This window comes from Rutilus rutilus (genome assembly GCF_951802725.1).
Source record: "Rutilus rutilus genome assembly, chromosome: 16".
NCBI lineage: Eukaryota > Metazoa > Chordata > Actinopteri > Cypriniformes > Leuciscidae > Rutilus > Rutilus rutilus.
In genome coordinates this window covers 5,525,163-5,596,329 of record NC_140224.1, presented here as the reverse complement: position 1 = coordinate 5,596,329, position 71,167 = coordinate 5,525,163, and the positions used below count along the sequence as shown (strand labels likewise).

At 39.0% G+C, this 71,167-nt stretch overlaps 4 protein-coding genes across 4 annotated transcripts in view; 2 read left to right on the top strand and 2 right to left on the bottom strand.

Annotated features, from left to right (window-relative positions):
* The window catches only part of ghrhr2 (growth hormone releasing hormone receptor 2), a gene marked incomplete at both ends in the record, with an annotated part of 7,948 nt that extends 4,644 nt beyond the window's left edge, over positions 1-3,304 (bottom strand). The window contains 9 exons of the mRNA XM_084433499.1: positions 215-281; positions 382-442; positions 548-701; positions 810-942; positions 1,091-1,188; positions 1,837-1,946; positions 2,094-2,192; positions 3,038-3,155; positions 3,248-3,304. Coding sequence (XP_084289625.1) covers positions 215-281; positions 382-442; positions 548-701; positions 810-942; positions 1,091-1,188; positions 1,837-1,946; positions 2,094-2,192; positions 3,038-3,155; positions 3,248-3,304 — 897 coding nt within the window. The remainder of the gene's footprint in view (positions 1-214; positions 282-381; positions 443-547; positions 702-809; positions 943-1,090; positions 1,189-1,836; positions 1,947-2,093; positions 2,193-3,037; positions 3,156-3,247) is intronic.
* A 1,858-nt stretch (positions 3,305-5,162) lies between these two features.
* LOC311305634 (myosin light chain 3, skeletal muscle isoform) lies at positions 5,163-11,391 on the top strand. Its single transcript, XM_084433442.1, has 8 exons — positions 5,163-5,417; positions 5,665-5,916; positions 8,226-8,253; positions 8,333-8,482; positions 9,142-9,315; positions 9,438-9,515; positions 9,607-9,648; positions 10,808-11,391. The coding sequence occupies exons 1-7, from the start codon at positions 5,361-5,363 to the stop codon at positions 9,633-9,635; spliced, it is 768 nt and encodes a 255-aa protein (XP_084289568.1). The 5' UTR covers positions 5,163-5,360; the 3' UTR covers positions 9,636-9,648; positions 10,808-11,391.
* A 13,736-nt stretch (positions 11,392-25,127) lies between these two features.
* Positions 25,128-70,761, bottom strand: LOC311306326 (uncharacterized protein). Its single transcript, XM_084434660.1, has 7 exons — positions 70,273-70,761; positions 70,035-70,166; positions 69,020-69,132; positions 52,986-53,193; positions 52,732-52,814; positions 26,572-26,659; positions 25,128-25,312 (listed from the first exon to the last, which is right to left on the bottom strand). Exons 1-6 carry the CDS (start codon positions 70,688-70,690, stop codon positions 26,609-26,611), a joined length of 1,005 nt encoding a protein of 334 aa, XP_084290786.1. The 5' UTR covers positions 70,691-70,761; the 3' UTR covers positions 25,128-25,312; positions 26,572-26,608.
* On the top strand, positions 29,728-39,767 carry LOC311305672 (uncharacterized protein; the record flags this gene model as incomplete). The annotated part of the gene is made up of 3 exons (XM_084433486.1): positions 29,728-29,827; positions 35,396-39,520; positions 39,563-39,767. The coding sequence occupies 2 exons, from the start codon at positions 29,728-29,730 to the stop codon at positions 36,448-36,450; spliced, it is 1,155 nt and encodes a 384-aa protein (XP_084289612.1). The 3' UTR covers positions 36,451-39,520; positions 39,563-39,767.
* Positions 70,762-71,167: the final 406 nt, after the last annotated feature.

Genomic DNA, 71,167 nt, shown 5'->3' with positions numbered 1-71,167 from the left:
TGACAGGTGTAATAGACTTACCTATTGGTGATGTATTGATCATTTACAATACATTTCAAAGTTGTTACACCTTTACTATAACAATTGCAGGTTACCATTTTTTACAGTGCACTAAACCAGAGCCACAGTTTTAGGCATAAAATACCTTTTCCATAGTTTTCACTGAATATTAAACTGGGATAGGAGCGTTTCATTGTTTTCTGCATAAACTTACAAATACAGAAAGCAAAATGGGAATTTTGATGATCCACCAGTAGCCACTGTCCATGTCATCCCAGCACCTACCAGCACATATAAACACAGGCGTTTACGATACACTCAAGTACATAGATAAATGCTAGCTGCAGATCCTGATGTACTCCACAATAATCTCATCCTCACCCATAATTGTCATATTTCTGCTTGAGGAATGTCCAGATGATTACTGTGACAGATGGAGTCCCTGTAAGACAGAGAACAGAATCAACGAACACTTCAGAATAAGTTATACTATAATCAGCGGTTTGTGTGTAAAATATTCTTCCTGTAATGTAAAATGTGGTTTTACCCCAGCCAATAAGAGTATACCACCAGAAGAATGTTCTCTTGCGGGCGAAGGTGAAAACTAGCAGTGTCTGGAGATAAAGTCCCTCAACGAGCAGCCAGTAGAAATTTGATAACACGCAGTACTGGAAGAACGTCACCACAGCCTTGCACAAAACCTGGCAGATGAAATACAGCATTCGGTTATAGAGGATCAGATGATCTGATTTATGCTATGGCATTAATTTTGCATTGATCTTATCATTAATTTCGTCGGTGTAGTGTACAGTGGAGACTGTGCAGTGATTGATTGTCTCGTCGGCGAATAACACAGCATCTTTTACAAACACAGCCAAAGCCCTCAGGATGAATGTGGAGAAGAGGTTGAGGTGGATGTAGGTCCGTGCACACAGGAGCTTTCTGTTGGATTAATGAAAACGCGACACTATTACGTGATATCAGCATTCCTTGAAGCATAAATAATATAGAAAAAAAACTTCACCAGAATTGAAACAGTGAAAGAGTAAAGGCACTGAAGCAAGAAGTGAATGTTTAATGTTAGAATTACCTAAAGATGCAGAAGATGAAGACCGCAACACAGAGAGAACCAATGGACACGCCGTACCCAACGGTGTATATCACCTTCACCATGGCAAAGTACTCTCGCTTACAGAGTAAAATGGAAAATATCAAGTTTAGATGCCACTTGACTCATCTTGAGAGTATCCATTTGATCTAATCTAAAGTAATAAATTAACTTTTTCTTTAAAGGTGATGTGTGTAATTTTTTTTCAATATTTAAATTCTTCCTGTAACATAATTGCTTAGGGCAGTAGTTAAACCTATCCACATCATGATTTGCACAGTGAGCTGAACAGTTTAATTCTTAATACTGAGCTCATATTGATAACTTAACGCAAACAATGAATATTGAGCATCCTCAGGTGTCACATACAAAGCATAACAAAACAGGTTAGACACACACAAAAAAAAATGTATTTGGACACTTAAGCCACGCTTAAATATGTATGGATGACTTATCCGAAAAAACATCAAACCAAGTGCCATTTCTCACACCTAACCTTAAAAAAAAAAAAAAACAGAGCCAATGGGGGAAGGGGAAGTGTTTAAAAACCAGATCATTTTTATGTTTGGTGACGCTGGTGGTGAAAAAAATAAATAAAAATCACACACTTCACTTTCCACAGTACAGCAACATTGAACAGGATTCTAGAACCTATGGAGAAGTGCAATAATCCATAGCATTTAGTTACGTTCATTTAATATCAAATACGATTTCTTCAAGGTTTTTACTCTGTCTCCAGTGTCTTCCTGCTCTGTGCTGTTGTCCTGAAAGCAGGCGCTGTAATAAGGCACACTCAGCCTACTCCATCCCTCAGTAGTGCAGGTGCGGGTGATCAGCTCTAAAGAAGTCAATCATAAACACTTTTACATTTACTGTACGTCACAGCATTGGACTTTATGGCCACAATCATAGAAAGAGTACAATTAATGTGTTGAAGCTTTGATATGTGTTGGGTCCTAAGAGAGAGAGAGAGAGAGAACTTTACCATGGGAGTTCAGGAGAGGAGGTGGACAAGACACTGAGACTCGCTCTCCTACACTGACTGCAGGCCAGCAATTCACTCCATCCCACTCAACCAGACAACCTGAAGACATCCACAATTGTCTTCTTAGTCAAATTATCAGCTACATTAAACTGATTCTCATCATCATAAGTATGTTTTCCTGTGAACTCCTGTAACTGTTAATGTTAATGACTTATTTATGTTGTCTTATAGTAATGCATCTTATAGTTCTGTAAAGAGGTTGCATAAAATAATACAATGAAAAGCAATGGACTATGGCAAGCAAGATAGCAAAGATTTTTGTCTGTTCTTCATGCAAAGCTGTTGTTATATGGCTTCAGAAAACATCTAGCGCACAAACTGACAGGACTGCTTTTATGGTGCTTTAACAATGCAGGTTGAATTTCAATCTTTTATAAATCTCAGTATTTAAAAGGGAATTGAAAGAGGAACATGAAATAATCTGCTAAATGCTTTATCCTTAGTCAGTCCCATATTTGCAATTGATCAGAATCAGCTTTATTCGCCAAAGAATTAGTTGTGGTTGCAGGAGCTCTGGGTATACATATATAATACAAGAGAATAAAAATAACACTTAAATAAGGAAAATTATGAAAATTAAGAAAAAGAAAAATACTTCAAAAAAGAAATAAAATAACATACATCTAGATCAGAAACCATGTACAGATTTTTTTATTTGTATTTACATCTATCATTTGTATTTACATGTACTTAAATCTAAACTCAGGTTGACATAAATGCCATAAGAGTACTGAATTATGAATTAAAAACAGGTAGTAATTGGTGCGCTGTAGCTATAAGCCTGAGGATATCAATTCATGCAAATAACATGATCAAATCAAAGGATCAAAAGTGTGAGTCGACAATGACTTTGAGTATCAGTGCTTATCTGCGACTTAGCTCACCTGTATCAGTAGCATTAAAGTTTAACAAGGACTGCGTAAAACCGATTTTGAGCTGACATTCAGCTTCATTCTTTTGCAGATGCAATACTATAGAACATTCAGGATGAACGGTCTTCACCTGAAAGGCATAAGTGCATGCACACTATAAGAACTTCGCAGAAACATTGATCTTTTGAAATAGTTTTGAAAAAAAGATAACAAATAACTTACCCCTTCACATGCACTAACTATAAGAGTCCAGATGACAAAGCCATGATTAAGGTCCATGATGTTTTTTTTCTATTCAAGTCACCGATGTAAATAATTATTGGTCTAAAGTAACTAGGACAGTTATGGTGAACAAGTGTAGCTCTATCGCCCGTTGTTTTTGTCAGTAGCCTTCACACATATTCCAATGCTTATTCACAGTAATTCTCATCTATCTCTCCAACCTGTTTCAAGCAGCAGATGGTGAGATATACCCAGATGGTACAGCCCACTTTTCTGGGTGTACAGGGCCCTTATCACCTCATGACATTAAAGTGTCATTGTTATTTTAAAACAAATCTAACAGTAGTACCCCAACTAAAAAAAAGATTTATTTCTATTACCTTTACAACATTCAGCATCTATTAGAACCTTGATTCTGAAACTATCCCTCGCACTGTCCTATGTTTGTTAATACTGTAAGCTGTTTTTTGTGCGTCTACCTTGGTATTCAAGGCAGTCATCCGTCTTCTACCTGCCTGCTCTGTCACACCAGGGAGCTTAAATGAGTCTTTTAGCCAGCACCATTTACTGCATGAGTGAACGTAAATCACTTCTTCTGAGTTAAAAGGATGGCATTACTTTAGAGGTATGCAAATGACAAAATCCCTCCAATCCACATTGTAATTAAACATATTTTGAAAAGGGTTGATTAAAAAAAAAAACAATCATGATTCTAATGCAGTTTAGTGTCTCCTTTACAGGGTTAGGAATTGAACCGATTCATCTGCTTGTTATTGTGTGGACAGCAGTAAAGTTTTTCTGTATGGTGCAGATGGACCGTGCCACTTTATCCATCCATTTTTAAAGCATGCCCTTCCCCTGAGGAGCTGAGGTTAGGCTGAAAGAAGACAATCATGAGAAGAAAGATACATTCATACAATATTCAGAAAGAGAGATGTTCTGAGGGATGAAAGTGAGAATTTGAAAATGACAGAATGAAAATCTACTCATATTCATTGGTCTGCGTGTAGAAACTATAGAGGCAGCGATGCGTTCACTGACAGTTATCGATTCATAAGTATCTTTGTGTTTTTTCAACTTCAGGCACTTAAATAAAACGACTTAAACTAAAAACTTTAAGACTTTATTTATGACACCCATAAACCAAAATATTTTTAAAGGGATAGTTCACCCAAAAATGAAAATTCTGTCATCATTTTTGATCAACATCATAGTTGACGGTAGCCACTGACTTTCATAGTATATATTTTTTTCATACTATGGAAGTCAATGGCTACCTTCAAATGTATTCTTCAAAATATCTTCTTTTGTGTTCAACAGAAGAATGAAACTCATACAGGTTTGAAACAACATGAGGGTGAGTAAATGACAGAATTGAAAGTGAAATATTCATAATCCATTTCATCGTTTATTGTATTCAATTTAAGTTCTAGTAAATTTTACACAAATTACAACTACCCGCAATTAAGATGTAATTTCATTCATGACTAACAATTTAATGCAGATGAAAATGAGGGTGTGTGGGATAGGCTTACATTCTTTACAATGGCACGCTACTGAGTTTTTGTCTACTGAAAGTCTAAGTTTAAGTTTAAGTTTAAGTTTAAGTTTAGTTTAAGTTTTCCATCACAATTTGATCAAAATTAATATATTATGTGAAATGTGGTGGAACGTGAAAGATTTGACTTTTGGAGTTCTAAGGTTGGACATTGCTAGCAGCAGATTTACTAATTGGAGCGTCTAAAAGTTCACAGGGTCAGAAATGCCTTTCATTGAAGAAAAACACATGTTTTGGAAAAGCGGAGCAGGTGCGAATGAGGTGTTAATGTTTGGGGGCACAGTTAAGCTACAACATTTGTGCCTATTAAAAGCAGCAGCACTGTACAGTATCCCTACTCCTACTGCTGTCATCCTTATTGCTTTTTATGTCATGATGATGATGATAATATTAATTAGCAGAACACAAAATGTATCCATCTACCCATCTATAGTGCTATAGATGTAGATGGGTAGATGGATATTACATTTTGTGTTCTGCTAATTAATATCATCATCATCATCATCATGACATAAAAAGCAACAAGGATGACAGCATAAAATAGAAAATACTCACATGAGATACAGGACGAAGAGGAACATGGATGATGGTGCTCTGAACAGGCAGCAAAAGGTATAACAATATGAAGTGGGGAGGGGATATGTATATCCTGTGAAGTTTAATGCATGCACTGGAGTCACAGCATTCTTTCCTATTTTAGAAATGTGAGTAATATTGGGGAGGTGCAGCAGATTTAGTGCTGAGTATATAACATTTAGGGCTCCAATCCGTACCATTCAACAGCAGTCAAACATTTGCATAAGACTCTCGATTTTGTCCATTCACTTACTGTGATTACACCACCATGGCTTCACAAAAGCAAGTAGCCAAAACAGGAGGAAAGCCAGCCCCAGCTCCAGAGGAAGAACCAGCTCCTGGAGCAGCAGAACCAGCATCAGCAGCACTGGAAACGGTTGCTTCTGCCCTAACTGCAACACCAGAGTCGGCTACAAAAGAGTCCGAAAAAGCCAGCACTGCACCTGGGCCAGCCCCAGTCGCAGCAGCCGAAGAACCAGCCAAAGCACAAGCTTCTCTTCCAAATCCAGCTTTCAAAAATGATCCTGCTGCTGTAGTAAGTCTCTGTTTCGCATAATATTATGTTATGGTATTTCATTTGCCTGATGGCCTGGATTGATGCACCCACAATAATGGTTGACGTCTACATTTAAATGCATACTTTTCTTTTAAGAATAAAGACTAAATGATTCAGATCACTTTATTGACAAGCATTTGGGTAATTAAACTTAGTGTTAATCAAGTGAAAAGTTCAAATAAGGCACAATGACAAAAAGATTTTAAAACAAAAGGTCCACCTTTTTAAAATAGGGACATATATATATATATATATATATATATATATATATATATATATATATATATATATATATATATATATATATATATATATTGATATTGTGTCAAATAAATAAATATATTTAACCAAAACTTAAATCAATATTATGCTGCACTTAAAGGGTTCGTTCAGCCAAAAATTAAAATTCTGTCATTAATTACTCACCCTCATGTTGTTCCAAACCCGTAAGACTTTCAAACCCATAAGAACACAAATGAAGATATTTTAATGAAATCTGAGATATTTCTTTCCATCCATTGACAGTTACGCAACTACCAATTTGACGATTTAAAAAGTTCATAAAGAGATTGTAAAATGAGATACAGCCGCTTTAAATGATGAACATATTTAGATGAACATGTTGGTCAGCAAATATAAACAGAAGCTCAACCGTACTTGCTTGATGTAGTCATATAGACTCATACGTATGTATTCTTATTATTATGTTTTATTATTATGTATTGTTCATTGCCATTTATTAATTATATAGATGTCTATTTTAACATCACTTAAACCTGCGTATACTGGCGGGTGACGCTAGGGGGCAGTGGTGAGCCACAGGGAGTTTCACTTTTTGATATGAAGAAGTCACACTGCCAGCCATTTCAACACCGTGAAACAAAAACCCAATTTATTGTTGTCTTTGTTGAATTTGCAGATTGTACAGCATATGACAGAAATAAAACTTACATGTGCTACCAGAAAACAGCCTCTTCTGTATGTGCAACATTGGCACGCGAGAACAAACCTCATTGGTTCTTGCTGAAGCTCAAACGTGCTGCATAACATGAGAATGAATCTCATTGGTTCTTGCTGAAGCTCAAACGTGCTGCGTAACACGAGAATGAATCTCATTGGTTCTTGCTGAAGCTCAAACGTGCTGCGTAACACGAGAATGAACCTCATTGGTTCTCGCTGAAGCTCAAACATGCTGCGTAACACGAGAAAGAACCTCATTGGTTCTCGCACGTCAAGCGAACATGCTTGAGCTTCTGTTTACCAAAACTGATGTGTGAGTTGATGAATGTTTATATGTGATTAAAAGCCTGAATTAAATCTGCTCATCATATAAAGTGATCGAGTCTCTTCAGAAAATTTGGACTTAACTGTTAAATTCATATGGATTGGTTTTATGATCTCTTTATGAACTTTTTGAAGCATCAAAGTGGTAGTTCCATAGACTGTCAGTGGAGAGACAGAAATGTCTCAGATTTCATTAAAAATATCTTCATTTGGGTTCCAAAGATGTACATAAGTCTTACGGGTTTGGAAGGACATGAGGGTGAATAATTAATGACAGAATTATTTTTTGGGGGTGAACTAACCATTTAAGGCACAACATTATAATGTACAGCTAGATTAATAAAAGCTGAGCACAATAACTAACTCATGCTCACCTAAATCACTGTCTCTTCAAGTTAGTGCTGATGATCTTTAAAAAGGTGGAAAGTAAATAAATATCCAATGTTGGTCTATAAATATATATGAGCCAATACATTTATAAAAACCCAGACCAATAACTAATATGGTGCAATACACATCTATAATTTAAAAGGTCATACATATGAATGTGCTTAATAAATATTTAATTAATCCCAAGTTGTCATTGCTGGAACATTTCTTTTGATTTTTGAAAAGCAGTTGTAATTGCCTGGACATGAACTGCACAATATTACATACAATATATGCTTCATGGCAGGATTCCAGTAGATTCCAGTCTTTACTTGGATCTACACACACCTGCTGCGGAGGTTGTCCCACTCTTCCTAATACACTTCCTAAATTAGACTCCCTAGGGAGACAGATATGGATGATATGATCTCATAAACAGACTGTGAACTTTGAGGGGAGATTATTGTTGGTGCCAGGAAAAACAATGGCAGAACAACTGCCAGAGTTTTAACTTACTGTGTGACACTAATATCTGTGCATTAAAGTACATAGTAATGAAGCTATCAGCTATACTGATTATACAAATAAAAGCCTATATAAAACCTAAAAAAGAAATCTCTTGTTCTGTGTTTCAGGGTAATCTCAGTGCTGAACAACTTGAAGGTAAGGAACGGCCTAAAAAAGGTCATCTGATCAACTTAATTTTAAATGAACAATTTTTTTTTTTGTTGCATTTATACAGAGTTCAAAGAAGCGTTCCTGTTATTTGCAAGGACTCCCTCAGGGGAGATGAAGATATCACTAGCTCAGTGTGGGGATGTGATGAGAGCTTTGGGCCAGAACCCAACTAATGCTGAAGTCTTGAATGTTCTAGGGAAACCAAAGCCTGAAGGTATAGACGCACAATGGAAAAAAATACAGCTGCATGACTTTACCGGGCATTGTACAAGGTGCATGTCATGATCTATATAAAATGACTCAAGCTATTGCTTCCCTGCATCCCATGGGATCATTCATTAGAAAACAAAGGGAAAGACTGAACACACTTCTGTCACAGAGATTACTGAGGTGTTGGTTGTCACAAATGTCAAAGATTATAATTAACAGCAGACAAATTCTCTGTGACGTTTGCAAGTCATTCTCTGAATACTGAGATCCTTGCCATAATGACTCACTAAAAGTCAAAATACCATTCCAACCGCAGGAATGTAGTATTTTACCTTAACACAAAAGAGAAAAGGGTGATAAAGGACTATAAATATAACATTTACTTTTTGCAATTGTGCTATTGAAGCTAAAGGAATAGTTCACACTCATTGTCTTGTTGTTTCAGACCTGTGTGACTTTTTCTTCTTCTTCTGTGGAACCCAAAGAATGATATTTTATTAATGTATTTATTAGTAAATAAATAAATACAATGAAAGTAAATGGGGTCGTCTAATGTTTGAATTTTTTTTTTTTGTGAACTATCCAATTAAATATTTTTTGTCTCTGATTGTCAAATAAAATCTAAGAACCTACTAATTGCTTTATTTAAATTGTGTCGTTCAGAGATGGAATCCAAACTGATCGACTTTGAGACTTTCCTGCCTATGTTTCAACAAGTTTCAAAGTCTACTGAAAGGGGCACATTTGAAGATTTTGTAGAGGGCCTTCGGGTCTTTGACAAAGAAGGCAATGGAACAGTCATGGGGGCTGAACTCCGCCATGTGCTTGCTACTTTGGGTAGGATGTTATTGAGGAAAAATATGCCATATATTTGACCAACATTGACCAGTGTAGTCAAATGTTGAAAACATAGAGAACTAAAAATGTATAATTTTGCTCATTGGAACACTGAATTTCAGGAGAGAGGTTGTCTGAGGGTGAAGTGGATCAGTTGCTGGCAGGGCAAGAGGACACAAATGGTTGTATCAACTATGAGGGTAAGATACAGTTACTCAAGACTTCCCTCTACTGACAAAATGAATGACTTGACGTTTCTCATTGAAATTAATCTTATGTTCTTTCTCCAAGCTTTTATAAAACATGTCATGGCTGGCTGAGTGATCATTTCTGGTAAGTTTATGTAAATCATCATTTCAATAAATATATTGATTAAATAATAAAAGCAACTGATTTTTTTTTTTGTTCAGTTTTAATTATATGCATTCAGTTCAGCCAGTTCATGACCTCATGAACCTACAGAACTTCCATCATGAACTCCTACAGAATCACAAAGCCCTGGTTGGGAATTCCTGATCTGGGGCCGTATTCACAAAGCATTTTATCTTACCACTAGGAGTACTCCTAAATCGCACTAAAAGATTTTAGCTAGGAGTTTTCTCTTAGAAGTTATTCACAACGCCTTTCAGACCTACTCTTAGTAAAGAAAAATTACAACTCCTAAACTAAGAGTCAGTCTTCGTTGCTATGGATGACGTCATTACTCATGCACGAGCTTGACTGAAGTGACCACCTTGATTGGCTGATGATTGTAACGCGGGAATGATTCCAAACACCTCCCCTGCGATGATGAGTGACAGGTGACAGGTCTGAGAATGCGTAGTATATAAAGTATTGCGAAGGACGGAAGATGACGAATAACTGAATAAATAGCCTAAATTAATAAAGAGTAAGGCAAAACAAATAGCCTAGTAGCCTAATGAAACATATGGATTGATGCAATATCTTTGCAACATTATTGAATTAATCTGTCACTGCCTACGTTTGCAAAGAGAAGAACATTTTTATTTGATTCACAATGAAACGTTACAAATAGTTTACATGCAATGAGTAGCCTATAGTTTTGGTTGTTGTTGGTGGCGTTATTGCATCCCTAGTTATGCCTACAATGCAAAATTGTTCCCTCGCGATCGGAAGCTCATGTAGCCGCCGCATATGCATTTCAAACATCGCAACGTGAAATGCCACAAAAAGCGGTTTGTGAATAGGTCTTAGTGAGTTAGGAGTCCTCTCGACTTCTTTTAAGCTGTCCCAGGCTTAGGTGCTACTTTTAGGGCTAAAACGCTTCGTGAATTACTCTTAGTCAAAAAATATTAGGAGTCCTAAAATTACGAGTGACACGCCCATTATTTTTAGGAGTTGCTCCTAAATTCGCCAGTTAGGAGCTACTTTTAGCCTTAAAATTCTTTGTGAATACGGCCCCTGAACTATAATATGCTTTGCTGGTACATTTTAGACTTTAATTTATTTTGCATTTTTTCTGTTTGCCTAGGTACCGTGACAGCCTCACATTGATGTTTGCAGAAGTAATCTGAAGGACATGTGTGAGAGTTGACATCAATAAAACAACATTTTTGTAAAATATTATATACAGTAACTGATTAAATTCACTCTGTTCTTAAATCACCACTTTGAAGCCGTTTTATATCAAGCGCATATTATCAAGGAGGCAAAATGCAGGAGTCTGCTGTGAACTGTACTTTATGCCAAGAGAGAATCAACACAGCTGTCGGTGGATAAAACGTTGGCTTTGGTGGGGCTTGTGCACTGAGTTTGCTCTAATCCCCAATGTCAGGAACTTTTCTCAGGCACATATGATAAACCCATACACTTTGTCTTTGGACTTCTCTCAAAGGACTTTTCTAAGAAAAACCTTGTGCTGTAGCCAAGTGTTACATTCACTGTGTGGATTTACAGCATCTCACAATGAACAAATGGGCTTAGTGTCCAGTCAAGTAATTATTGGAAAGACATGAGTCAAGTACAAAGTTATTTGTGAGTGTGTTGTGGGAAAAATAAGAAACCTTTTCTACTATAAAAAAACCCTTTTGTCCAATTAAAATGTTACATGCAATTTATTCATGGGTCCATCAATGTCAATAAAGAACCTTTATTTTAAGGATCTAATTATCTAGCATCTGATCTAATATCTTAGGAATAAGCTGACATGTAGTTGCAAAGTTACTTATAGTCAGTAGTGGCATGTCTGTTGAGGGGCCATCAAAATAAAGTGTTTGCCAATATTAAGCTGATAGTCTACTAATAATGACTGTTGACTGTAACAAAATTCTAGGCTCAGAGAAGGAGGAGGCAGGAATCAGCGAACGTTCTGTGAACTCATAGAAAGCAGCGCATGACCGAATTTAATTATTTTGCGCATCTTCTAGCACTTTAATGTTTAAATTTACAAGACTTAACCCCTAAACAAGCAAGAGTGGAAAATGATCAGCAAAAAATCAGGGATGGGCAACTTTGGTCCTGGAGAGTTTAGTTCTAACCCTGATTAAAAAACCTCACCTGCCTGTAGCTTTCTAGTAATCCTGAAGACATTGACTGGCTTGTTTAGGTGTGTCTGATTAGGGCTGGAGCCAGGGCCGGAGTGGGGCTACTTTTCAGCCCGGGAGTTTAAGGCCCAAGACCGGCCCACTTTTTCCATGGTGGAATTCCAAATTAGCACTTTTTCCAAACTGGATAAATTAAGCAACAGTTCAGCTCTTACTATTGTGTAGTTTTTATTAATACCATGGTTCAACAAATAATGTAAAGGTTAAATAATAATTCACTTAAGCTGAGAAGTTAACAAAAAATATTCCACTATTCCACAAGGATAGGTTGATAAATTAACAAAAGCAGAAAGAAAAAAAAAAAGAAAGAAAGAATTTGAAATGTATCCCACTCTTCCACAAAGAGGCATATTGAACTAATGTTTACAGATTTAGCCTATTTGTATTCAAAAATATTCAAAAATAATGCTTTTTTAATCAAAAAACGTGATACCTACTCTCAGATAAATGAGGCCTATGATTAATCAGATGCAAACAGAAATATAAAACTAGTCCTAATTGAAAGAAAACAAGTTGACAAAAAGATTGATCCAATATTGGGTGATAATATGAGAGATTTATAAGCTATTTTTTGTAGGCTGGTCATTTTTTACCGGGAACACCACAAGTGTGACTATGTGCCATTTTGTACAAAATAAAAGTTTTTCAAAACAATTTCCTGGTGAAAAATGAAAGTAGACTAGTGTGATCAACAGTGCAAATGTTTTCATAGCTTGAGTTTTGTTATCGTCACTATTAAATTGCATAATATTTGCAAAGTCTATGAATCGCCATACATGTATTGGGTGATACAAAAAGGCTAATATTTTAATAAAATTTTATATTTTGTTTGTGAATAGGTTGACAACGCTACAACAGTATTAGCCGAATAATTACGTTGCTAATGCTAATCATTACTAGACCTATCTCTTTACCTGTTGCCACTTGTGTTTGTCCTCTTGAAAATAAATCTGTAAGCTTGGCACATTTGGCAGCATCCTCCTCCAATGCCTTTCTTTTTTTCAACCTGGCTTTTTCAACCCCTCCTGGCCTCTTCCTCCCATTCCATCCTCCCTGACGCGTACCGTTACGGTAGGGCCGGCCAAGCTATCGGTAGGCGCCGGCGGTGCCGCGGACGGTAGCCTACCTGAGAAAACGTTTTGGAAAAGACGGGCTATGGACCCAACCAACAACTCTAAGGGAGGGGAAGGGAGGGGAGGGGAGGGGAGGGGAGGGGAGGGTATGACGAGTGGATAGTGCCACGGATAACTTACCGAAGTCGACAGTCGTGTACTTTTACGTGACAGAAGGGGTACGCCGCACCACAGACGCGTGACACCAACGCGTGACTCCAACGTCGCACCACACAGCACGCCGCACCACAGACGCGTGACACCAACGTGTGACTCCAACGTCGCACCACAGACTTGTGACACCAACGTGTGACTTCAACGTCGCATCACAATAAAATAATATCTATTTTTCCCCCTAGCTTTTCTTATCTTTCCTTTGTTATCTTTCTAATCAATCATTCTTTTCTTGTATTCTGATGACATTGAAAATATCATTGATACAAATTTTGTATTGTATACAAAGTTGTGTATGTCATTAATGTCATCTCTGAATGGTTTACGAACATAGTATTTTTTTTTTTTAAATGTGATTTTGAGCGATGAGGGATGGATGTATGGATATCTGTACAGATGTACAAATATCAAACTATACAGATAAAATAATACTGAATTATGTGTGTGACACACAAGTGTTACAACTAACCCCTCTGTCTGTTACAGTTAACCCCGCATATGGGGTAAGTTGTAACATTTGCACTTCTGTTACTTTCAGTGCAACTGTACGAAAATGGTAGCTCCTAGAAAAAAACTTTAAGTGTTCATTTGTAGCAGAGATGTGTATGTTACTTGTTTTTTTACCATTACAGTTTGCTTAACACATGCTTCATATTCTCACCATGTGCAGAGTATAGAAGTTTAACAACAGTTCCATGTTCCATCTGTAAGGCCCGCTATATTGGTCCAACGCCGGTTCGCCAATACACGGGGAAGGTTATCACGTGTTCTGTCCTCACTCATGCAAAGTATTGGTTGGTTAAATTTGTAATACATTAATCATATATATTTACTCATTATTTCATCTGACTCCATAAATGAAAAGGTTTTAATAATATCTGTGTCTCACTAAAAGTGAGCGAATGTTTGACTATTCTGTTTAACTCGTCAATGAAAATAATATCAAAGTCAGTTAGAATAATCAAATGTAACAATTTATTATGTCAGGTAAATGTATCATGCCAATTTCATAATCAATTCAAAGATAATCGATACAAAACACCAAATGCTCTGGAATAGAGAGAAGATGCAAACCCAACTTTAAGAAATACATGAGGCTGAAAGATCTCTCTCTCAGCCTCACGGACCAATCTGAAGTACAGAAAAAGGCCCCGATCTCCCTGCTGCATTTCATTAAATAGTCAGACCTCTTTCACATGGAAACATGTGCTAACAAAAGAAATTTGCATTCAGAGGTAGCACCTATTGGGGGTGAGTGACCATTTGTCTTGAGAGACCACCTTCCTTTGTAAGTCAACTGTCCATAAACTCTTAAAACCTTATTACCTTGTGTTTTACTTATTCTGAAATGAGACATTTGTACCAGTCGCACTGTGACATTTTAAACGATACCAAACATGAAAATACTCTGTGATAATAATCATTCACATTAAACTATATATTTTCTTGGGTGAAATCAGGTGATCATCTGAGCATGAGAGAGAGGGGGTGAAGGGAGAGGGAAAGAGATGTAGATTCGGATGACTCGGAGGTGAGACTTTCGTCTTGATGGTGCACGAGAGCCAGTTCAAATGGTAATCTCCAGAGAGGTCCTTTTGTCCTCTCAGGGTCTGGTCACCCCCGACTGACCAACAGACTGTCCGGAATTTCCTAATTTATCAATTCTTACACATCTTTTATGGAAATGTTCTATATTTATTAACTGAAATGCTACATTTTTGACTTCATTACATATTTATTATAGTAGTTGCTGCAAGAAATCTGACATATTTGTAATAAATTATTTTCAATAGTATATGATTTATGTGTTATATATTTGTATTTTACATTCCACATGTGAACATATAAAACAAGGGCATGCACATTTAACCATGTGTGTGTTTTTGCAAGTTTGCTTTGTACAAATAAAACAATTTCTAATCCAAAATATAGTGTCCCAGATTTCAGCGTAAGCTGTCCCACTATAGAAAATCCACAAATTCTTAAACGATTTGGCACAAATAACACTAATATATGCATAATTTTCCCTTTGAGTATACCATATCTGGAAAAAATGTATTCTGATTTAATAAGGGAACTGGCTGGCACTGCCTCAAAAGAGAGTGGCCGTAAGTGACCAACAGGAGCTCAATGAAAAAAAACACATGGTAAAATCTATGGTACACTCACTGTAAAAAATGATCGTAATTTCAACGGTAAAAGACTGTAAAAATGCTACAGTGAAAAACTGTTAATTGGTTAACAGAAAGTTTCCGTACTATATACGGTAAATAACTGTGATAGATCCAACGGTACATTTAATGTAATTTTGCTGTAAAATACCGTTAAATTTACAGTTTTTGAAAGTGAAAAAGAACAACTCGTTGTATAATTTACAGTGAAAAACCGTAAATTTGCATTCCCACAATTCCCTGTGTGACACTTCACATTTGATGTATTTTTGTTGAAATAACTGTTTCTTCATAGTTTTTTTTTTTCATTTTTTCTAATCAGTTATGTATATTAGGGTTTTATGTTACATTTAATGTTGTTAAATTAATGTTTATTGCATTTTTTAAATTTCATGTGTTATCATGATGGTGTTTAATGTTTGTGTGAATGACACTATGCAGCTTTTATAAATTAGTATTAACTTTCTTATGGAAGAGCTGCTTGTGATGAGCTTTGATTGATCATGTGACTCTCATCACTGCTGTGATTGGTGATTATCAGTGTATTACAATGGTACAAAACAGATATTAATAGTTCAATAGGATGGTAAATTCACATTATATCAGATAATAAAATACGGTTTATTACTGTAAATTTTAAGTTAAGTCTGTAAAACCAATAACGTTGCTACCGTATTTTTGACGGTAAAAGTTCTGGCAACCACAGCTGCCGGTTTTTTACCGTAAAAATCACGGTTAAATTTTTTACAGTGCTATTAAGAAGTGGCAATCTGCAATTGATATCTTTACCTTTGCCTTTTCACATTCAGTATCTAACACCAGTCAGTAATAGTCATCAATGATTCTAACAGTCATTTTCAGATGAATACTTTTATTGCTTAGGACCTCTTTAAGATAATTCCAACAATCACAAAATATTTTACATATTCAGTGATGTAAAACACTTAAAGGGACATTGTGTAGGAATTACTCCCATCTAGTGGTGAAATTGTATTTTGCATTCAAACGAATAATGCTCTCCAGCGCCTCACTTTTTCAAATGCGCATTGCATCTACGGTAGCCGTTATGTACCAAAAAGCTATGACAGGATGTCTTATAATAGCACTTCGAGTTTTTCTTTGGGTGAACAGGTTTATTTAAAACAAACTGAAACTTGAAACAACAAAAAAAAGAATGTTACAGTATGAATTACTGACTGTGAAAAACATTAACTATGGTAATTAGTAGTAATGCCTTCTTTACTCGTTATATTTTTTGAAGTAGCCTACCTGCATTGTTAGATATCATCATCATCAGAGCCTTCTCTAACGTTACTTTACTCAATAGCTGCTATTCATCAAAGAGCCTGTTTAACTTTTAACTATAAATGTTCTACTGACTATATAATAAAGTACACAACCAAGCAATGAAAAAAAAGCTCGTAATTAAGACCGTAACATTGACTTACCTGTCGAGAAGAAAGCAGGCAACTTCAGCGTCTCTTTTGAAAGCTTTCTCCTGCATTAGCAATCCCGACATTAACCCTTGTTTTTGTAATCTCCGGTCACGTTTCCTTTTACGGTCTATTTTGGACTTTTTCGACGACGAGGACTCATCATATGTATGAATGAACGGTGTATAAATAACCGTGCAGTGCATCCTTTTAAACTTGCCGGGGCAGTGACAAGCGCCTCTCACTGCTCTGCTCCTCCGCTTCTGCTGGCATCAGTCACGTGACGCTGGTTCTGAACGAAAACGGCAACGCATTGGCCTAGTACTTTTTGTCCCTCTCTGCTATTATAGTTTTTCAAGATGGCAGAACTACATGGAAGCCTCCGTGGACCTACCCGTCCCATGTATATAAAGATAATAAATTCTTCGTTTACGAGGATTAGTCTGATCATTGGCATAGGTATTTGTACACCATTGAGCAACATTACATCATGACTTTGCGTAAACATACACGCCACTTTCAAGTCAAGTGGCGTGTTATCTATACGCATTTTGAGCTATCCGCGTGTATGTCCATGCCGTCATTTTCCGCGTGTATGTCGCCGTTAAACGTCCGAATGATGCCGCGTGTATGTCTACGCCGTTAAATGTCCGAGTGATTCCGCGTGTAAGTCTACGCCGTTAAATGTCCGAGCGAAACGAAGCAAAATGTAAATCTACATCTGGGGAGCGATTTTTTTTACTAGGATGGTAGAGGAAGACTCATAAATGGTATTAACCCCAGTGACGGGTAGGTTTAGGGACGGGGTTGGGGTAAGTCATATATATTTATATAGAGAGTAATGTAACGTTAAGTCAACGGCGTTGATAAACACGCTGAAAAGCGATTATGCGTGTTGATAGCACGCCAAAAATGGAAATACGAATTGGCGTGTCATACATACGCCATTTCATGAGATCAGTCTGCATTGAGGGCATATTTATTAATACAAATATTGATTTTAGATAATAAAATACCTAAAAAGCTACACATAGTCCCTTTAATGGGAAAATGACTTAAAATGAAAACATTTCATGTCATCTCAGAAGGCAAAATTGCTTTGTCTCAGACCTCAAGGCTATATCACAAAGGTAACACGAGCTCACTGGAAAAACGTACATCTTCCTACATTTTGGCAAAACGCAAAAAATACCAATACATACAAATCACTGCAGTTTCCAAATGAAATGAACACTAGAGGCAAAAAACAAACAAAAAAAATTCAGCACTTTTAATCCTTTTCACACAAAATTACGATTACAGGGGCAGATCTTTGGAAAAAGACTTTTCACGTGCTTCCTTGCACAATATTATGTCAAGTCACTTTTATTTATATAGCACTTTATATAATACAGATGTTTCAAAGCAATTTTACAGTGATAATAAAATTATGCATTTCAACTGCTGTTCAGCTAAAGTCATGTTCAGTGTTGATTCAGTTCCGTTGTAAAGATCAATGAATAAATGAGTTCATTTCATCTATAAAGCAGTTCTGCAAAACAAGCGTCCATGCAGTCAGATCAATAATATTGTTGTATATTAAAAGCCCCGGTTTCACAGAAAAGGCTTAAGCCTAGTTCTAGACTTCAATGCACGTTTGAGCTGTTTTAACTGAAAGCAACTTGCACTGACATATTTTAAGATATGTCAGTGCCATTGTTTTGTCTCAGTCAAGATGTAGCCTTTACCAGTAATGTTTTTCCTAAGGCATATTTATAAAAGCTATTTAAATGTCCTTAGTGAACTAAGGCCTAATCTAAGCCTTGTCTGTGAAACCAGGCTTAAGTGTCTCCAAATAAGCAAGCCAGAGGCAACAGTGGCAAGGAACCCAAACTCCATTAGGTGACAGGAACTGGATGAATATTATGACTTTGGAAAATTATGATTATGGCATAAATTGTAAACTAATATATTTTGACCTTTGCATCACATGAGAATATAATTGGATAATTGGAGATACATTTTGATGATGAGATACATTGAGATATAATTGGAGATACATTTTTCATTTCAAAAAGTTAAAGGGGTGGAGCTTACTTCTGGCTCCTCCTTGCTAGAGTTCCAGCGAGGAGGAGCGAATGTAATTTGGGCCTAATGGGTGGAGCTAGGATATCCAACCACACTCAAACCCTACCCACAACTCTATCCCTCCACCCTCTTAGAGCTCCAGCGAGGAGGAGCTGGTTGTCATTTGACTGCAGTGAGTACCACTTGAAAAGTTAAGGAAAAAAAAACTCTTCACTAACAGAAATTCTTACCAGTATCTTATTGAAAACATTAAATTTTAATAATTCAGTGCTTACCAATCACAAGTTACTTCCTTTTTGTTAACTTTTAAAGAAAAACATTTCTTTATAGCATTGTTTGTCAACTCTGTTAAGGTCAATTCGGTTACATACTGCCCTCATTGTTACTTGACCTTAGTAACAGAGTTTGAGGGTAACAGAATTGACTATTTTAAACTTTTTAGCCAAAAACTCCACTTGCTAGCATAAATGCTAAGAACACATGGCACCAATGAAATCAAGATTAAAAAACTTTTAAATAACCCACTGTGTGATCAGTGATAAATTCTGCTTTCTTTTTGATTTTGGCGTTTTACAAATTAACTCTGTGTAAGAACTTTTTAGAATAAAATATTTTCTCAGAAAGAGCACACATACCTTTCAGTGCTTCAGAATTAATCAGTGAGGGAAAGTGACATAATTTCCTGTATCTTGCATAGTTGTGGGAGGTAATTCCACCAATTTAAAGGCAAAGTATGGTATGGTAACAGAATTAACGCAAGATTTATGGACACATTTTAAGATAAAAGTTATATTTAAACAATTTAATGTTGTCGAGTTAGGAAAATGACTATTTAGGGCTTGTATAAATAAACTAAATGAAATATTACCAAAGAAAAGTAAAATCAAATTTTTTTGATTACACAAAGATACATGATGGAAAAAAATACACTGACTAATTTGGACAACAAGAAATCATGATTTTTAGCTATACAAGACTTTTTTTACAGAAAATATTATATTGTTATGGCCTGTAACATCTGTTGACCTTGTGACCCTTGACAATGAGTAACACATTTTTAAAAGAAAAAAAAAGAAAAGAAAAAAAGACTTTGGAGACCAAATGTACCTGCGATTCCAGAATCAGCCACATAACCAGCTCCAAATGTTTGGCTTTTCTGATGTGTTAAACTTGTTAGCTCACCCAGCGTAGTATTGCACTTACAATGCGGAGCTCATGGGTACCATTTAAATAAGAGTTGCACCAAAAGAGCTCGAAGACTTGTAGAAGCAAGCTAACATGGCATGGTTGCTTCAGCAAATGTGTTTGTTACGTTTACTTTTGTTAACCCTATCAGGTATGTTTAGGGTTTAGTGTAGGTGATATGTTCTTTTCAAACTTGATAGAAAATGAAAGCTTTAGCATAAGTTCTGCCAGGAAGACTCAATCAGCGTGTCATGTATTACCTCACTTCTAACCAATCATGTGCTAACACTCGCAGTATAAAAGATTGGTACTTACTTAATCACTCCACCCAAGTAGCAGTGCTTCGCCTTCTGAGAACATAGTTCCCAGTATGTATACGGTTAGAAGATGGCTATGTCTCACGTGACCTTGTTATTTGTACACGCTGTGACTATATACAGTGAGGAAAATAAGTATTTGAAGACCCTGCTATTTTGCAAGTTCTCCCACTTGGAAATCATGGAGGGGTCTGAAATTGTCATCGTAGGTGCGTGTCCACTGTGAGAGACAATCTAAAAAAAAAAATCCAGAAATCACAATATATTATTTTTTAACTATTTATTTGTATGATACAGCTGCAAATAAGTATTTGAACACCTGTCTATCAGCTAGAATTCTGATCCTCAAAGACCTGTTAGTCTGCCTCTAAAATGTCCACCTCCACTCCATTTATTATCCTAAATTAGATGCACCTGTTTGAGGTCGTTAGCTGCATAAAGACACCTGTCCACCCCATACAATCAGTAAGAATCCAACTACTAACATGGCCAAGACCAAAGAGCTGTCCAAAGACACTAGAGACAAAATTGTACACCTCCACAAGGCTGGAAAGGGCTACGGGGAAATTGCCAAGCAGCTTGGTGAAAAAAGATCCACTGTTGGAGCAATCATTAGAAAATGGAAGAAGCTAAACATGACTGTCAATCTCCCTCGGACTGGGGCTCCATGCAAGATCTCACCTCGTGGGGTCTCAATGATCCTAAGAAAGGTGAGAAATCAGCCCAGAACTACACGGGAGGAGCTGGTCAATGACCTGAAAAGAGCTGGGACCACCGTTTCCAAGGTTACTGTTGGTAATACACTAAGACGTCATGGTTTGAAATCATGCATGGCACGGAAGGTTCCCCTGATTAAACCAGCACATGTCAAGGCCCGTCTTAAGTTTGCCAATGACCATTTGGATGATCCAGAGGAGTCATGGGAGAAAGTCATGTGGTCAGATGAGACCAAAATAGAACTTTTTGGTCATAATTCCACTAAACGTGTTTGGAGGAAGAAGAATGATGAGTACCATCCCAAGAACACCATCCCTACTGTGAAGCATGGGGGTGGTAGCATCATGCTTTGGGGGTGTTTTTCCGCACATGGGACAGGGCGACTGCACTGTATTCACTAGTTCACACTTACAAATAAGTCAGATAGAATAAATGCGTATTTGGCGTGCTGTCCGAGGAGAGGGCTCCGGGCTCGGTATTCGGCCCGAACCCAGAGTACTCCCCCCGTATTCCTGGCTGTGAAAGAACAAGCCAAGGGTGAGGAGTCGGGGTGGTGGAGGGATGCTGAAACTGTCAAGGAAGTTATATATATGTATGAATATATATATATGCTTCCTCTCATGCTGATAGGGTAGACATGGTAATTGTTTGATGAGATGATTGATAGATTGGTTGATTGATTATTTGAACGTGCTCCTCCCGAACTTTGTTTATAAAACATAATTTAAGGAGAGGATGACCGGGGCCATGTATTGCGAGATTTTGGGGAACAACCTCCTTCCCTCAGTTAGAGCATTGAAGATGGGTCAATGCTGGGTCTTCCAACATGACAATGACCCGAAGCACACAGCCAGGATAACCAAGGAGTGGCTCTGTAAGAAACATATCAAGGTTCTGGCGTGGCCTAGCCAGTCTCCAGACATAAACCCAATAGAGAATCTTTGGAGGGAGCTCAAACTCTGTGTTTCTCAGCGACAGCCCAGAAACCTGACTGATCTAGAGAAGATCTGTGTGGAGGAGTGGGCCAAAATCCCTCCTGCAGTGTGTGCAAACCTGGTGAAAAACTACAGGAAACGTTTGACCTCTGTAATTGCAAACAAAGGCTACTGTACCAAATATTAACATTGATTTTCTCAGGTGTTCAAATACTTATTTGCAGCTGTATCATACAAATAAATAGTTAAAAAATCATACATTGTGATTTCTGGATTTTTTTTTTTAGATTATGTCTCTCACAGTGGACATGCACCTACGTTGACAATTTCAGACCCCTCCATGATTTCTAAGTGGGAGAACTTGCAAAATAGCAGGGTGTTCAAATACTTATTTTCCTCACTGTAAATCACAACATGTAAATAAGAAAATGTTGGCGTTATTTTGTCACTTATTGGGAGCAGTATGCTAGCTGGAGCTGTTTACCTCCAGTCTTTGTGCTAAGCTAGGCTAGCGGTGGCTGTGTCAGACAGTGTTACGGCACGCACGGAGTTGAGAAGGGTATGTATGGACTTATCTAACTCTGGGGGATACGGTGAATAAGCTAAAGTCCCCAAAAGTCGGCATGTTCCTTTAAAGTAGTGCATATTTACATATATGAACAATCATTTGAAGCATATAGTACATTTTATACACAGCAAAAATTGCCTGTATTTGACCGAAATTAGAAGCGTCAGCAAGCTGACTATCTAGATCAGTGGTTCTCAACCTCTCCTGCAGGGACCCCCTGACAGGCCATGTTTCTGTTTTAACCCTGAAATGGCACACCTGATTCAAATAATTAAAGGCTCAATGAGTAGTTGACTAATTGATTAATTGACTAAGTCCTACTCTTCCTACTCTAATAACTACTCATTAATTGAATCAGGTGTGCCATTTCAGGGTTAAAACAGAAACATGGCCTGTCAGGGGGTCCCTGCAGGAGAGGTTGAGAACCACTGATCTAGATAGTGCAGTGAATGTTTATATGGTTGTCAACGAATGGGATGCTACATTTTATTCAAAATGAAATCTTTACATTTTGACTTCAATAAGATATCCTTAAGAAATAAGAAGGAATAATGTGTCCTTCCTCTTCTTTCCGAGAACAAAGCACTTGGAACGCGACAAGCTCATAATCACAACTTCAGATTCAATAGCATGTGAAGGCAGCATAACCTTTTAGCACCACCCACAGGACATTTCAATTAAAAACTGATGTGATACATCCGCAAATTCATTTGATGCATGTGGCTCATAGCATTGGTCAATGTCAGTTAACTGTAATGAGTTGTCTGAAGCTATTAATGTGTTTTACAGTCACCTATAACAACGCATTCACTATATAGATTTGAATGGACACCAATAAAATAATCTTTCCACCAAAAACACGGTCAAAAGGTGGTTTCAAGTCACCTTCTCCTAATTAATGGCAAATTAAATTTTTCAATTTGATATTTGATAAATTCTGATATTTTTCCAGGAGCATTAATATGCATTCTGCATAACATTACCAAATATATCGTTTAAGGTAGGACATTCCAATAAAATGTGGTTTAGTCAAGGAATACTTAAAAATCACAAAGGCAATTATAATAAATATACATGGGCAAGTCTTGTGTGCCCAATTTGACATCTCGTATATACAGTCTTTTCATTTCTATTTTTAAAATGAAAACAATGGTTAGGTCTTTCATTTATAGCTGGATTCACTTCATATTAGTTATGGACACAGTCATCCCATTCGCCACTTTTTTGGAAACATACAAACTCAGTATAGGTTTAACACCAGATGTTAGTATTTGACATTCCGTCATTCTCGGTTAATGGGTTTCCTTAGCAGCTTTATCTGCCTGTTCATTATCAGCCAGTCCCATATGACCCGGTATCCGATAAGATTAAAATCCTCTTTAAATATTCCACTTTTCCTATTATACTGGCAATTATGAGACTGTCAGTCTGCAGGGACTCGATTGCTTGTGAGAAAAATTAAGAACGTACACATAAAATTACTTGGCTCTTCCTTTTCTATTTGTTCTACAACGGAAATGGAACTGTCTACACTAAAAAAAAAAAAACATGATCATGATGTCATTGCAACATATGTTTTACATTAACTTAAAGGTTGTATCAGTGATTTCAGGCCAAATTATCTTTTTTTTTTTATCACATTCATCTAATCTTTCCTAACGATCCGCTAGCTGCCCGCCCCATAAGCATGCCGTCAAAAAAACGCGTCTCTGTAGGCAGCCTAGGCTCTGAGATCTGCACACAAAAACAATTGGTTTCACCAACCACTCAAAACCAAAACAAACAGTGTTCCAACCAATCACCGACAGGGGGAGGGTGTTGTGAGGTTTTGTGCTCGTGCACGGCTGCGGCTGAAGTCAGAGCTGAAGAAGCTGGCTCAAAACCTATTTGTTTTGGTTTTGAGTGGTTGGTGAAACCAATTGTTTTTGTGTGCAGATCTCAGAGCCTAGGCTGCCTACAGAAACGCGTTTTTTTGACGGCATGCTTATGGGGCGGGCAGCTAGCGGATCGTTAGGAAAGATTAGATGAATGTGAAAAAAAATAATAATTTGGGCCTGAAATCACTAATACAACCTTTAAAGTAAGTTGAATCTCTAAAACCTAAATTCTTTTCAGTTAGTTTAATATAATTTAAGTTGAAGTGACTTTTTGCAAAGTTTTCTGCTTTAGTTGTGGTGGTGTTGATTCACATTTTCTAGATTGTGCAGAGTGATCAGATACTTTAAATAATTGCAAAAAGCGTAATTTGCTCCGATGACCCCTTTAATCCAATAGAGAACCTGTGGGCAATCCTCAAAGAGCGACTGGGCAAGCTGAAGTTCACAAATTGCGATCAACTCCAAGCATTAAGGAGGCAAGAATTGACCGCTATCATTCAGGATTTGGCCCAGAAGCTGATTTCCAGCATGCCAGAGTGAATTGCAGAGTTTATGAAGGGTCAGTACTAAAAAAGACTATTTGCATATGATGAATGTTTTAAAATTTATGAAATGCTTATTTTCCAGTATAAAAGAAACATGTGGACCTAAACATGACACCTAAATCAAAACAAATTTAAGTTGAGAACAGTGAAAATATTTTATTAATTTAGTGACATTTTACATAAAATATAAAAGACATTTTCCAAAAACTATTTGGAGTAGCAGTCTTTAGGGAATACCACAAGACATTGTCATTATCTCATTGTCCTTCTCATGCTTGTCTCTCTTGTTAGAAGTGGCATCATCAATGCTGTTCTTGTTCCTCAAGATACAACTGCAAAACATGAACATAATTAGTTCATTAAAGGTTATGTTGCTTAATATACTTCACAACATGAACTCAACTGGTTAGTTGACCCAGAAAAATATTTTGGGACAACATGAGTGAGCAAATTTGTCTAAAGAAGTGAAAAAATTTCATTTTTTCCATCCACTGAAATCAATCAAACTTGTGCGTTTCAGCTTCCGTTCGCCATATTTGATGTGCGCCGTGCATTACATTTACATTGATATGTGAATAAATCAGTCAGCTTAGAGCAATTGTCCCTTCACAATACTGAAGAGGATTAAGCAACTTGGTTCAAATGGATTACTCATGTCTTTAAAAGTCAATATAATCTTTGAAGAATACAAATGTTGATTAAAGGATGGACAAATTTAGAATATTAAAAATCTTAATTTGTATTCTGAAGATTAACAAAAGTCCTAAGGGTTTGGAACCACATGAGGCAGGTAAAATACATTTGAAAATGTAAAGCATCAAAAAATGAAAGCATCCCTTTAAGGAGAGCAGGAAAATCGTTTAGTAAGTGCAACCTGCATAGAAATACTGCTTAAGATATGAACAGTTTTTGTATACGGTTCAGCTAAATTAAGGCTCCGATATACTTCAAGCGAAATCGAAGAACAAACTGATGTGATGTCATTTCAAACAAAATCAGGCCAAAACTAACTTGCAAAAACCAGCTTGCGAAAGCGAACGTTCCAGAAAAATTCACTATGGCTGGTAAACATCTTTGTACTACCATTGGTCTGTGCAGATTAAGTAATAGGTAGGTGTGCGCGGAGGCTTCACCTTCTTGCTCATGTCGTCGAGGTCAGATATCCGCAATTGAAAACATGAACACTGGAGAGCAGCTTTACAGTAGAAAATGGTGTACTGTTTTTCAGGTTTTATACTTAATGATTTTTAGCAATCTATTGTATAAAGTGCGTTATAAATAAACGTGATGTGACTGCACAAATTCTGCAATTCGGCACTCTAGTAAACATAATTATGCTTTATTAAAAAATGCTTGCTGTTTTCTCAATTTTGTTGTGTTTATTTTGTTATTGAGAGGAAAGCACGCAGCATATATTTACATATTCATCTAAAGGATGGCGTCAGATGTTCGCTAACAGTATAATCGCTGGTCACGTGTTTCAAACTTCGCTGTGAGTATTATCGGGGACTTTAGTCAGCAGTGAATTGTTTACATTGGCTACTACTGAAATCAAATTAAATCTGTACAGTTGTGTCTCCAAAAGACTTACCTGAAAATAGTCGCATAGTTCATTGCATCATACATATTTAAATCTGCAATCCATGATGGCCACAATGTAAACAGCAAATATTATTAACCTGAAGGAACAAAATAAATGATATATTTAAAAATGGACAGATGCAATAAAACGTTGAAATTGTCCATAAGAAAATTAGATAAACTATTTCGACTTGACAATATTAATGCAAAGACTGCTGTAGAGAAATCTTAGACAATATTTCTTGTTAAATCAATAAAACTGGTTTGAGTTAGTTAATTTGTTTTATTTCAGTTGAAGCAAAAAAAATAAAATAAAAATGCAATAGTGCTAGTTTAAGTAACAGTACTGCAAATACACATCTCGTGTACTAAATGTTGAACTAAATGTTTTATCTCCTGCTGTCATTACAGGTGAGGGCATTTGTAAAAATTCAGATGTAAAACTTACAACTGCAGTTGTGGAAGCAGTTGTATATACAGCTGTGGCTTCAGCAGTTGCAGTTGATGGTTTTGTGGAAATGTTTTAGCTGCTGTAGCGGGCCTTGTAACCTTACTCTTCTGATCATTACAGCTGTAGAGGTTTCCAAAATTCACGTTGAACTAACCGAAGTTGTTCCAGCAAAAGTGGTTCATAGGGCAGTAGTAGTTTTCAGAGTGATTGTAGTTTCAAAAATGGTAAGGCAGAAGCTGAAAGACTAGAATTCCTGTTGAACTGTGGATTGGATTCAACAGCGGATATTAAGGCAGGTGTAGTTTCAAGTGAGGTTGATCATCCAGAAGCGGTCATTACAGGTGTGGATGTTTCCAATACAACTCCTGTTGAACTAACTGTGTGTTTTTTCTGCTGTTGTGCCTAAGGAAGTAATTTCTCATCAAGTAGAAGTTTTCAGAGACAGTGTGGTTTAAAAAGTTAACCTAGAAGTAGTTTCAGGTGAAGTTGTTCTCATTTGTTATTACTGGTGTGGATGTTTCCAATACAACTCCTGTTGATCTAACAGTGGGTGTTTAAGCAAAAGTGGTGACCAGAGTAGTAATTTCTACAGAAGTGGTACCTAAGGCAGTTTCTGCAGAATCAGTGGTTTCAGGTAAGGTTGTTGCTCCAGCAGTTGTCATTACAGGTATTGATGTTTCTATATTAATTTCTGTTGACTTAACTGAATGTATTGTTTCTGCAGTAGCTGGCCTTGTAACCCAGCCTTTTGTACTGCCATTGCAGTTGTACACGTTTCCAATATGGTACTGTCTACAGAAGTGGTGCCTAGGGTACTTCCTGCAAAAGTAGCAGATTTCTTCAGGTGAGGTTGTTGCTCCAGCAGTTGTCATTACAGGTGTTGATGTTTCTAAATTAATTTCTGTTGACTTAACTGTATGTATTGTTTCTGAAGTACCTGGCCTTGTAACCCAGCCTTTTGTACTGCCATTGCAGTTGTACACGTTTCCAATATGGTACTGTCTACAGAAGTGGTGCCTAGGGTACTTCCTGCAAAAGTAGCACATTTCTTCAGGTGAGGTTGTTGCTCCAGCAGTTGTCATGACAGGTGTGGATGTTCCCAATACAATCCCTGTTGAACCAACTGAGGGTGTCGTTTCAGTGGAAGTCCTCAGAGTAGTTGTTTCTGGAGAAGTGCTGCGTAGAGTGGTACTTTCTGCTGATGTTGTAGTTTGAGCCAATGTAGTTTTAATAGCAGATGTTAAGCCAGGTGTAGTAACAACTGAGGTTGTTTTCATAGTTGTCATTACAGGTGTTGATGTTTCTAAATTAATTTCTGTTGACTTAACTGAATGCGTTTTTGCAGTAGCTGGCCTTGTAACCCAGCCTTTTGTACTGTCATTGCAGTTGTACACGTTTCCAATATGATACTGTCTACAGAAGTGGTGCCTAGGGTACTTCCTACAAAAGTAGCAGATTTCTTCAGGTGAGGTTGTTGCTCCAGCAGTTGTCATTACAGGTGTTGATGTTTCTAAATTAATTTCTGTTGACTTAACTGAATGCTTTTCTGAAGTAGCTGGCCTTGTAACCCAGCCTTTTGTACTGCCATTGCAGTTGTACACGTTTCCAATAGGGTACTGTCTACAGAAGTGGTGCCTAGGGTACTTCCTGCAAAAGTAGCACATTTCTTCAGGTGAGGTTGTTGCTCCAGCAGTTGTCATGACAGGTGTGGATGTTCCCAATACAATCCCTGTTGAACCAACTGAGGGTGTCGTTTCAGTGGAAGTCCTCAGAGTAGTTGTTTCTGGAGAAGTGCTGCGTAGAGTGGTACTTTCTGCAGATGTTGTAGTTTGAGCCAATGTAGTTTTAATAGCAGATGTTAAGCCAGGTGTAGTAACAACTGAGGTTGTTTTCATAGTTGTCATTACAGGTGTTGATGTTTCTAAATTAATTTCTGTTGACTTAACTGAATGTATTGTTTCTGAAGTAGCTGGCCTTGTAACCCAGCCTTTTGTACTATCATTGCAGTTGTACACGTTTCCAATATGGTACTGTCTACAGAAGTGGTGCCTAGGGTACTTCCTGCAAAAGTAGCAGATTTCTTCAGGTGAGGTTGTTGCTCCAGCAGTTGTCATTACAGGTGTTGATGTTTCTAAATTAATTTCTGTTGACTTAACTGAATGCGTTTCTGAAGTAGCTGGCCTTGTAACCCAGCCTTTTGTACTGCCATTGCAGTTGTACACGTTTCCGATAGGGTACTGTCTACAGAAGTGGTGCCTAGGGTACTTCCTGCAAAAGTAGCACATTTCTTCAGGTGAGGTTGTTGCTCCAGCAGTTGTCATGACAGGTGTGGATGTTCCCAATACAATCCCTGTTGAACCAACTGAGGGTGTCGTTTCAGTGGAAGTCCTCAGAGTAGTTGTTTCTGGAGAAGTGCTGCGTAGAGTGGTACTTTCTGCAGATGTTGTAGTTTTAATAGCAGATGTTAAGCCAGGTGTAGTAACAACTGAGGTTGTTTTCATAGTTGTCATTACAGGTGTTGATGTTTCTAAATTAATTTCTGTTGACTTAACTGAATGCGTTTCTGAAGTAGCTGGCCTTGTAACCCAGCCTTTTGTACTGCCATTGCAGTTGTACACGTTTCCGATAGGGTACTGTCTACAGAAGTGGTGCCTAGGGTACTTCCTGCAAAAGTAGCAGATTTCTTCAGGTGAGGTTGTTGCTCCTGCAGTTGTCATGACAGGTGTGGATGTTCCCAATACAATCCCTGTTGAACCAACTGAGGGTGTCGTTTCAGTTGAAGTCCTCAGAGTAGTTGTTTCTGGAGAAGTGCTGTGTAGAGTGGTACTTTTTGCAGATGTTGTAGTTTGAGCCAATGTAGTTTTAATAGCAGATGTTAAGCCAGGTGTAGTAACAACTGAGGTTGTTTTCATAGTTGTCATTACAGGTGTTGATGTTTCTAAATTAATTTCTGTTGACTTAACTGAATGCGTTTTTGCAGTAGCTGGCCTTGTAACCCAGCCTTTTGTACTGTCATTGCAGTTGTACACGTTTCCAATATGGTACTGTCTACAGAAGTGGTGCCTAGGGTACTTCCTGCAAAAGTAGCAGATTTCTTCAGGTGAGGTTGTTGCTCCAGCAGTTGTCATTACAGGTGTTGATGTTTCTAAATTAATTTCTGTTGACTTAACTGAATGTATTGTTTCTGAAGTAGCTGGCCTTGTAACCCAGCCTTTTGTACTGCCATTGCAGTTGTACACGTTTCCGATAGGGTACTGTCTACAGAAGTGGTGCCTAGGGTACTTCCTGCAAAAGTAGCAGATTTCTTCAGGTGACGTTGTTGCTCCAGCAGTTGTCATGACAGGTGTGGATGTTCCCAATACAATCCCTGTTGAACCAACTGAGGGTGTCGTTTCAGTGGAAGTAAAACCTGGGTTTGAAGTTATTGGAGAAGTTGTGCCTACGGAAGTAGTTTCTGCCAAAATGCTGCCTAAGGTACTACTTTCTGCAGAAGTTGTAGTTTGAGCCAATGTAGTTTTAACAGGAAAGGTTAAGCCAGGTGTACTCACAACCGAGGTTGTTTTCATAGCTGTCGTCATTACAGGTGTGGATGTTTTCAATACAATTCCTGTAGAACTAACTGAGGACGTTGTTTCAGCAGTAGTTCCTATGGGAGAAGTTTCTGCAGAAGTGCTGCGCAGAGTGGTACTTTCTGAAGTTGTAGTTTGAGCCAATGTAGATTTAACAGTAAAGTTTAAGCCAGGTGTACTCACAACCAAGGTTGTTTTCATAGCAGCTGTCATTACAGGTGTGGATGTTTCCAATACAATTCCTGTTGAACTAACTGAGGTTGTGGTTTCTGGAGAAGTGGTAGTTTTAGCCAACGTAGTTTCAACTGCAGATGTTAAGCCAGGTGTTGTCCCACCTAAGGTTGTTTTCATAGCAGTTGTCATTACAGGTGTGGATGTTTCCAATACAACCCCTGTTGAACTAACTGAGGGTGTCATTTCAGCAGCAGTACTAGTAGTACCCAGGGTTGAAGTTATTGGAGAAGTTGTGCCTAAGGAAGTAGTTTCTAGCAAAGTACTGCCTAAGGTACTGCTTTCTGCAGAAGTTGTAGTTTTAGGCAACATAGTTTCAACAGATGTTAAGCCAGGTGTAGTTACAACTGAGGTTGTTTTCATAGTAGTTGTCATTACAGGTGTGGATGTTTCCAATTCAGTCCACGTTGAACTAACTGAGGGTGTCGTTTTAGTGGAAGTTGTTCTCAGAGAAGTAGTTTCTGCAGAAGTGCTGCCTAGGGTTGTACTTTCTGCAGACGCAGTTTGAGCCAATGTAGATTCAACTGCAGATGTTAAGCCAGGTGTAGTTACAAATGAAGTTGTTTTCATAGCAGCTGTCATTACAGGTGTGGATGTTTCCAATACAATCCCTGTTGAACTAACTGAGGGTGTTTCAGCAGTAGTTCCTACGGGAGAAGTTTCTGCAGAAGTGCTGCGTAAAGTGGTACTTTCTGAAGTTGTAGTTTGAGCCAACGTAGTTTCAACAGATGTTAAGCCAGGTGTTGTCCCAGCTAAGGTTGTTTTCATAGCAGTTGTCATTACAGGTGTGGACGTTTCCAATTCAATTCCTGTTGAACTAACTGAGGGTGTCATTTCAGCAGAAGTAGTACCTGGGGTTGAAGTTATTGGAGAAGTTGTGCCTAAGGAAGTAGTTTCTGTCAAAGTGCTGCCTAAGGTACTACTTTCTGGAGACACTGTAGTTTGAGCCAATGTAGTTTCAACTGCAGATGTTAAGCCAGGTGTTGTCCCACCTAAGGTTGTTTTCATAGCAGTTGTCATTACAGGTGTGGATGTTTCCAATTCAGTCCATGTTGAACTAACTGAGGGTGTCGTTTTAGTGGAAGTAGTCCTCAGAGAAGTTTCTGGAGAAGTGCTGCCTAGGGTAGTACTTTCTGCAGATGTAGTTTGAGCCAATGTAGTTTCAACTGCAGATGTTAAGCCAGGTGTTGTCCCACCTAAGGCTGTTTTCATAGCAGTTGTCATTACAGGTGTGGATGTTTCCAATACAATCCCTGTTGAACTAACTGAGGGTGTTGTTTCTGGAGAAGTTGTTTCTGGAGAAGTAGTTTCTGGAGAAGTAGTAGTTTTAGCCAACGTAGTTTCAACAGATGTTAAGCCAGGTGTTGTCCCACCTAAGGTTGTTTTTATAGCAGTTGTCATTACAGGTGTGGATGTTTCCAATTCAATCCCTGTTGAACTAACTGAGGGTGTTGTTTCTGGAGAAGTAGTAGTTTTAGCCAACGTAGTTTCAACAGATGTTAAGCCAGGTGTTGTCCCAGCTAAGGTTGTTTTTATAGCAGTTGTCATTACAGGTGTGGATGTTTCCAATACAATCCCTGTTGAACTAACTGAGGGTGTAGTTTCTGGAGAAGTTGTTTCTGGAGAAGTAGTAGTTTTAGCCAACGTAGTTTCAACAGATGTTAAGCCAGGTGTTGTCCCACTTAAGGTTGTTTTTATAGCAGTTGTCATTACAGGTGTGGATGTTTCCAATACAACCCCTGTTGAACTAACTGAGGGTGTCATTTCAGCAGCAGTACTAGTAGTACCCAGGGTTGAAGTTATTGGAGAAGTTGTGCCTAAGGAAGTAGTTTCTAGCAAAGTACTGCCTAAGGTACTGCTTTCTGCAGAAGTTGTAGTTTTAGGCAACATAGTTTCAACAGATGTTAAGCCAGGTGTAGTTACAACTGAGGTTGTTTTCATAGTAGTTGTCATTACAGGTGTGGATGTTTCCAATTCAGTCCACGTTGAACTAACTGAGGGTGTCGTTTTAGTGGAAGTTGTTCTCAGAGAAGTAGTTTCTGCAGAAGTGCTGCCTAGGGTTGTACTTTCTGCAGACGCAGTTTGAGCCAATGTAGATTCAACTGCAGATGTTAAGCCAGGTGTAGTTACAAATGAAGTTGTTTTCATAGCAGCTGTCATTACAGGTGTGGATGTTTCCAATACAATCCCTGTTGAACTAACTGAGGGTGTTTCAGCAGTAGTTCCTACGGGAGAAGTTTCTGCAGAAGTGCTGCGTAAAGTGGTACTTTCTGAAGTTGTAGTTTGAGCCAACGTAGTTTCAACAGATGTTAAGCCAGGTGTTGTCCCAGCTAAGGTTGTTTTCATAGCAGTTGTCATTACAGGTGTGGACGTTACCAATTCAATTCCTGTTGAACTAACTGAGGGTGTCATTTCAGCAGAAGTAGTACCTGGGGTTGAAGTTATTGGAGAAGTTGTGCCTAAGGAAGTAGTTTCTGTCAAAGTGCTGCCTAAGGTACTACTTTCTGGAGACACTGTAGTTTGAGCCAATGTAGTTTCAACTGCAGATGTTAAGCCAGGTGTTGTCCCACCTAAGGTTGTTTTCATAGCAGTTGTCATTACAGGTGTGGATGTTTCCAATTCAGTCCATGTTGAACTAACTGAGGGTGTCGTTTTAGTGGAAGTAGTCCTCAGAGAAGTTTCTGGAGAAGTGCTGCCTAGGGTAGTACTTTCTGCAGATGTAGTTTGAGCCAATGTAGTTTCAACTGCAGATGTTAAGCCAGGTGTTGTCCCACCTAAGGCTGTTTTCATAGCAGTTGTCATTACAGGTGTGGATGTTTCCAATACAATCCCTGTTGAACTAACTGAGGGTGTTGTTTCTGGAGAAGTAGTTTCTGGAGAAGTAGTAGTTTTAGCCAACGTAGTTTCAACAGATGTTAAGCCAGGTGTTGTCCCACCTAAGGTTGTTTTTATAGCAGTTGTCATTACAGGTGTGGATGTTTCCAATTCAATCCCTGTTGAACTAACTGAGGGTGTAGTTTCTGGAGAAGTTGTTTCTGGAGAAGTTGTTTCTGGAGAAGTTGTAGTTTTAGCCAACGTAGTTTCAACAGATGTTAAGCCAGGTGTTGTCCCACTTAAGATTGTTTTTATAGCAGTTGTCATTACAGGTGTGGATGTTTCCAATACAATCCCTGTTGAACTAACTGAGGGTGTAGTTTCTGGAGAAGTAGTTTCTGGAGAAGTTGTACTTTTAGCCAACGTAGTTTCAACAGATTTTAAGCCAGGTGTTGTCCCACCTAAGGTTGTTTTTATAGCAGTTGTCATTACAGGTGTGGATGTTTCCAATACAATCCCTGTTGAACTAACTGAGGGTGTAGTTTCTGGAGAAGTTGTTTCTGGAGAAGTAGTAGTTTTAGCCAACGTAGTTTCAACAGATGTTAAGCCAGGTGTTGTCCCACTTAAGGTTGTTTTTATAGCAGTTGTCATTACAGGTGTGGATGTTTCCAATACAATCCCTGTTGAACTAACTGAGGGTGTAGTTTCTGGAGAAGTAGTTTCTGGAGAAGTTGTACTTTTAGCCAACGTAGTTTCAACAGATTTTAAGCCAGGTGTTGTCCCACCTAAGGTTGTTTTTATAGCAGTTGTCATTATAGGTGTGGATGTTTCCAATACAATCCCTGTTGAACTAACTGAGGGTGTAGTTTCTGGAGAAGTTGTAGTTTTAGCCAACGTAGTTTCAACAGATGTTAAGCCAGGTGTTGTCCCACCTAAGGTTGTTTTTATAGCAGTTGTCATTACAGGTGTGGATGTTTCCAATACAATCCCTATTGAACTAACTGAGGGTGTAGTTTCTGGAGAAGTAGTTTCTGGAGAAGTAGTTTCTGGAGAAGTAGTTTCTGGAGAAGTAGTTTCTGGAGAAGTAGTTTCTGGAGAAGTAGTTTCTGGAGAAGTAGTTTCTGGAGAAGTAGTTTCTGGAGAAGTTGTAGTTTTAGCCAACGTAGTTTCAACAGATGTTAAGCCAGGTGTTGTCCTACCTAAGGTTGTTTTTATAGCAGTTGTCATTACAGGTGTGGATGTTTCCAATACAATCCCTGTTGAACTAACTGAGGGTGTAGTTTCTGGAGAAGTTGTTTCTGGAGAAGTTGTAGTTTTAGCCAACGTAGTTTCAACAGATGTTAAGCCAGGTGTTGTCCCAGCTAAGGTTGTTTTCATAGCAGTTGTCATTACAGGTGTGGACGTTTCCAATTCAATTCCTGTTGAACTAACTGAGGGTGTCATTTCAGCAGAAGTAGTACCTGGGGTTGAAGTTATTGGAGAAGTTGTGCCTAAGGAAGTAGTTTCTGCCAAAGTGCTGCCTAATGTACTACTTTCTGGAGACGTTGTAGTTTGAGCCAATGTAGTTTCAACTGCAGATGTTAAGCCAGGTGTTGTCCCACCTAAGGCTGTTTTCATAGCAGTTGTCATTACAGGTGTGGATGTTTCCAATTCAGTCCATGTAGAACTAACTGAGGGTGTCGTTTTAGTGGAAGTAGTCCTCAGAGAAGTTTCTGGAGAAGTGCTGCCTAGGGTAGTACTTTCTGCAGATGTAGTTTGAGCCAATGTAGTTTCAACTGCAGATGTTAAGCCAGGTGTTGTCCCACCTAAGGCTGTTTTCATAGCAGTTGTCATTACAGGTGTGGATGTTTCCAATACAATCCCTGTTGAACTAACTGAGGGTGTTGTTTCTGGAGAAGTAGTTTCTGGAGAAGTAGTAGTTTTAGCCAACGTAGTTTCAACAGATGTTAAGCCAGGTGTTGTCCCACCTAAGGTTGTTTTTATAGCAGTTGTCATTACAGGTGTGGATGTTTCCAATTCAATCCCTGTTGAACTAACTGAGGGTGTTGTTTCTGGAGAAGTAGTAGTTTTAGCCAACGTAGTTTCAACAGATGTTAAGCCAGGTGTTGTCCCACTTAAGGTTGTTTTTATAGCAGTTGTCATTACAGGTGTGGATGTTTCCAATACAATCCCTGTTGAACTAACTGAGGGTGTAGTTTCTGGAGAAGTAGTTTCTGGAGAAGTTGTACTTTTAGCCAACGTAGTTTCAACAGATTTTAAGCCAGGTGTTGTCCCACCTAAGGTTGTTTTTATAGCAGTTGTCATTACAGGTGTGGATGTTTCCAATACAATCCCTATTGAACTAACTGAGGGTGTAGTTTCTGGAGAAGTAGTTTCTGGAGAAGTAGTTTCTGGAGAAGTAGTTTCTGGAGAAGTAGTAGTTTTAGCCAACGTAGTTTCAACAGATGTTAAGCCAGGTGTTGTCCTACCTAAGGTTGTTTTTATAGCAGTTGTCATTACAGGTGTGGATGTTTCCAATACAATCCCTGTTGAACTAACTGAGGGTGTAGTTTCTGGAGAAGTTGTTTCTGGAGAAGTTGTAGTTTTAGCCAACGTAGTTTCAACAGATGTTAAGCCAGGTGTTGTCCCAGCTAAGGTTGTTTTCATAGCAGTTGTCATTACAGGTGTGGACGTTTCCAATTCAATTCCTGTTGAACTAACTGAGGGTGTCATTTCAGCAGAAGTAGTACCTGGGGTTGAAGTTATTGGAGAAGTTGTGCCTAAGGAAGTAGTTTCTGCCAAAGTGCTGCCTAAGGTACTACTTTCTGGAGACGTTGTAGTTTGAGCCAATGTAGTTTCAACTGCAGATGTTAAGCCAGGTGTTGTCCCACCTAAGGTTGTTTTCATAGCAGTTGTCATTACAGGTGTGGATGTTTCCAATTCAGTCCATGTTGAACTAACTGAGGGTGTCGTTTTAGTGGAAGTAGTCCTCAGAGAAGTTTCTGGAGAAGTGCTGCCTAGGGTAGTACTTTCTGCAGACGTAGTTTGAGCCAATGTAGTTTCAACTGCAGATGTTAAGCCAGGTGTTGTCCCACCTAAGGCTGTTTTCATAGCAGTTGTCATTACAGGTGTGGATGTTTCCAATTCAGTCCATGTTGAACTAAATGAGGGTGTACTTTCTGGAGAAGTACTTTCTGGAGAAGATGTAGTTTGAGCCAATGTAGTTTTAAAAGCAGATGTTAAGCTAGTTGTAGTTACAGGGGTCGTTTTCATAGCAGTTGTCATTACAAGCGTGGATGTTTCCAATACAATTCCTGTTGAACTAACTGAAGGTGCAGTTTCAGCAGAAGTAGAGCCTAGGGAAGTAGTTTCTGAAGATGTGCAGGGTGGAGTAGTACATTCTGCAGAAGTTGTAGTGACATCTGAGGTTTTCATAGCAGTTATTACAGGTGTGGATGTTTCCAATACAACCCCTGTTGAACTAACTGAGGGCATCATTCCAGCAGTAGTAGTACCTTGGGTTGAAGTTATTGGAGAAGTTGTGCCTAAGGAAGTAGTTTCTGCCAAAGTGCTGCCTAAGGTACTACTTTCTGGAGACGTTGTAGTTTGAGCCAATGTAGTTTCAATATATGTTATGCCAGGTGTTGTTATAACTGAGGTTATTTTCATAGCAGTTGTCATTACAGGTGTGGATGTTTCCAACACAATCCCTGAAGAACTAACTGAGGGTGTCATTTCAGCAGAAGTAGTACCTGGGGTTGAAGTTACTAGAGAAGTTGTGCCTAAGGAAGTAGTTTCTGCCAAAGTGCTGCCTAAGGTACTACTTTCTGGAGACATTGTAATTTGAGCCAATGTAGTTTCAACTGCAGATGTTAAGCCAGGTGTAGTTACAACTGAAGTTGTTTTCATAGCAGCTGTCATTACAGGTATGGATGTTTCCAATACAATTCCTGTTGAACTAACTGAGGGTGTTTCAGTGGAAGTAGTTCCTGGGGAAGTAGTTCCTGGGGAAGTAGTTCCTTGAGCCAACGTAGTTTCAACAGATGTTAAGCCAGGTGTTGTCCCACCTAAGGTTGTTTTCATAGCAGTCATTATAACAGGTGTGGATGTTTCCAATACAATCTCTGTTGAACTAACTGAGTGTGTCATTTCAGTGGAAGTAGTCCTCAGAGAAGTAGTTTCTGTAGATGTGTTGCCTAAGGTAGTACTTTCTGCAGAAGATGTAGTTTGAGCCAATGTAGTTTCAACTGCAGATGTTAAGCCAGGTGTAGTTACAACTGACGTCTTCTGAGTCATTACAGGTGTGGTAGTTTCCAATTCAATTCGTGTTGAACTAACAAAAGGTGTCATTTCAGCAGTAGCTCCTATGGGAGAAGTTTCTGCAGAAGTGCTGCGTAGAGTGGTACTTTCTGAAGTCGTAGTTTGAGCCAATATAGTTTCAACTGCAGATGTTAAGCCAGGTGTAGTTACAACAGACGTTGTTTTATGAGAAGTCATCATTACAGGTGTGGATGTTTCCAATTCTGTCCATGTTGAACTAACTGAGGGTGTCGTTTTAGTGGAAGTAGTCCTCAGAGAAGTTTCTGGAGAAGTGCTGCCTAGGGTTGTACTTTCTGCAGACGTAGTTTGAGCCAATGTAGTTTCAGCTGCAGATGTTAAGCCAGGTGTTGTCCCACCTAAGGCTGTTTTCATAGCAGTTGTCATTACAGGTGTGGATGTTTCCAATTCAGTCCATGTTGAACTAAATGAGGGTGTCGTTTCTGGAGAAGTACTTTCTGGAGAAGTACTTTCTGGAGAAGTACTTTCTGGAGAAGTACTTTCTGGAGAAGTACTTTCTGGAGAAGTACTTTCTGGAGAAGTACTTTCTGGAGAAGATGTAGTTTGAGCCAATGTAGTTTTAAAAGCAGATGTTAAGCTAGTTGTAGTTACAGGGGTCGTTTTCATAGCAGTTGTCATTACAGGTGTGGATGTTTCCAATACAATTCCTGTTGAACTAACTGAAGTTGCAGTTTCAGCAGAGGTAGAGCCTAGGGAAGTAGTTTCTGGAGATGTGCAGGGTGGAGTAGTACATTCTGCAGAAGTTGTAGTGACATCTGAGGTTGTTTTCATAGCAGTTATTACAGGTGTGGATGTTTCCAATACAACCCCTGTTGAACTAACTGAGGGCATCACTTCAGCAGTAGTAGTACCTAGGGTTGAAGTTATTGGAGAAGTTGTGCCCAAGGAAGTAGTTTCTGCCAAAGTGCTGCCTAAGGTACTACTTTCTGGAGACGTTGTAGTTTGAGCCAATGTAGTTTCAACTACAGATGTTAAGCCAGGTGTTGTCCCACCTAAGGTTGTTTTCATAGCAGTTGTCATTACAGGTGTGGATGTTTCCAATTCAGTCCATGTTGAACTAACTGAGGGTATTGTTTTAGTGGAAGTAGTCCTCAGAGAAGTTTCTGGAGAAGTGCTGCCTAGGGTTGTACTTTCTGCAGATGTAGTTCGAGCCAATGTAGTTTCAACTGCAGATGTTAAGCCAGGTGTGGTTACAACTGAGGTTGTTTTCATGGCAGTTGTCGTTACAGGTGTGGACGTTTCCAATTCAATTCCTGTTGAACTAACAAAAGGTGTTGTTTCAGCAGGAGTTTCTTTGGGAGAAGTTTCTGCAAAAGTGCTGTGTAGAGTGGTACTTTCTGAAGTCATAGTTTGAGCCAATGTAGTTTCAACTGCAGATGTTAAGCCAGGTGTAGTTACAACTGACATTGTTTTTTGAGAAGTTATTACAGGCGTGGATGTTTCCAATTCAGTCCATGTTGAACTAAATGAGAGTGTAGTTTCTGGAGAAGTAGTTTCTGGAGAAGTAGTTTCTGGAGAAGTAGTTTCTGGAGAAGTAGTAGTTTTAGCCAACGTAGTTTCAACAGATGTTAAGCCAGGTGTTGTTTTAGCCAACGTAGTTTCAACAGATGTTAAGCCAGGTGTTGTCCCACCTAAGGTTGTTTTTATAGCAGTTGTCATTACAGGTGTGGATGTTTCCAATACAATCCCTGTTGAACTAACTGAGGGTGTAGTTTCTGGAGAAGTAGTTTCTGGAGAAGTAGTTTCTGGAGAAGTAGTTTCTGGAGAAGTAGTTTCTGGAGAAGTAGTTTCTGGAGAAGTAGTTTCTGGAGAAGTAGTTTCTGGAGAAGTTGTTTCTGGAGAAGTAGTAGTTTTAGCCAACGTAGTTTCAACAGATATTAAGCCAGGTGTTGTCCCACCTAAGGTTGTTTTTATAGCAGTTGTCATTACAGGTGTGGATGTTTCCAATACAATCCCTGTGGAACTAACTGAGGGTGTTGTTTCTGGAGAAGTTGTTTCTGGAGAAGTTGTTTCTGGAGAAGTTGTTTCTGGAGAAGTTGTTTCTGGAGAAGTTGTTTCTGGAGAAGTTGTTTCTGGAGAAGTTGTTTCTGGAGAAGTTGTTTCTGGAGAAGTTGTTTCTGGAGAAGTTGTTTCTGGAGAAGTTGTTTCTGGAGAAGTTGTTTCTGGAGAAGTTGTTTCTGGAGAAGTTGTTTCTGGAGAAGTTGTTTCTGGAGAAGTAGTTTCTGGAGAAGTAGTTTCTGGAGAAGTAGTTTCTGGAGAAGTAGTAGTTTTAGCCAACGTAGTTTCAACAGATGTTAAGCCAGGTGTTGTCCCACCTAAGGTTGTTTTTATAGCAGTTGTCATTACAGGTGTGGATGTTTCCAATACAATCCCTGTTGAACTAACTGAGGGTGTAGTTTCTGGAGAAGTTGTTTCTGGAGAAGTAGTTTCTGGAGAAGTAGTAGTTTTAGCCAACGTAGTTTCAACAAATGTTAAGCCAGGTGTTGTCCCACCTAAGGTTGTTTTTATAGCAGTTGTCATTACAGGTGTGGATGTTTCCAATACAATCCCTGTTGAACTAACTGAGGGTGTTGTTTCTGGAGAAGTTGTTTCTGGAGAAGTTGTTTCTGGAGAAGTTGTTTCTGGAGAAGTTGTTTCTGGAGAAGTTGTTTCTGGAGAAGTTGTTTCTGGAGTAGTTGTTTCTGGAGTAGTAGTAGTTTTAGCCAACGTAGTTTCAACAGATGTTAAGCCAGGTGTTGTCCCACCTAAGGTTGTTTTTATAGCAGTTGTCATTACAGGTGTGGATGTTTCCAATTCAGTCCATGTTGAACTAACTGAGGGTATTGTTTTAGTGGAAGTAGTCCTCAGAGAAGTTTCTGGAGAAGTGCTGCCTAGGGTTGTACTTTCTGCAGATGATGTAGTTTGAGCCAATGTAGTTTCAACTGCAGATGTTAAGCCAGGTGTGGTTACAACTGAGGTTGTTTTCATGGCAGTTGTCGTTACAGGTGTGGACGTTTCCAATTCAATTCCTGTTGAACTAACAAAAGGTGTTGTTTCAGCAGGAGTTTCTTTGGGAGAAGTTTCTGCAAAAGTGCTGTGTAGAGTGGTACTTTCTGAAGTCATAGTTTGAGCCAATGTAGTTTCAACTGCAGATGTTAAGCCAGGTGTAGTTACAACTGACATTGTTTTTTGAGAAGTTATTACAGGCGTGGATGTTTCCAATTCAGTCCATGTTGAACTAAATGAGAGTGTAGTTTCTGGAGAAGTAGTTTCTGGAGAAGTAGTTTCTGGAGAAGTAGTTTCTGGAGAAGTAGTTTCTGGAGATGTAGTTTCTGGAGATGTAGTTTCTGGAGAAGTAGTTTCTGGAGAAGTAGTTTCTGGAGAAGTAGTTTCTGGAGAAGTAGTTTCTGGAGAAGTAGTTGTTTTAGCCAACGTAGTTTCAACAGATGTTAAGCCAAGTGTTGTCGTTTTAGCCAACGTAGTTTCAACAGATGTTAAGCCAGGTGTTGTCCCACCTAAGGTTGTTTTTATAGCAGTTGTCATTACAGGTGTGGATGTTTCCAATACAATCCCTGTTGAACTAACTGAGGGTGTAGTTTCTGGAGAAGTTGTTTCTGGAGAAGTTGTTTCTGGAGAAGTAATAGTTTTAGCCAACGTAGTTTCAACAGATGTTAAGCCAGGTGTTGTCCCACCTAAGGTTGTTTTTATAGCAGTTGTCATTACAGGTGTGGATGTTTCCAATACAATCCCTGTTGAACTAACTGAGGGTGTTGTTTCTGGAGAAGTTGTTTCTGGAGAAGTAGTAGTTTTAGCCAACGTAGTTTCAACAGATGTTAAGCCAGGTGTTGTCCCACCTAAGGTTGTTTTTATAGCAGTTGTCATTACAGGTGTGGATGTTTCCAATACAATCCCTGTTGAACTAACTGAGGGTGTAGTTTCTGGAGAAGTTGTTTCTGGAGAAGTAGTTTCTGGAGAAGTAGTAGTTTTAGCCAACGTAGTTTCAACAGATGTTAAGCCAGGTGTTGTCCCACCTAAGGTTGTTTTTATAGCAGTTGTCATTACAGGTGTGGATGTTTCCAATACAATCCCTGTTGAACTAACTGAGGGTGTTGTTTCTGGAGAAGTTGTTTCTGGAGAAGTTGTTTCTGGAGAAGTTGTTTCTGGAGAAGTTGTTTCTGGAGAAGTTGTTTCTGGAGAAGTTGTTTCTGGAGAAGTTGTTTCTGGAGAAGTTGTTTCTGGAGAAGTTGTTTCTGGAGAAGTTGTTTCTGGAGAAGTTGTAGTTTTAGCCAACGTAGTTTCAACAGATGTTAAGCCAGGTGTTGTCCCACCTAAGGTTGTTTTTATAGCAGTTGTCATTACAGGTGTGGATGTTTCCAATACAATCCCTGTTGAACTAACTGAGGGTGTAGTTTCTGGAGAAGTAGTTTCTGGAGAAGTAGTTTCTGGAGAAGTAGTTTCTGGAGAAGTAGTTTCTGGAGAAGTAGTTTCTGGAGAAGTAGTTTCTGGAGAAGTAGTTTCTGGAGAAGTAGTTTCTGGAGAAGTAGTTTCTGGAGAAGTTGTAGTTTTAGCCAACGTAGTTTCAACAGATGTTAAGCCAGGTGTTGTCCCACCTAAGGTTGTTTTTATAGCAGTTGTCATTACAGGTGTGGATGTTTCCAATACAATCCCTGTTGAACTAACTGAGGGTGTTGCTTCTGGAGAAGTTGCTTCTGGAGAAGTTGCTTCTGGAGAAGTTGCTTCTGGAGAAGTTGCTTCTGGAGAAGTTGCTTCTGGAGAAGTTGCTTCTGGAGAAGTTGTAGTTTTAGCCAACGTAGTTTCAACAGATGTTAAGCCAGGTGTTGTCCCACCTAAGGTTGTTTTTATAGCAGTTGTCATTACAGGTGTGGATGTTTCCAATACAATCCCTGTTGAACTAACTGAGGGTGTAGTTTCTGGAGAAGTTGTTTCTGGAGAAGTTGTAGTTTTAGCCAACGTAGTTTCAACAGATGTTAAGCCAGGTGTTGTCCCACCTAAGGTTGTTTTTATAGCAGTTGTCATTACAGGTGTGGATGTTTCCAATACAATCCCTGTTGAACTAACTGAGGGTGTAGTTTCTGGAGAAGTAGTTTCTGGAGAAGTAGTTTCTGGAGAAGTAGTTTCTGGAGAAGTAGTAGTTTTAGCCAACGTAGTTTCAACAGATGTTAAGCCAGGTGTTGTCCCACCTAAGGTTGTTTTTATAGCAGTTGTCATTACAGGTGTGGATGTTTCCAATACAATCCCTGTTGAACTAACTGAGGGTGTTGCTTCTGGAGAAGTTGCTTCTGGAGAAGTTGCTTCTGGAGAAGTTGCTTCTGGAGAAGTTGCTTCTGGAGAAGTTGCTTCTGGAGAAGTTGCTTCTGGAGAAGTTGCTTCTGGAGAAGTTGCTTCTGGAGAAGTTGTAGTTTTAGCCAACGTAGTTTCAACAGATGTTAAGCCAGGTGTTGTCCCACCTAAGGTTGTTTTTATAGCAGTTGTCATTACAGGTGTGGATGTTTCCAATACAATCCCTGTTGAACTAACTGAGGGTGTAGTTTCTGGAGAAGTTGTTTCTGGAGAAGTAGTTTCTGGAGAAGTAGTAGTTTTAGCCAACGTAGTTTCAACAGATGTTAAGCCAGGTGTTGTCCCACCTAAGGTTGTTTTTATAGCAGTTGTCATTACAGGTGTGGATGTTTCCAATACAATCCCTGTTGAAATAACTGAGGGTGTAGTTTCTGGAGAAGTAGTTTCTGGAGAAGTAGTTTCTGGAGAAGTAGTTTCTGGAGAAGTAGTTTCTGGAGAAGTAGTTTCTGGAGAAGTAGTTTCTGGAGAAGTAGTTTCTGGAGAAGTAGTTTCTGGAGAAGTAGTTTCTGGAGAAGTTGTAGTTTTAGCCAACGTAGTTTCAACAGATGTTAAGCCAGGTGTTGTCCCACCTAAGGTTGTTTTTATAGCAGTTGTCATTACAGGTGTGGATGTTTCCAATACAATCCCTGTTGAAATAACTGAGGGTGTAGTTTCTGGAGAAGTTGTTTCTGGAGAAGTAGTTTCTGGAGAAGTAGTTTCTGGAGAAGTTGTAGTTTTAGCCAACGTAGTTTCAACAGATGTTAAGCCAGGTGTTGTCCCACCTAAGGTTGTTTTTATAGCAGTTGTCATTACAGGTGTGGATGTTTCCAATACAATCCCTGTTGAAATAACTGAGGGTGTAGTTTCTGGAGAAGTTGTTTCTGGAGAAGTTGTAGTTTTAGCCAACGTAGTTTGAACAGATGTTAAGCCAGGTGTTGTCCCACCTAAGGTTGTTTTTATAGCAGTTGTCATTACAGGTGTGGATGTTTCCAATACAATCCCTGTTGAACTAACTGAGGGTGTTGTTTCTGGAGAAGTTGTAGTTTTAGCCAACGTAGTTTGAACAGATGTTAAGCCAGGTTTTGTCCCACCTAAGGTTGTTTTTATAGCAGTTGTCATTACAGGTGTGGATGTTTCCAATACAATCCCTGTTGAACTAACTGAGGGTGTAGTTTCTGGAGAAGTTGTTTCTGGAGAAGTAGTTTCTGGAGAAGTTGTAGTTTTAGCCAACGTAGTTTCAACAGATGTTAAGCCAGGTGTTGTCCCACCTAAGGTTGTTTTTATAGCAGTTGTCATTACAGGTGTGGATGTTTCCAATACAATCCCTGTTGAACTAACTGAGGGTGTTGCTTCTGGAGAAGTTGCTTCTGGAGAAGTTGCTTCTGGAGAAGTTGCTTCTGGAGAAGTTGCTTCTGGAGAAGTTGCTTCTGGAGAAGTTGCTTCTGGAGAAGTTGCTTCTGGAGAAGTTGCTTCTGGAGAAGTTGCTTCTGGAGAAGTTGCTTCTGGAGAAGTTGCTTCTGGAGAAGTTGCTTCTGGAGAAGTTGCTTCTGGAGAAGTTGCTTCTGGAGAAGTTGCTTCTGGAGAAGTTGCTTCTGGAGAAGTTGCTTCTGGAGAAGTTGCTTCTGGAGAAGTTGCTTCTGGAGAAGTTGCTTCTGGAGAAGTTGCTTCTGGAGAAGTTGCTTCTGGAGAAGTTGCTTCTGGAGAAGTTGCTTCTGGAGAAGTTGCTTCTGGAGAAGTTGCTTCTGGAGAAGTTGCTTCTGGAGAAGTTGCTTCTGGAGAAGTTGCTTCTGGAGAAGTTGCTTCTGGAGAAGTTGCTTCTGGAGAAGTTGCTTCTGGAGAAGTTGCTTCTGGAGAAGTTGCTTCTGGAGAAGTTGCTTCTGGAGAAGTTGCTTCTGGAGAAGTTGCTTCTGGAGAAGTTGTAGTTTTAGCCAACGTAGTTTCAACAGATGTTAAGCCAGGTGTTGTCCCACCTAAGGTTGTTTTTATAGCAGTTGTCATTACAGGTGTGGATGTTTCCAATACAATCCCTGTTGAACTAACTGAGGGTGTAGTTTCTGGAGAAGTTGTTTCTGGAGAAGTAGTTTCTGGAGAAGTTGTAGTTTTAGCCAACGTAGTTTCAACAGATGTTAAGCCAGGTGTTGTCCCACCTAAGGTTGTTTTTATAGCAGTTGTCATTACAGGTGTGGATGTTTCCAATACAATCCCTGTTGAACTAACTGAGGGTGTTGCTTCTGGAGAAGTTGCTTCTGGAGAAGTTGCTTCTGGAGAAGTTGCTTCTGGAGAAGTTGCTTCTGGAGAAGTTGCTTCTGGAGGAGTTGCTTCTGGAGAAGTTGCTTCTGGAGAAGTTGCTTCTGGAGAAGTTGCTTCTGGAGAAGTTGCTTCTGGAGGAGTTGCTTCTGGAGAAGTTGCTTCTGGAGAAGTTGCTTCTGGAGAAGTTGCTTCTGGAGAAGTTGCTTCTGGAGAAGTTGTAGTTTTAGCCAACGTAGTTTCAACAGATGTTAAGCCAGGTGTTGTCCCACCTAAGGTTGTTTTTATAGCAGTTGTCATTACAGGTGTGGATGTTTCCAATACAATCCCTGTTGAACTAACTGAGGGTGTTGTTTCTGGAGAAGTTGTTTCTGGAGAAGTAGTTTCTGGAGAAGTAGTTTCTGGAGAAGTAGTTTCTGGAGAAGAAGTTGTAGTTTTAGCCAACGTAGTTTCAACAGATGTTAAGCCAGGTGTTGTCCCACCTAAGGTTGTTTTTATAGCAGTTTCTGGAGAAGTAGTTTCTGGAGAAGTAGTTTCTGGAGAAGTAGTTTCTGGAGAAGTAGTTTCTGGAGAAGTAGTTTCTGGAGAAGTAGTAGTTTTAGCCAACGTAGTTTCAACAGATGTTAAGCCAGGTGTTGTCCCACCTAAGGTTGTTTTTATAGCAGTTGTCATTACAGGTGTGGATGTTTCCAATACAATCCCTGTTGAAATAACTGAGGGTGTAGTTTCTGGAGAAGTAGTTTCTGGAGAAGTTGTAGTTTTAGCCAACGTAGTTTGAACAGATGTTAAGCCAGGTGTTGTCCCACCTAAGGTTGTTTTTATAGCAGTTGTCATTACAGGTGTGGATGTTTCCAATACAATCCCTGTTGAAATAACTGAGGGTGTAGTTTCTGGAGAAGTAGTTTCTGGAGAAGTAGTTTCTGGAGAAGTAGTTTCTGGAGAAGTAGTTTCTGGAGAAGTAGTTTCTGGAGAAGTAGTTTCTGGAGAAGTAGTTTCTGGAGAAGTTGTAGTTTTAGCCAACGTAGTTTCAACAGATGTTAAGCCAGGTGTTGTCCCACCTAAGGTTGTTTTTATAGCAGTTGTCATTACAGGTGTGGATGTTTCCAATACAATCCCTGTTGAAATAACTGAGGGTGTAGTTTCTGGAGAAGTTGTTTCTGGAGAAGTTGTAGTTTTAGCCAACGTAGTTTGAACAGATGTTAAGCCAGGTGTTGTCCCACCTAAGGTTGTTTTTATAGCAGTTGTCATTACAGGTGTGGATGTTTCCAATACAATCCCTGTTGAACTAACTGAGGGTGTTGTTTCTGGAGAAGTAGTTTCTGGAGAAGTAGTTTCTGGAGAAGTTGTAGTTTTAGCCAACGTAGTTTCAACAGATGTTAAGCCAGGTGTTGTCCCACCTAAGGTTGTTTTTATAGCAGTTGTCATTACAGGTGTGGATGTTTCCAATACAATCCCTGTTGAAATAACTGAGGGTGTAGTTTCTGGAGAAGTTGTTTCTGGAGAAGTAGTTTCTGGAGAAGTAGTAGTTTTAGCCAACGTAGTTTCAACAGATGTTAAGCCAGGTGTTGTCCCACCTAAGGTTGTTTTTATAGCAGTTGTCATTACAGGTGTGGATGTTTCCAATACAATCCCTGTTGAACTAACTGAGGGTGTTGTTTCTGGAGAAGTTGTTTCTGGAGAAGTTGTTTCTGGAGAAGTTGTTTCTGGAGAAGTTGTTTCTGGAGAAGTTGTTTCTGGAGAAGTTGTTTCTGGAGAAGTTGTTTCTGGAGAAGTTGTTTCTGGAGAAGTTGTTTCTGGAGAAGTTGTTTCTGGAGAAGTTGTAGTTTTAGCCAACGTAGTTTCAACAGATGTTAAGCCAGGTGTTGTCCCACCTAAGGTTGTTTTTATAGCAGTTGTCATTATAGGTGTGGATGTTTCCAATACAATCCCTGTTGAACTAACTGAGGGTGTAGTTTCTGGAGAAGTAGTTTCTGGAGAAGTAGTTTCTGGAGAAGTAGTAGTTTTAGCCAACGTAGTTTCAACAGATGTTAAGCCAGGTGTTGTCCCACCTAAGGTTGTTTTTATAGCAGTTGTCATTACAGGTGTGGATGTTTCCAATACAATCCCTGTTGAAATAACTGAGGGTGTAGTTTCTGGAGAAGTTGTTTCTGGAGAAGTAGTTTCTGGAGAAGTTGTAGTTTTAGCCAACGTAGTTTCAAAAGATGTTAAGCCAGGTGTTGTCCCACCTAAGGTTGTTTTTATAGCAGTTGTTGGAGAAGTAGTTTCTGGAGAAGTAGTTTCTGGAGAAGTAGTTTCTGGAGAAGTGCTGCCTAAGGTACTACTTTCTGTAGATGTTTTAGTTTGAGCTAATGTAGTTTCAATTGCAGATGTTAAGCCAGGTGTAGTTACAACAGAGGTTGTTTTCATAGCAGTTGTCATTACAGGTGTGGATGTTTTCAATACAATTCCTGTTGAACTAACTGAGGGCGTCATTTCAGCAGTAGTAGTACCTCGGGTTGAAGTTATTGGAGAAGTTGTGCCTAAGGAAGTAGTTTCTGCCAAAGTACTGCCTAAGGTACTACTTTCTGCAGATATAGTTTCAGCAAATGTAGCTTCAACTGCAGATGTTAAGCCAGGTGTAGTTACAACTGAAGTTGTTTTCATAGCAGCTGTCATTACAGGTGTGGACGTTTCAAATACAATTCCTGTAGAACTAACTGAGGGTGTTTCAGCAGTAGTTCCTATGGGAGAAGTTTCTGCAGAAGTGCTGCGTAAAGTGGTACTTTCTGAAGTTGTAGTTTTAGCCAACGTAGTTTCAACAGATGTTAAGCCAGATGTTGTCCCACCTAAGGTTGTTTTTATAGCAGTTGTCATTACAGGTGTGGATGTTTCTAATACAATCCCTGTTGAACTAACTGAGGGTGGCGTTTCAGTGGAAGTAGTCCTCAGAGAAGCAGTTTCTGGAGTAGTGCTGGCTAGAGTAGTACTTTCTGCAGAAGTTGTAGTTTTAGCCAATGTAGTTTCAACAGACGTTAAGCCAGCTGTTGTCCCACCTAAGGTTGTTTTCATAGCAGCTGTCACTACAGGTGTGGATGTTTCCAACACAATCCCTGTTGAACTAACTGAGGGTGTCATTTCAGCAGAAGTAGTACCTGGAGTTGAAGTTATTGGAGAAGTTGTGCCCAAGGACGTAGTTTCTGCCAAAGTGCTGCCTAAGGTACTACTTTCTGGAGATGTTGTAGTTTGAGCCAATGTAGTTTCAACTGCAGATGTTAAGCCAGGTGTAGTTACAACTGAAGTTGTTTTCATAGCAGTTGTCATTACAGGTGTGGATGTTTCCAATACAATTCCTGTAGAACTAACTGAGGGTGTTGTTTCACCACTAGTTCCTATGGGAGAAGTTTCTGCAGAAGTGCTGCGTAAAGTGGTACTTTCTGAAGTCGTAGTTTTAGCCAATGTAGTTTCAACAACAGATGTTAAGCCAGGTGTAGTTACAACTAAAGTTGTTTTCATAGCAGTTATTACAGGTGTGGATGTTTCCAAAACAACCCCTGTTGAACTAACTGTGGGTGTCATTTCAGCAGTAGTAGTACCTCGGGTTGAAGTTATTGGAGAAGTTGTGCTTAAGGAAGTAGTTTCTGCCAAAGTACTGCCTAAGGTACTACTTTCTGCAGAAGTTGTAGTTTTAGCCAACGTAGTTTTGACAGATGTTAAGCCAGGTGTTGTCCCAGTTAAGATTGTTTTCATAGCAGTTATTACAGGTGTGGATGTTTCCAATACTGTTGAACTAACCAAAGGCTTTGTTTCAGCAGTATTTCTTATGGGAGAAGTTTCTGCAGAAGTGCTGCGTAGACTGGTACTTTCTGAAGCCGTAGTTTTAGGCAACATAGTTTCAACAGCAGATGTTAAACCAGGTGTAGTTACAACTAAAGTGGTTTTCATAGCAGCTGTCATTACAGGCGTGGATGTTTTCAATACAATTCCTGTTGAACTAGCTGATGGTGTTGTTTCAGTGAAAGTAGTCCTCAGAGAAGTTGTTTCTGGAGAAGTGCTGCCTATGGTAGTACTTTCTGCAGAAGATGTAGTTTGAACCAATGTAGTTTCAACTGCAGATGTTAAGCCAGGTGTCGTTACAACTGAAGTTGTTTTCATAGCAGTTGTCATTACAGGTGTTGATGTTTCCAATACAATTCCTGTTGAACTAACTGAAGGTGCAGTTTCAGCAGAAGTAGAACCTAGGGAAGTAGTTTCTGGGGATGTGCAGGGTGGAATAGTACATTCTGCAGAAGTTGTAGTGACATCTGAGGTTGTTTTCATAGCAGCTGTCATTAAAGGTGTGGATGTTTTCAATACAATCCCTGTTGAACTAACTGAGGGTGTTGTTTCACTGGAAGTAGTCCTTAGAGAAGTAGTTTCTGTGGAGGTGCTGCCTAGAGTAGTACTTTCTGCAGAAGATGTAGTTTGAGTCAATGTAGTTTCAACTGCAGATGTTAAACCAGGTGTAGTTACAACTGAAGTTGTTTTCATAGCAGCGGTCATTACAGGTGTGGATGTTTCCAATACAACCCTTACTGAACTAACTGAGGGTGTCATATCAGCAGAAGTAGTACCTGGGGTTGAAGTTATTGGAGAAGTTGTGCCTAAGGAAGTAGTTTCTGCCAAAGTACTGCCTAAGGTACTACTTTCTGCAGAAGTTGTAGTTTTAGCCAACGTAGTTTCAACAGATGTTAAGCCAGGTGTTGTCCCAGCTAAGGTTGTTTTCATAGCAGTTATTACAGGTGTGGATGTTTCCAATACAACCCCTGTTGAACTAAGTGAGGGTGTCGTTTCAGCAGTAGTAGTACCTGGGGTTGAAGTTATTGGAGAAATTGTGCCCAAGGAAGTGGTTTCTGCCAAAGTACTGCCTAAGGTACTACTTTCTGCAGATGTAGTTTGAGCCAATGTAGTTTTAAAAGCAGATGTTAAGCTACTTGTTACAGAGGTCATTTCCATAGCAGTTGTCATTACAGGCGTAGATGTTTCCAATACAATTCCTATTGAACTAACCAAAGGTGTTGTTTCAGCAGTAGTTCCTATGGGAAAAGTTTCTGCAGAAGTGCTGCGTAGCGTGGTACTTTCTGAAGTTGTAGTTTTAGCCAACGTAGTTTCAACAGATGTTAAGCCAGGTGTAGTTACAACTGAGGTTGTTTTCATAGCAGTTGTCATTACAGGTGTGGATGTTTCCAATGTAATCCCTGTTGAACTAACTGAGGGTGTCGTTTCAGTGGAAGTAGTCCTCAGAGTAGTAGTTTCTGAAGAAGTAGTTTCTGCAGAAGTTGTAGTTTGACCCAATGTAGTTTTAAAAGCAGATGTTAAGCTAGTTGTAGTTACAGGGGTCATTTTCATAGCAGTTGTCATTAAAAGCGTGGATGTTTCCAATACAATTCCTGTTGAACTAACCAAAGGTGTTATTTCAGCAGTAGTTCCTATGAGAGACGTTTCTGCAGAAGTGCTGCGAAGAGTGGTACTTTCTGCAGTCGTAGTTTTAACAGCAGCCGTTAAGCCAGGTGTAGTTACAACTGAGGTTGTATTAATAGCAGTTGTCATTACAGGTGTGGATGTTTCCAATACAATTCCTGTTGAACTAACTGAAGGCATGGCTTCAGCAGAAGTAGTGCCTAGCGAAGTAGTTTCTGGAGAAGTGCTGCCTAGTGTAGTACTGTCTGTATAAGTTGTAGTTTGAGCAATTGTGGTTTCAACAGCAGATGTTAAACCATGAACACTTACAGCTGAGAATTTTTCTAATACAACTGCTGTTGAACTAACTGAGGTTGTCATTTTAAACAATGATTCAGGCGGAGTGGTGATTGGAGACATTGTTTCACCAGCAGTGCTAATTTCCCAAGCTCCCTCTGTAGTCGGAAGTGTGGTCGCTCTAGAGACCGGAGTTGATTCGAGGTTGGCAGGTGTTGCTGCTGTGGTTGTAATGGGTCTGTAAGGTCCCAATGGTATCTCTAAGAAACCCCTATGAAAGTTAAATTCATCACTAGCATTACAAGAAATTGCAGTTACTTCTGCGATCTTGGTTGTGGGTGTGTTTGATGGCAGTGTCCACTGGGTCATTTTAGGGGATTCTTCAAATTCTCCACATGGAACAGTGGGTATGACAGAGTCCAAAAGACCAGAAAATGTTGCACACTCTACATCAGCATCAACAGCAGTAGTTGGAGTTTTGATGATTTTGCTTGGCTGTGAAGCACCACCTGAGGTTCCTTCTTTCTGGGTTGTACCAAGAGGAATTTCAGGCGTTATGAAAGGAACAGTGTTGGTCCTTGTAGTAAGGTCTGGATGTGTAGGGGTTTCTTCAAATTCTCCAAATGGAATACTGGGAATGACCGACTCCAAAAGACCAAAATCAGTAGTGCACTCTACATCAACATTAACAGCAGTAGTTACAGTTTCAGTGATTCTTCTTGGCTGTGTAGCAGCAGGTAAAGGTTCTTCTTTCTGGTTTGTACCACAAGTAATCTCAGGTAGCCTGAAGGAAACCGTGTTGGTCCTTATAGTGGGGTCTGGATGTGTAGGTGTGCTTGATGGAAGTTTCCTCTGGGTCATTTCAGGAGATTCTTCATTTTCCCAAAATGGAAGACTGGGTAAACCAAAGTACAAAAGACCAAAATCTGTTGCACTCTCTACATTAGCATCAACAGCAGTTTCAGTTTCTGTGATTCTGCTTGGCCGTCTACTTGTGCATGGTGGTGTTTTAGGAGCTGTACCAAGAGTTTGCTCAAGTAGCTCGAAGGAAACTGTGGGGTTGACACAGTCTTCCAACAAATCAAAATCTAGACCTTCAGCTACTCTTGCATCAGGTGTAATGTCAAATGGCCAAGTAGTGACAATACTAGGAGAACTAGATTCTGAATGAGAAGATATTCCTGTTGGCATGGTCTTTAAAGGGGGAGCGATTGCTGCCCAATCTGGGTTAATGTCTGCCCAATCTGGAACTGTTGGTATTGGACCATATTCCGAAATTAAATCAAATGGGTATTGTCTTCGTTTTCTGATGGCCTTTTTAAAAGGGAACGTATGGTGAACACAGGACACTGTGATTGTCTGTGATTTTCCAGTCACATCAAGATAATCCAACTGGAGAAAACCACCCTTTAGAGAGTTGGCAAAAATCAATCAATAAATAGATTGCAAAATAAGTAGAGACAACAAAACTTAAACTGTAGCAAAACAATTGTTCAGTGAAACCGGTTCATACCTCAATCGCTGAGCGTTTCACTTTGACGTACACAATATGGTGACTTTTCCAAAGGACTGGACGAGGCAATTGCCTGGACACATCTTGAGAAAAAAGGTTGACAGGAATTGTCTTTTACTGCTCATAAATATTTCTTTCAAAACAGTTGCTATTTTACATTTGTTCTTTGCATCATCATTATTATAGTTGGAATGTTACATTAAACTGCGACAGTCCAAAAGTATTGGTATAACTCATCAGTAACAAGTACTCACCCAAAACTTTAACATTTTTAATCGTCTTGGCTAGTAGTTTTACAATCACATATGCCTTTCCACAGATAACTTCGGGTGATTCTCCTGTAGAAGGTATATCATGTGGCAGGATGGCAGAATGACAGGTAGCAATGCCGGAAAATGTCCTCATTAAAAGGCGATCAAAGTAAAGTACTCTTACAGAGTAGAACATCCTTTTGCCTTGAATCTGAGGAATTAAACAGGCAGTTTAACTTTTGTTCATGGGGCAAGGAACTCAAATTTATCAACAGCAGGTGCATTGAGGAACTGAATATACACCGTATATACTAGGGATGCTTCAATAAATCTGCATTGGCTGATAATCACAATCTTTGACTATTCAGGAGTCACTAAAATTGGCCGATTTCACAATCCAATCGCAAATTGATGACGTCAGACTTTAGAGCCACAGTCGTGTCATCAGCAATGGAGTTGCTATGCGGTCTCAAGATACTAGGGCTATAACGATACACCAAACCCACGATTCGGTTCGGATCACGATTTGAGTGCATCTTGCTGCAAAGATGAAGTTGACGATGCTGACTCGCAATCTTCGCAGTAGTGAACGCGCCAGAGAGAAATGCACATTTCATACGGATTACATAAGCAGAGAGCAATTTTGTTTTCTTTAGATATATTTCTGAGGTCTGTGAGGCAAGTAGGCTACCATATGCACTGAGTTTCGGTTAATTTATGGGACTAGCTCCAGTTCACGTGCCGGCGCCTCAGTGTTATATTTACTACTTATTAAATCCAAGCAATTGGTTGATGCAACATTGATTAAAATTAAGATACAATTAATACAAAATGAAATTCACTTTAAAGAAAGGCTTAGTGCTTTCTGTTTGAGGTCTCTGTTAAAGTTTTAAAGCTTTAAAGCAGTCTTTTAGTTCCGCTTTAGAGCTGTCACGTCCATAAAAAGTTCCGTAACGCATGTGTATTTCCCTCATTAAATACAAAACGCATGTGTAGACTGATATTATTCTAATGTCTGGAATCCTTTATTAAGGCAGTATGGATATATAAACAGACGTTTCAATATATTGGTATTAAATGCATTTTCTGATAATTTATATGACAAGTTTTGACTGCAAAAGTCAAGTCCATAATGCTGGAATTGCCCAATTTTAAAGAATTTATCCTCAACTAGTTGTGGTGCAAGTCTACGTATTTTATAATGTTAACGTCAAATAATACTAATAGTAATTTAAAGATGTGGTAGCACTGGATCTGGACGGGAAGGATATCTCTTGGAGTTGGAAGGGATGTGTCGCAATTCTGCCTTCTCACACCGCGACACAGGTTCGTGGATCTGAGTGTCGCGATTTCAGTTTCATATCGCATATCGTTACAGCCCTACAAGATACAATGCCTTTAAGCCTTGTGATTCAACAAATCGCAAGGCTCACGCGCAGTAAGCAGCGAAACCGTGCTTGTTTGATGTGTGCGCGCACAATCTAAGAGATGGGTTCTGAGCACACCTTGAACGCACAAAAAAAAAAAAAGCATGACAGCTTGAATTTATAAGAATCCTGCCTTTCCAACTTAAGTAGGACATAGGAATGACACTCAGCACTTGATGAATAATATTCCTGATGATTTTTGCAACAGACTAATTTAGTTCAATTAGAGGCAAATTCACACCGCACAGACCAACACCAATAAACCCGTTTGTTGGGTGTTGTCGGATCAGCGTTTCCCGTTGGCGTTAGCCGAGGTTTGTTTTCACCCGACAAACTCAATCAGCGTTTTTCTGTCTGCTGGGGCAGTGTGAACATGAACGTTATTTTTCATGAAATTCTAAATCCAACAGCCAGTAGCGGTTTTAGGCACGGGCGAACCGGGCAATCGCCCGGGGCGGCATTTTTGGGGGGGCAGCGCCGCCGGCACGAAAAAAAAAAAAAATGAAAAAAAAAAAAAAATCTGCGCCGCGAAGCGGTTTTCTATTATCTATCATTTCACTGTGTGGGGAATTGGCAAATTTGCGTCCCCTGCAGCTGCAGGCGCCCCTGCTTGCTGAGAAGATGCCGCGCACAGAAGCTGTTTGTTTGAGAAGGGGAAAGGGGAGGGGGCGCGGAGGCGCGGGCGCGGATGACAGTTCACCTCTGGGTCTCTCCCAAATGGAACGGACAAGGGGGGGGGGGGATCCATATAGTTATCTAAGTCAGTCACACCTCGACTTTCTTCCAAATAACGCACATTTCATTCATAATATTATAAATACAGGCCTCTATATTTCCTGCACATTTTTGTTTTTCTGAATGGTCTGAATAAAAATAGGTAATACAAAACGATTACTTGGTCACCACCACCAAGGTGAATTGGTTTAGTCTTGACTTCTGGTCGTGACTCGTGAGTGACAGTTGGTATGGGGGGGATCAGGGGAAATCTGTTGATTGTCGATGTCGAGTGCCAATAAGAGATGGACAAGAAAGGTCAAAGCCATCAGGTGTCCAATTTAGAAACGAGCGAAAGATAAAGGTATGCAACTATGTTTTCTCTGTATGATTACGGTATCCATGTCATGAATGAAGGGGCAATATTAATTGGTGGGTATAACTCTTATTTGTTATCCTTTTTGCTATGATTCTTGCTATGCTTAACAATAATTCGGTTTTAACTCAAACACAAGATCTAATTTCACCATAATATTGTGCTTTGCAACAAAACTGTGACAAGTTCAGTTATTACACTGCAAAAAATGCTTTTCTTAATTAGTATTTTTGTCTTGTTTCCAGTCCAAATATCAAACATTTCTTAAATAAAGATGCATAACGTTAACAAAGTGGTAAAATGACATAAGATATTAAGTCTTGTTTTCCGGGGAAATAATTTTTTTTAATTTATTTCCCCAGAAAACAAGAGACTTAATATCTTAAAATTGAGTGAAACACTTAAAATTGAGTTTTTGCTTAAAACAAGCAAAACATGATGATCTGCCAATGGGGTAAGAAAAATCTGTAATCAGCTGCAAAAAACCTGATCGGAGGATCTCTAGTATATACACACAAATGCAGACCAGTGTTAGTAACAGCATCATTTGTAAGTGTGAAGCCTAAATTTAAAGTGCGAAGCCTAAATTTAAAGTGCCTCTATTATGCTTTTTCTAATATTACCTTTCTTGCAGCGTGTAATATAGCTGTCTGTGAATGTAAACGGTCTGAAAAGTTGTAAAATCGGAAGTGTAAAATATATAAAGTTATTGTCTCCCAAAAGAAAGAATTGACCCTGAACCACTTAAACGAGTCACCAGGAATTCTAATCCCTCTGACAAATAGGTACTGCAGGGCAAATTCAAAATATCAGAGACCGTTGTTTCCCCCGCCCCCTCCTCAGTCTCGACGCTCACACGGGTTGCCAGTTTGAGGACACTCAACAGGAGTGAGCGCAATTGACGATGAAAACCGAGGAGACTTACAGATTGTAAGTTAATGAGTTGATTTATCCGCATGTTAATATGCTCTCGTTCATAAAGATTTTTAGATGGCTACAGAGGCTTTTGGTTGCGTGGAATCTGCAATCTCTGACCAGTTTGTTTACTCGTTTCCAAGGCTGCGACACGCTGTGTTCTCTGCCAAGTGGCATCCGGGGGTGTCGAAATACTATTGGGTGAACAGGCAGTGGACAAGAACACACAGACCAAAACAAAATCCGACTGACAACACGGAACGTGTAAAACAATAAGTAAAATAACTGGCTGTAGACAGGGTTGGGGAGTAACGGAATACATGTAACGGCGTTATGTAATCAGGATACAAAAATCCAGTAACTGTAATCCGTTACAGTTACGTCAAAAAAAGTAGTAATCAGATTATAGTTACATTTTGAAAAAAGGGGGAATACTTTCAGGATTACAATGGTTTCATTTAAAACTAAATAAATATTTTGGCATAATAACACTATATTAAGCGCTGCTTGATTATCCAGTAGTTCCTGGTTCTGTTGCCAGTAATGACTCACGTGTGCCACCCGCTGGTGCATGTGCAAATAACAGCTTTCTACAATCTCCTCAGAGTGACGCAGATTGAATCACTGCTGCTAGTAGAAACGATGCTGCCTGCGGGTAAAATCGCTTTTAATTCATGGAAATTCCGCTGCTATTTTGTAGAAATTAGGAGTCACTTTTTTAGTACCCAAAATGTCCTTTCTTAATCTTTTCTCACGTAACGGGAAGTTCGCTGTCTAGGTAAGGTCGTAGGGGAACTCCCACTGTCAACGCCCCAGGTTCAGTCAGGCAAATTAAGAAAGATCACGGCTTTAGTCAACATGTAGGCCTATTTTAAAATAAAATATGTAGATTGTGTAAAATTTTTAAATGTGTTTTAATTTTTTTGTTAAAAGTAAGTTAAAAATAAAACAAAATCTGTAATACCATACATTAGCCACTAGATGTCTGTATAGCCCTTTACATAAATATATATTCAGGCCTGTGTGTATATTTTGCAAATATTGTGCACTGGACCAAATTCTTAATAAATAAAAGTTTTTTTTTTTTTAAATAATATTTCTTCTTGCTTGACTTTATATACGTGACCTTGAAGTAATCCATAAGTAATCAGTTACATTACTTTCATATTATAGTACTTGGATTACGTTACTGAATACTTTTTTTATTAAGTAATTTGTAACTGTAACGGAATACATTTTTAAAGTAACCCTGGCTGTAGAAGTGTTTTTCAGAGAAACAAGCATGTGAACTTGTTTCCTAAATATCTGCAAACATTAGTATTTTTATGCTTTAGAGTTTAAAAAAATAAAAAAATAAATAAAGTTACATGTCTTGTGGCAAATTCAAAGTTCTTTTTGGTTCAGGTCTCGAGGTTTCTCAGAGTCGAGGTTCCAGGTCAGAAGAATTAATTTTATTGTACAAACAATAAAGGAGAAGCCAGCTGGACATTATGAAGTTACAATATCTAGCACTCATTTTTTATACTTTTTTCATATCACCAAGTCTCCAATGGATACCCTCAAATCTATCTCTTCCCCTCTGTCACGCCTGGGGACCCTGACACAGTTAGACATGTCTTCTCAATTGGTCAAACCTCACATAATGGTGCTTTGTTTCATACTGTATTTTGACACCCTGCATTTCTGGGTATTTTTCCATTCTCTCATCTTTTTCAGACCTATTTTTTCATGCTTGTCATTTTCATTGCATCATACTTAGACATGAATCAAGGGAAAATTCTCCAACACATGGAGCCCCTTTAAGGCTACACGTCACTGGGTAACATTTTCACAATGCCTGCCTGTTCTACGTTGTCCGTAAAATGTAAAAATAGTTTAATTTTCACTTCCGAATGAAGCTGCAAAGAATCAGGGGTTAAAATTTTTCAATGATACCAAAGCAGTACAACTACAATCCCAATCTTTTGTGTTCATTGTAGCATCTGGACCAGTCAAACACACAAATTCAGTATATTTAATGAATAATCCAGCAAACTCACTCTAACAAAGGTCTATGAAACTTCCCCCAAAACTAACATCACATATGAATCGAACACACAGGACACATCTAGACTGATAAGAGTTTTATGACCCCAGAAGGAATTTCCAGAGAGTTGACTCAATTCTTCATGAGAAGGAGAAATAAACCGTTAATCCTATATATTACCACTTAAGAAATGTATAAACATGTATCTAATTTTCCCATCTCATGATTTTCCTTTTATGTGGTTTGGCCTATGTATTCTTGTAAACTCTATTGGGTTAATGTTTCAGACTTGGCATACTATAGTTTACCAAAATCATGTGTGGCATGTTTGGTCTATAAACCCCAATCTTCATCCCCCATTTTGTTAATTTACATTACACTTTGCTAACTTTGTGACGCATTAGTATTATAAGAATCTTGAAGATTCTTTTCTTAAACACCCAATGAAATTACATATTAAAATGCCCTGCTAGAACACAATGGGTCGTAAAAATGTCCCTCCAAAGGGAAAACATATCGGCTCACACACCTCCTGAGGGTGCGACATCTTCACGCTTAAAAAAAACAAAACAAAAATTCACAGGATCAGCCTTCTTACTCTTAGTCCTTTTCTGGAATCCTGATGTGAAGATTGACTGAACTAGAAGTTTAAGGACCCAAGCTTGTGCCAGGCTGCAGCCTTGTCTTTCCATTCACCAAAGATCCTCTGACTACCACTGGTTCTCTCATCAAGACAACATCAGCAAAGATCACCTGGAGCCTCAAGAAATTGCATTAGGACAGTTTAATTAAAAATGGCCGAGACATGCAAGTATCAAACTTAGTCTCATTTGATACATTAAGTATCCTTACCCCTTTTAAAAAAGGGTGTGTTAGCTGAATTTGAATCTGCTGAATTTTAAACAATGCTATAAATTCTTGCTTTCCTGTATTCTGCTTCAGCTCTCTTTCCCTTGGTAGACTGTATGCATGTATGTATATGTATGTTAGAGTAGTTTAAGGGTTTAGTCTAGCTAATACAATCTTGGTCATGTCACACGTAAAGTTGTCCGTGTCTCAAGCTCATATCTGGAGTCTCTAATCATAGATCTTGACTACTTGCTCTTAGTTGTACTGTAAAGAAAGACATTTCCCATGCCCCGGAAATGTACATTTCTTAGAATTAAACAATTAACACTGAGTGTTCACGAGACAAACAGGTTAATTGATTGTAATATTCATTTACAACATTAAGTTATATTAACTGATCCAAATATTCATAATTATAACCAGTTATTAATATTTCATCGAGCTAATTTGCTACATCATGATGACTGCGTCTCAAATCTCAGGGAGTTCAACACGCTTGCTCTTGAAAGATGGGTCAGTACTAAGGGAGTAACGAGATAAAAATTTGACGAGATGATACTGAGACTGAGTGTGAAAGTGAAATTAGGATAGAATATGCCAGTTTACACTACGTTTACATTACGCCTCCACTGTCGTTTTGCTTCTTATAGAAATAAAAACCATTTAATTCAGTTGGATAACGGTCGCTTATGGAGCTAGTCCCATAAATTAGCCGAAACTCAGTGCATATGGTTACTTATGCGTTACTTCCTGCTCAGCTACTGTTCGGACGCTCTTGCTTACTGCTCCGCGCTTTGCTCTATCGCTTTTACATTTTATCTCCTATCTCCTATTTTTTCTATATTTGATTTCCTTTATTTTATTTCCTTTTATCACCTAATTTTAACTTCAGCAAATCAGCACAGTGCTCATACGACAAAGTTTGGATTACTACAAAAACTGAGAATTCTTTTACCCGACCAGCTTACATACCGGGAAAGGAAAACACAACTGCCTACAAGGATAAGAGAAAATGCCTCTTCTGGAATCTACTTGCTGCACTAACTGCCACAGACTTTTACAAAGGATTGCAGTTCTAGAAACAAAGTTACTTACGGGACCACCAAACCAGACGGAGCACACAACAGAGCTTCGTCATGGACACCCTCAGCATACAGCCGGTGAGTCCCATGAAACTAGTACTCCTCGACAGGTAGAGAAACAAGCCGATCGACTTACTAATCGATGGCACAAACAGGGAGCTAAACCCAAAGGCACTCGAGACATCAGATTGTCACGAGCATCACATATTACCGCAGTAGCATCCTCTACCCCAGATACAGCTCTGACAAGGATTGCAAACACTGGCCTCCTACCACTGCCTATACATCTTGAGAACAGATTTGAAGTACTAATGAATGTAAATGAGGAATCCACAAATGTGATGAATGTGATCGAACACAGACTGAATAGGCCAGTAGCTAACACTGATGCTAACTGGCGCTCAAGGTCGAGCAGACAGCGGCACTCAGCTCAGAGCACAGCCGAGCCCAGGACTCTGATAGTGGGGGACTCCATAATCAGAAACATTAGCAACAGGGATACAACTACGTGCTGCCTTCCACAAGCAACAACTTCTGATATAAACAGGGAACTTCAGAACATTCTGATGAAACATAAGACTGCAAATCGACTCATCATACATGTGGGGAAGAATGATATACATAAAGAGCAGTCAGAACTCCTTAAGAAGGATTTCAATGAACTTTTTGAAACACTTAAAAGACTGAAAGTTCAAACATTCATCAGTGGACCTCTCCCAGCAAGAGGAACAAACAGGTTTTCACGGTTGCTTGGGCTAAATACATGGCTGCAAAAAACCTGCAATATAAAAGCAGTGAACTTCATTGACAATTTCAATCTTTTCTGGAGTCAACGACAACTGTTTCATCGGGACGGCCATCACCCAAACAAACTTGGTTCAAGAGTGTTAAAGGACAATATCTACTTCTCCCTAAATCATCCTTCTGCGGTTTGTGCCACTCCACTCAATCTGAATGGCACACACACACCTGGACACAGTATGAATGACCACGGGACTTCACTTCAGCAGCAAAATGGACATGATAACACCACTCCGCCACAACAACCTCTGCTCACGGACACAATCTCAGCTGAGCCCTGCACACAGAGCTCACCACAGACAGCCATATCAGAACTGCTTGAAGATTCAGCACCCAAGGACGACTTCCTGGAAAACAGCCAGGGAAGCCAGGACAGCATATTACAGCCTCCTATAACACCAGAGCAACAGCCCCTCTCACCAGACACTTTCTCCCTCTCCCCTGCAACGCCACTACTGTGCTTCTCACAGAAAATGGAAGAACTGGTGCATGCTGGAACCAGACTATCCCACTCTTTTGCTGCAAGCCCCCAGATACCAACTAAAAAAAGACAGGCACCACTACCACCAAAGCCTGCGGGCCCAGCTCGCCCTCCCCCTCCTCCTGTGAGAGCTCTTCGGCCTCTGCCACAACGCCAGGGCCCACACCCTCCTCCATCTGCTCGAGGTGAACCAAAAACAACTGATACCAGCTCTCAGTGATATGTGTCGGGTCCCCGCTCTGATAACAGTAACTTTCTCAAATGTTTACAAAACAAGCGGGAACCCAGTGTGCCTGTATCTTTCTCTATTGCTGTTCTATTACATGATAGAAAGTCTAAGGCCTTCAATAGCCGTACAGCAAACCCAACTAATCTGGTGCCTATTACACGTCAAACTAATATTGCTGTGGGGAAAAGTAAGTCTGTTAAGTTAGCTCTTTTAAACATTCGCTCACTTAAAAATAAATCACTTCTAGTCAACGACTTAATAACCACAAACAACCTGGATTTTATGCTTCTAAATGAAACCTGGCTAGAAGACAGCTACAGTGCAACAATCCTCAATGAAGCAGCCCCTCCTAACTTTACTTTTATGAGTGTTTTTAAAGATATCTATCAATGTAAGCAAATATCATTTGGGAATTACTTGTCTTTCGAATATCTGGGTATTGTGTTAAAAGGTGCTCCACGCATTTTACTTATCATTTACAGGCCTCCAAAATACTCTCCAGCCTTTGCTGAGGACTTTACAGAACTGTTATCAACAATTACCTCAGAGTTTGACTGTTTTGCCATTACTGGAGATTTTAACATCCATATAGATAATGGAGAAAACAATATGGCAAAAGAAATCAAAACTGTTTTAAAAACTTTTGATCCGACTCAGCATGTACATGGACCCACACACAATCGTGGACTTTAGATTTACTTATCAGTAAGGGTCTAAACATTTCATCGATTGTTATTAAGGATGTAGCACTGTCTGATCATTTCTGTATTTTCTTTGATATATTGATCTCTCCTGCCACTGAAGCTAGATCTGTGTCTGTCAAGAAGAGATGCTTAAATGAGAACACTAGTGTCCTATTTATGAAGGCTATATCCTTAACACCAAGCATATCTGCAGACTCTGTTGATTTTCTCCTTGATTCTTTTAACTCAAAAGTTAAAGGTGTAATTGATGATATTGCTCCTGTTAAAGTCAGGAAGAAGAGTGGCAGACAAAAGGCACCTTGGAGAAACTCAACAGCAGTGCAAAATATGAAAAGACAATGCAGAAAAGCAGAGCGCATGTGGCGGAAGACAAAACTTGTAGTCCATTATAACATCTACAAAGACAGCCTTCATGCTTTCAATATGGAACTAGGCAAAGCTAGACAGACTTTCTTCTCAAATATTATAAACAGCAATTTAAACAACACACGCACTCTTTTTGCTACTGTAGAGAGACTGACAAACCCCCCAAGCCAGATTCCCAGTGAAATGCTCTCAGACAGCAAGTGCAGTGAGTTTGCTTCTTTCTTCTCTGAGAAAATCAATAATATCAGAAAGGTGATCAGCACATCCTTGACTTGCGCTGGGGTCAGACAGATCAAACCACCTGAGAAAGTAGTTACTATGTCTGATTTCAAAGAAATTGATGGCAAAATTTTGGAAGAAACCGTACAGCACCTTAAAACATCAACCTGCGCTCTTGACACACTTCCCACATCGTTTTTCAAAAGTGTGTTAAACAGTTTAGAAGCAGATCTTCTAGAAGTGGTAAATGCTTCACTTCTCTCTGGGAGTTTTCCAAACTCCCTAAAAACTGCAGTTGTCAACCCCCTCCTGAAAAAGAGCAATCTGGATAAGACCATATTAAGCAACTATAGACCGATCTCAAATCTTCCTTTCATAGGTAAGATCATTGAAAAAGTTGTCTTCAATCAGCTGAACAAATTCTTATGCTCGAATGGATACTTTGACAATTTTCAATCTGGTTTCCGACCGCACCACAGCACAGAGACAGCGCTCATAAAGATAATAAACGATATTCGCTTAAATACTGACTCAGGCTCAGTACTACTCGACCTCAGTGCTGCATTTGACACTGTCGATCACAACATACTTCTGGACAGGCTGGAAAACTGGGTGGGGCTTTCTGGGATAGTCCTAAAATGGTTCAGGTCATACTTAGATGGGAGAGGTTATTATGTGAGTATAGGAGACCATAAGTCTGAGTGGACATCCATGACATGCGGAGTCCCTCAAGGCTCAATTCTTGCACCACTCCTGTTCAACCTGTATATGCTCCCAATGAGCCAAATAATGAGATAGAACCAAATTGCTTACCACAGCTATGCAGACGACACACAGCTCTACTTAGCCCTATCGCCTAACGATTACAGCCCCATTGACTCCCTGTGCCAATGCATTGATGAAGTTAACAGTTGGATGTGTCAAAACTTTCTTCAGTTAAACAAAGACAAAACTGAAGTCATTGCGTTTGGAAACAAAGATGAAGTTCTCAAGGTGAACGCATACCTTCACTCTAGGGGTCAAACAACTAAACATCAAGTCAGGAATCTTGGTGTGACACTAGAGTCAGACCTTAGTTTCAGTAGTCATGTCAAAGCAATAACTAAATCAGCATACTATCATCTGAAAAATATAGCAAGAATAAGATGCTTTGTTTCCAGACAAGACTTAGAGAAACTTGTTCATGCTTTCATCACCAGCAGGGTGGATTATTGTAACGGACTCCTCACTGGCCTTCCCAAAAAGCCCATAAGACAGTTGCAGCTCATACAGAACGCTGCCGCCAGGATTCTGAGCAGAACCAGAAAATATGAACATATCACACCAGTCCTCAGGTCTTTACACTGGCTCCCAGTTAAATTTAGGATTGATTTTAAAGTATTATTACTGGTATATAAATCATTCAATGGCCTAGGACCTCAATACATTGCAGATATGCTCACTGAATATAAACCCAACAGATCACTCAGATCATTAGGATCATATCAGCTTGAAATACCAAGGGTTCACTCTAAGCATGGAGAATCTGCTTTTAGCTATTATGCCAGCCGCAGCTGGAACCAGCTTCCAGAGGAGATCAGACGTGCTCCTACAGTAGTCACATTCAAATCCAGACTCAAAACACATCTGTTTAACTATGCATTTACTGAATGAGCACTGTGCCAATGTTCGTCCGACTGTTTGTACTGTATTTTATTTTGTATTCTTCTAAACTCTTTTAATTAATCTTATTTCTTTTTATTATTTTAATTTCTTCTATGTAAAGCACTTTGAATTGCCATTGTGTATGAAATGTGCTATATAAATAAACTTGCCTTGCCTTTGTATTTAATGAGGGAAATACACATGCGTTACGGAACTTTTTATGGACGTGACAGCTCTAAAGCGGAACTAAAAGACTGCTTTAAAGCTTTAAAACTTTAACAGAGACCTCAAACAGAAAGCACTAAGCCTTTCTTTAAAGTGAATTTCATTTTGTATTAATTGTATCTTAATTTTAATCAATGTTGCATCAACCAATTACTTGGATTTAATAAGTAGTAAATATAACACTGAGGCGCCGGCACGTGAACTGGAGCTAGTCCCATAAATTAACCGAAACTCAGTGCATATGGTAGCCTACTTGCCTCACAGACCTCAGAAACGCACCATCATCCAATACGAGCCGCTCCCTATACAGAGTACACGATGGCGCAAGTAAAACGCGATTGCGCATTCAAACGCAATTTCAATACCCCACATTTTTAAAACAGGCTTAGAGAATGTTAATTTTTATTTACATTGTTTTTATTTCTATGATGAATTTGTGGAAAGGATTTCAGTATGTATGTCAAAAGTTGTAGAAGCTCAAATCATGTAAAGTTCTAAGGTCAGAAGAGACTTGTATGAAATCACACAGGAGAGAAGCGAGTCAGTTGAGTTTGTGGCAAAACCTTTTACAGTTCTTGAGTATTGTCATCTTTTACTGCATATGATCATTCATACTCAAAGTAGAACTGAAATGACATTAATTACAAGATGATTAGTTAAAACATTTCAAATGCACCAGCAGACAATTTTTCTAGTCATGCATTTCATCATTGAGGATTACTTAATACAGTGAATTTTTTTTTTTTTCTCGTCTCCTATTGTGAGCCAAGCATCTCATCACACCCCTAGTCAGTACCCAGTTTATTTGGACCAGCTTGCTCCTCAGAATCACAACCTGTAAGTATGATTAAATATTGATGTATATATTTTCTACCGGGTGTTGTAGTTGTAACATGTACATGTAAAATGTAATTGTGGGTTTTATATTGTGTAGGTCTCGGCTAACTTGTGCTATTATTGTCTTACTCAAATAGTTCTGCCAAGCAGCTGTGGGCCCGCTATTACCTAATATTCCAATTCTGTCCATTAATGCAGATTGCGAGTCATTCTTACAACTTTGTTATATTAAAGTTTGTAAAACAATCATTACTCATTCACGTTAGTGCTCGGCTAACATATGAGCTGATATTGATACAGTTCTCTGATGTGAACTGCAATAAATTAGAAATATACACATCAGTTTGTTCATGGACATACACTTGTTAATTCTGATGGGGAGGAATTACAACTGCAACATTTCAATGTACGTCAAACTAGCAAGACGTTTCTCAGTGATACGCTACTCAAAGTCAACCTTCCAACGGAGGTTCGGGTAAGTTCTTCCATGTTTCATCATCGGACTCGCGCTCAGATTGAAATTGTACAATCAACACCATCGTTACGGTCTTAAGTGTGCACAATCGCTGAGGAAACCTCCGGAGCTGAAGTTCAGTTATAGTAATGGGCGTTAAATTTCCGACACACGCTGCAAGCCATTTTCTGCTCGTCCGGCACTTTGCAACGTCACAAACTTGTTTCTATAACAACGTCTGACCTTAAGTTTTGTGGCGTGAGAAAGTCACAAACCATGCGAAATCCGATGAGCGATCAGACTGAAACAGCTTTCCAGAAATGCTATTTGAACAGGATTTCAAGCCACATATGAATGTAGCTCGAAACGTATTCACATTTAATGTGTTTTTTTTTTTGTGCTAAAATGTGATCTCAATTGGATATGCACAAAAATCTGATTTGGTCTGACAGTCTGAACGTAACCTTATTGAGACTGCGTTTACACTGTTGGTTATAAAAAAAAAAAAAAATTCTCAATCATTTGCGAGTGTGCTAGGGGTGTGACGAGACACTTATCTCACGAGACAAGACATGAGATTGGGTTCACAAGAACGAGACGAGATTTTTGCACAATATTTTATAGAAATCCTCAATGACAGTTCATGCATTTTGAAGTGTTTTAACTAATAATCTTCTAATGAATTGCATTTCAGTTCTACTTTATGAGTATGAATGATCAAATGCATGAAAGAAAACAATATACAAGCACTGTAAAAGGTTTTGCCACAAATTCAACTGACTGGCTTTTTTCCTGTATGATTTCACATAAGTCTCTTCAGATCTTACCGTACATGAATTATGAGCTTTCAGAACTTCTGATTGAGGCTGTGTGTGACCTCTTGATTGAACGCCTTTTCACAAATTGGACATAGAAATAAAAACTGTATAAATAACAAAAATAACAGTTCTCTCTTAATCTTAAGTGCAAAGAATAAGTGCAAGTGCAAGCAACCATAAGCAAAGTACTATAGCGCACAGACAATTGCGGTTTTATTTTGCAACGAGATCTCGCCAGACTAAAACGTGATGAGATTTCTCACTCGTTTCACCCTTAGTGTGTGCAGAACAGTCAGTGAGCTCAAAGCTGGTTGAAAATCAGCAGCAACATTTTAACACAACCCTGTTTGGAAGACTATGGAGAGATGCGTTTTTTCAACAAACAGGAAAAAGCCTCTTGGCCTTAATCATAATCTTAATATTTTCGTTGTTTAAAGGAAACCTACCGTCATCGTTGGAGTACCTCAACCATCAATCCAAGGCAACGATTATCTTTGTTGTAAGGGTGGGAATATTCAAATGAACACCTTACTAATGTTGAAATGTGACTAATTTAAAAAATGGTATTTTTTTAACTTGGAGTATGTTTTTAGGTCATAAAGTTTAGTGGAAAAATACTATAAAGCTAAATTAATTTTTAAATTGTGCTATATTTGAGCAATTCCAGCACTATGGACACATGCCATTTTGCAGTTCCAGAAAACAATTCAGCCACAGACCAGGAAAAACCTAGTCTAAAGTCAGTGGCGCGTTCAGATGCTATTTTAAGGGCGCATGCTTGGCCATAATGTAGCGTGTACAGAGCGTGCATACACTTTGCTTCTCTCATCTACACAGATGCAGCAGTTGCCATTTTTGCAAACCATACATAATTACAAGGAAAAATATTCCACACGAGGGAAATCATTGTGGCGTCCAAAAAAAAAAATAGGCATAAAAATCTAGCTTACACATTTACCCAAATTATTATACACCTGTTTAACTGAAGCTTATTTGGGAGGGTTTCTCCTAGGGCTGGGCGATATAATCGCATGACATTGTTAGGTGCATCTCGTCAGTAAAGCCGGTTCCTTGATTAGTAGTAAATCGCCATCACCTGCTTTCAAATGGAGCGGCATTTACAACAGAGCCGTAGTTAACTGACAAGCTGAGCCATATCGCGATAATTAATGCAATATGGCTCAGCTTGTCAGTTAACTACGGCTCTGTGTTGTAAATGCCGCTCCATTTGAAAGCAGGTGATGGCGATTTACTACTAATTAAGGAACCAGCTTTACTGACGAGATGCACCTAACAATGTCATGCGATATATCGCCCAACCCTAGTTTCTCCCATCCCCATACAATGTCACTTGTTTTACGGCCCTGACGAGAACGTCGGTCTCCTCGGCTGTGAACCGCTCCTGCCGTGCGCCTGGCAAATCCGTCATTATAATAGCGATCCATCATGGAACAAGCGCACCTGCTTTTAAAGGGAATGCGAGATGACGCTCTGATTGGTTTATTTCACGTTACGCCCAAACCACACCTATGAGTAGTGTAGCTACTTCAGACCAACCAATTTTAGATTTGCGTCGGGGCGCAAGAATAACTTATCCCGCCGGTATAATAGCAACAACGCCCGAGATCCGCCCACAAAGTTACTTGCGTTTCGCATTTGATACTTGCTTTTCAGATCGTTAAAATAGGGCCCCATATCTACATGCAAAAACTTAACAGGATAAATATATACTATTTAATGAACTAAAATGTCCTGCATGGAAATGACCATAGCTTTAAAAAAAAACAAAAGGGAATAAACCAGTCTATTAAGGTGACAAATGATAAATATGCAGCATGACATTTAGGCTACTGTTAACAGAATATCTTACCCAGTTTTGAGCAAAGCACTCTTTGAAAGGGACTCCCAGTAGCATTGATGGCCCATGATTCCTTTTGATGCACTGACACTGCTTTTGTGTGGGTGAATCAGTCCATTTTGTCTCTGAAAAGATACGTTGAAAATGGATTACAAAAAAAAATGTTTGATGTTATAATACACTATAGCACATTCACACACAATGGTTACTGCAAATTAATGCAAAACTAAATTTAACATATCTAAATAGACTGCAATAACCATTTTTATAGAATGTTTCTTGTAAATTGCTCATTTTATGTACTGACCAGTTGTTCAGCAGCAAACAGCAAACTAAACAATTTGCCTCTTTAAATACTCATGAACTTTGTGTTTCAGTAATAGAGTGAAAAATTAAAACGTCACACGTAAGTGATAGTACTTATCACTTACTGTGATAAGTACTAATTGTAGCCTAGTGAATGACCGAGTTTCTTCCAGTTTTAATGCACTTTTTGAACTCATTTAAAAGCAGAAACTTACAATAATAAAAAAATAAAAATAAAAAAAAAATAAAAAAAAAAGCAAACTATCAGGGGCGCAGGAAGTAGGGGTGCCGTTTTCACAGGATTGTAAATTCAACAGACTGGAGTAGTTAATGATGCTGAAAGTTCAGGTTTTCATCACAGAAATAAGTTATATTAAAACTAATAGAAAATCATTTTAAATTGTAATAATTTCAAAATATTTTTTTTCTTTTTCTGTATAAATAAATGCAGGCTTGATAAGCAAAAGAGACTTCTTTCAAAAACATTAAAAATAGTAAGTAAAATACAAAAATACACAGTAAAGCCTGCGACTCATTGGCTCAATTTGTATCAAATTCTGCATTGTCTCTGTTAAGATGGCCCAATGTTAACACATTTTATTATTATTTGTTAATGATATAAACACAAACACATTCACTTGTGTCTGTGGTGACAATTTATTCAGGATTCGATTTCCTTTCGCCTCTTTATAGCTCAGAGTGAATATTCACAGGTACTTACCGTTACTGATAACCAAGCGTGGATTTGAGTGCAGAGTCATGGAAAACTTGATCATAAGGTGTTCATTGCCACAATGAAACACTGGTTGATTGACGTCAGACACCACGACTCCGTCCAAATTCCACTGATGACCTTGATGAAAGAATAAGCGGGTTTTTACGCAGTTAGTATTAAAATATACCTTAAAAAAAAAAATGACACACGTTCTTAAGTGCTAAGTACTAGCTCAACATCTTACTTTTTAAGGATCGCCAGGTCACTGGTCCCATGAGAAGTTCATTAAACACGTCATTGTGTGTGGGAACTGGTCCATTTCGGCTTGAGTCCGCATTCCCCCAACTGTGATCCGCCAAACATGCATGGCATTTGAAAGTGAATTCGGTCATTGAGTCTTCTGCCGATTCGCTTGAAGGCGTTGATTTTTTTAGATAAAGTTCACAATCATCTTCACGTGCATCAGCAGTTCTCAAGTACAGCCTCTCCACGTCTGCGGCAGACTGCTGTGCTTTTTGGAGCGACTCATCGACTCGATTTGTATCAATTTTAGCATCGTCTCTGTTAAGATGGGCTACTGTTATTGCAAATTCCCAATTTATCAATAATGCTATCATTAACATCTGAACTTCCATGGTCAACATAATTTCAAGGCCGTGCATGCAAACGACACGTCATACCCAGACAAAAATTTGAGAGGGGGAATTGCAAACCTCTGGCGCGAAAGACAAGAACTAGCAACAAGTAGGTCTACGGGGACTCGGCTGGTCCAATTTATGCGCTGCGCAGACCAATCGGCGCTTGCCTTGACGCGATGCATGTCGGCTACTAGATAAAAAAAATATATATATCAGTTACAATCTATTTTTCATTTAATTATATTTAATCAAAAACGGGTAACTTAAATTTACTGTTATAATATTAGAGTATTGTATCGATCCTTTTCAGACTTCCGGGTTTCTCGGAAACAGAAGTCATCATATAGGCTAGTTGGGTAAACTTTTATAGCATGAGAGGATACATTAAATATATATTTTTGTGGTCCCATTTGCTCATACAGCAAAGGAAAAATTCCACAATAGTGTTTTCACAACTTTCAAAAAGAGGGAAGAGGTTTAAAACGCGGCAGTCAGAAGGGA

Bases quoted from the DNA above. Each gene is read 5' to 3' on its own strand.
- LOC311306326 (XM_084434660.1), bottom strand. From the start codon at position 70,690: ATGCACGGCCTTGAAATTATGTTGACCATGGAAGTTCAGATGTTAATG. The intron at 53,194-69,019 runs GTAAGATATTCT...TTAATTCCTCAG, and splicing joins AGTGCTTTGCTCAAAACTGG to ATTCAAGGCAAAAGGATGTT. The intron at 52,815-52,985 runs GTGAGTACTTGT...TTTTTTCTCAAG, and splicing joins TAAAAATGTTAAAGTTTTGG to ATGTGTCCAGGCAATTGCCT.
- LOC311305634 (XM_084433442.1), top strand. From the start codon at position 5,361: ATGAGATACAGGACGAAGAGGAACATGGATGATGGTGCTCTGAACAGG. The intron at 5,418-5,664 runs GTATAACAATAT...GCTTCACAAAAG, and splicing joins CTCTGAACAGGCAGCAAAAG to CAAGTAGCCAAAACAGGAGG. The intron at 5,917-8,225 runs GTAAGTCTCTGT...TCTGTGTTTCAG, and splicing joins AAAATGATCCTGCTGCTGTA to GGTAATCTCAGTGCTGAACA.